This window comes from Clupea harengus, chromosome 6 (assembly GCF_900700415.2).
Source record: "Clupea harengus chromosome 6, Ch_v2.0.2, whole genome shotgun sequence".
Taxonomy (NCBI): domain Eukaryota; kingdom Metazoa; phylum Chordata; class Actinopteri; order Clupeiformes; family Clupeidae; genus Clupea; species Clupea harengus.
The window spans coordinates 13387168-13458592 of record NC_045157.1 but is presented as its reverse complement, the minus strand read 5'-3'; the positions used below and the strand labels follow the sequence as shown (position 1 = coordinate 13458592).

The window sequence follows — 71425 nt, the reverse complement described above, 5'->3', positions numbered from 1 at the left end:
TGTGAGTGCCGCGTGGATGTGTGTCTCCTTTATTCTCTCTCTCTCTCTCTCACTCCCTGTCTCCCTATCCTCTCTCTCCCCCTCTCTCACTGCACTTGCCCTCCCCCCTCTTTCTTTCTGCACTCAACTCACCCTCTCTCTCTCTTTCTCTCTGCAATCGCTCTCCCTCACCCTCCCTCTCTGCACTCCCTCCCTCCCTCCCTCCCTCCCTCTCTTCTCTCTCCCTCCTTCTCTCTGCAATCACCCTCTTTCTCTCTCTCTTGCCTGTGCTTGCTCTAGCTGTCTCTCCCCCTCCCTCACCCTTTCTCACTCAATCCTTTCATTCTGTCTTCTCTCTCTCTCACACACACACGCACACACACACACACACACACACACTGACACAAACACACACAGACACAAACACACACAGACACAAACACACACACACACAAACACACACACACACACACACACACACACACAAGCACATCAGTTATGTTTTCATCTGCTTTTATCTCGGAGTTCAGATTTGAACAGACATACAGACGTGATGAGGATGAAAGAGATAGAGGGAGAGAAAGAGGGAGAAGGAGAGAGAGAAAGAGAGAGGGGGAGAAAAAGAGAGGGAGAGAAATAGAGAGATGGAAAGAGATGCAGACAGAGAGATTGCAAAAAGAGGGAGGGGGATGGTAGGGGGAAGGGAGGCAGAGAGAAAGACAGAGGATGACAGGACACTGGGGGAGAGAGAGAGAGAGGGAGGGAGGGAGAGAGGGAGGGAGAGAGAGGGAGGGAGGGAGAGAGAGGGAGGGAGGGAGAGAGAGAGGGAGGGAGGGAGGGAGGGAGGGAGAGAGAGAGGGAGGGAGAGAGAGAGAGGGAGGGAGGGAGGGAGGAGGGGGTGGAGAAGGTGACTGATATGGGGAAACAAATGAGAGAGAAGGAGTGATGGAAGAGAGAACGAAGGATGAATACAGAAAAAGTGGAGGTAAAGAACGAATGAGTAGAGGAGGATGTGAGGATGCAGCAAACGAAAATAAAAAAGAGACGGGGCGATGTGGAGAGATAGATGGAGGACAGGTAAAATGAAAAACAAGAAGAATGTGACTCCAAGAATATGCTTGGTTTCTCTCTCCCACATACACACTTACACACACACACACACACACACACACACACACACACACACTCAGACCATCTCAAATTCTCATACCTACCCACATGGACACTCAGTTATTAAGATACCATGGCTTTTATCTGTAGCCTGCTCTGCACCAAAATAAAGGCAGGATGGAAGATACACATTTCAGAACATCACAGACACAGACAGACACACACACACACACACACACACACACACACAGATTATTAAAGAACATCACAAATGTTGGGACTCTATAAATTAATGAAGCGTTTGGCCTATCCTGGTCATTTTGCATCAAGTTGCATTTGAAGGGCAAACAATGTCATAAATACTGGTGGTAAACTAATCAGTTGTGGGATTAATTCACAAGTTCCATAATATTCAGTCTGTAACTTTTCTTTGCCGGAATGTGTGTACTGCTTAGCTAGCTTCACCCTGAACTAGCCCATGAAGCACCCTCTTTCTGATTGGCTGGTTAGATCCAAAGCAACACCAGGCCCATTGGCTGGTTTGATCATGAACAACAAAAGTCCAGTTCTCATTGGCCTTTCCTTTAAGTCCAAAGCAACAACAGACTCTTTCTCATGGCCTCAGAAGGTCCAGAGCAACAACAGACTCTTTCCAATTGGTTGGTCAGGTCAAGAGAAACAGTAGCCTCTTTCTCATTGGCTGGTTAGATCCAGAGCTACAGATCATTGGCTGGTTAGATCCAGAGCTGGTTAAATCCATCCTCCTCCACCCCTACCTAGACTAGACCAAGAGCACCAGTGATACGGTCTCCACTCTGGGTCTCGTCTGCATCTTTAGCTGCACTGACGGGCAGGCTAGCCTTTGTAGCATTAGCAATGCTCTCACAAAATCCGTGAAGAAAACCCCATACAACCACCCAACACAACACAAAGCTAAAGGACATAAGCTGACTGTGCAAAACCTATAGCCAGGACCTCCATCCACAACCACAAAGAAGAAGTGCTGCATGTTCGACACTGTTTAGGACAACTGGAGACGCTGCCAGATATATTTCTGATGGGCCATTTGGCTTCTGAACAGGAAGATGATAAACTAGAAAACCATTAATGTGTATGGTGGTTAGGGTTCACCAAATACTACAAATACATTTACACTGGTGTCTGGAGTTGTATAGGCTTCTTCTTTGTAGGGGGTATTTTTTTTGTCTTGTAGACTAGGCCTTTGGTTGGCTGTTGAGTTCTTCTCTGAAAGAACAAAAAAAAAACAGCACAAATCCCAATTAAATTGAACTTAAAAGAGTGCTGCTCCACCAGGCTCTCTCTCTCTCTCTCTCTTGTTCTCTCTTCTTCACACACACTAGGGATGCAAAGGAACACGGTTGTAATACGCTCAATACGCACACGAGAACCAAATAGGTATTATGATGTCATTTTTCTTAAATTTCCAAAACTTGCTTTTTGCGCTGCGGACTGCATGCATGATGTGCGTTTAGATCCACTGGAACATCTCTGGAGCCCTTCAGAATTTCCCTGGAGCCTATCAGCGCTCTGAATGGAAATAGGAGCTGGGGAAACTAAAAACAACTCAAATTAAACTTAACTAAACTAAAAAACAACCTGACAATGGCTGAACGCTAGCTAGAGAAGTGTATTTGGAGAGGCACCGCTGTCTTTCAAATCCGCTGTGTGGGAACATTTTGGATTCAGTGTTCAATACGATGACGAGGGTAAGGAGACTGTAAACAAACAAAGTACAGTCTGCACGCATTGCTTTGCCTTGCCACTGTTGGCTACTCGAGCGGAAACACCTCTAATATGATGTCTCATTTACGTTGCCATCACTCGGTCGTATCCCAGGTGGAGCAAGGAGAGTCCGCTCTTTAGCACTGTTGCCTTCCAAAAACAATTTGTGACAAATAAAAAGAATAAAACAAGAAACTAGAAGGGCACTTGGAGAGCTCAGACCTACGCCAAGGCCAAATGCCACATCTTGCAACGTTAGCCTAAGTGAAACTAAATTCCGGGGTGGGATCCGCTCCAAAACTGAATGGGTTATTCCTTGGCCCATGCTACACCTTTCTACCAAGTTTCATGGAAATCGAGACAGTATTTTTTTGCGTAATCCTGCTTACAGACAGACAAACTAAAAAAAAAAACTGCACCAAAACCATAACCTCCTTGGCAAAGGTAATAACGGAAGCAGTGGGAGTACAGAGAGCCAAAGATTTGCAGCCCTATTCGGTGATCACTGACTTGAGATTATGTCACCTGATGGGAAAACAAAATGAACCGCGTTACAATGTCCCCTCCCGCACACATTTCAGCAGTAAAGCACTATGAAACATCACTGAGAGAAATTGACACACACACACACACACACACACACACACACACACACACTCTATCTAGCTCTCGCCACTGATGGTTGAACCTCCAGAGCAAGTGAAAGCTTACTCACTGTAGTAGAGACAGAAATCAGGCCTAGTCAGTCATGCTGCCAGGTTTCTGAATATAGTATATCATTTATGTGTCTCTAGGCAAAAAACGAATGGTTAGTTCATTGTTAAAAAGTTGATTTTCTTTCTTCTTTATATTTAAGATAACGAAACCGTACCGTTACCATGGCCCCAAAACCATGATACATACCAAATCGTGGGCCCACTGTACCATTGAATCCATAACAGAGACACACACACACACACACACACACACACACACACACACACACACACAGTAATTGACACTGCCAACAGGGGAGTGATTGAATGAAACAAAGACAAAGCGTAGTTTTTTTGGACAAGCCTTTTTTGGACAAGCCAATACTCTGCATGATGAAAGAATATTCTGTGGTTCTCTATTAGATTCGAAGTTCAGCTTAAGCCCAGTCTTGACATGTGCTCTAGAAAAATGACGATTCCAAATATGGTCAAAGTGTACAGTTATGCCTTCATCACAGGCCTACTACAGAATCTGCTGCTACCACAATCTCAAGCATCATCCTCTCAACCTCTCTGCCCACCTGGGGTTCTGTCTGTGTGTTCCTGCAACGCTGAGACCCTGACCCACCTAACAGACTCTACTGTGCCCATGCAGAGCAGAGAGGGTAGGGTGACTAGCCTGCTAGTCGGCACACTGACACCTCTCCTGAGGTGATATGCTTCTGTATGCAAAAATGATGCTAAATTAAATCAATTCATGTGTAAACAAAAAAGTTATAAGTTGCAATTCTATCAGAACTTTAGTTTGTAGATGAAGGGCTCCTGGCATAGGGGTTGTATATGGGGGGCAAAATGGCTGAAAGTGAGGGATTCAGAGAGAGGAGAGAAAATGGAGGGATGAGGGAGGAGAGGAGAAGCCTCTACCAGTGAGAGAGGAGAGAGAGGGAGGGAGGGAGAGAGAGAGAGCAAATAGTGAGAGAGGGAGAGGGGGAGGAGATTAAGAGAACAGTGGAGGGAGGGGAATGGAGCGAGATGGCGACAGAGAGAGAGGAAGAGAAAGAGAGAGGAAGAGAAAGAGAGAGAGGTTGAAAAACGAGAGAGAGCACAAGACTGAGGAGAGAGAAGGCAGAGGAGAAAGAGAGAGACAGAGAGTTACAATAGGGAGAGCAAAAGGAGGGACACACAACCTAAACAATTGAAAAGAGAAAATGAAGGGAGTAATTGCAAGAAAACACAGGTTGGAAAAAAAAGAGAATAGAGAGAAGGTAAATAAAGAGATAAACGTCAACTGTTAGAAATGCAAAGGAAGTAAACTGAGGAAAAGAGAACAGAGTGTTAGGGAGAGAGAGAAAATATATAGAGAAAATGGAGGGAAGAGGAGAGAGAGAGAAAATGGAGGGAGGAAGAGAGAAAGAAAATGGAGGGAGGTAGAGAGAGAGAAAATGGAGGGAGGTAGAGAGAGAGAAAATGGAGGGAGGAAGAGAGAGAGAAAATGGAGGGAGAGACTGGGAGAGAGAGAAAATGGAGGGAGGAAGAGAGAGAGAAAATGGAGGGAGGTAGAGAGAGAGAAAATGGAGGGAGGTAGAGAGAGAGAAAATGGAGGGAGAGGGAGGGAGGGGGAGAGAGAGGGAAAAAGAAAATGGAGAGAGCGCAAGCGAGAGCAATAGCAAGGGCAGGAGAGAGAGAGAGAAAATGGAGAGAGACAGCTGCGGGGGGAGGGAAGGGAAACGGAGAGGGGGGGCAAGCTGGGGGAGGAATGAAAAGAGAGAGAGAGAGAGCTGAGCAGAGAGAAAGAAAGAGCACAGAGAGAGAGAAAGAAAGAAAGAGAGAGAGGGCAGAGAGAGAGAGAAAAAGGGAGGGAGGGAGGGAGGGAGAGAGAGAGAGAGGAGAAAGAGAGCACGGGGGAGGGGAGAGAGGTAAAAAAAAACAGAGAAAGCAATATGAGGAAGGAAAGAGAGAGAGAGAGAGAGAGAGAGAGAGAGAGAGAGAGAGAGAAAGGGAAAGAAAAAAGAGTGAGAGAAGCAAGGAGTGAGATGGAAACCGAGAGCGAACAGAAAAAAAAACAGAAGAGAGCAGAGTGAAATTGAAAGAGGGGGAAGGGAGAAATAGAAAGAGGAAAAAAAAGGTTGACAGAGAGAGAGAAAGACAAAGAGAGAGAGAGAGAGAGAGACCGACATAGGGAGACAGAGAGAGAGACAACAAAAGAGACAGACAGACAGACAGACAGGCACTCAGAGGAGAATCCTTTTCTGATTAAACCTGATTCCAAACGAACTTTAACAAACTGCCTCAGAGATGCTTTATAACAGTGTGCCACAAAATATATGCCATCACACACACACACACACACACACAGACACACACACACACACACACACACACACACACCAAACATACTCTTGCTGATAACCATGCATCACCTCAAAACTCCTCTCAATCACACACATCACCACAGCAACTGCTCCAGTCTGAGCCAGAGAGGTTCAGGGCCATTTGATATCAGAGAGGAGCACAGAACCCCAAATTCAGTACATTCATCAGCAACCCCTCACCAGACCGCCACTGGTCCGGGAGCTGTTCTGGGTTTGATCAAGGCCAGGTCAGTTCCAGTATCACTCTACAGTCTTTCAATCAGTTGTTTTTCCTCAAAGACCATTGGGTTCGCCACCATGCTTATCTGCATATCAGCCTTCCATTCTATAGCAGGACCATTAGCTCATCGCTAACCTTGTTTGTGAGTCAGTCTTGCACTCTAGAAGTCAACACAGTCAAGTAGTCTGTACTGCCACTACCTGCACTAGTGAATGTCATTGGAGTACTAGGGCTATTGGCATTTAGAGAACCCTACCCAATGGTGTGTAACTGTTCAGTGACCTCATATTTCTGCCGAAGTTGTGTTGCTTGGAAACGGACACCATTTCTTGTTCTACCACTGGGTCTTCTGGAGTACCAAGGGCCTAGTTCTAAGCTGAGCCACAGGCTACTAACAGTCTCTGATCTCAGCGTGGAGACAGACAGGGCTATAGATGCCTCGCCTAAGGCTGGCAGTGTTTGCTGTTTGTTGTGGTTCTCCAAGCCAGCTGATGTCACTGAATGTGTGAAGTCTCCCAAAGAAAACTTGGCACCTCAGAAATCACAGCGATGTAGCATCCTCCTTAAGAACGGCCCCGGCCGCGGCCCCTCGACGCCGGCGAAGCGGCAGGAGATAACACACTGCTGATGCTGATGACTCACAAGGTCTCGTGGCATCATCTCGGCAGTGTGCTGGAAGGCCGTGTCTGCACAGGTCCACCTGCTGGACAAGGCTGAGACTAGCCATCTATTCAGCTTTACTGGTATGAAACATGCAGGCACAGACTATATGCAAAGCACAGTCCAGATTCCCCACGGTTTGTCACGAACCACAGATACTTGCCCCCCCCCCCCCCCCCCCCACAATCTGTACAATTAACACACACAGACACACACAGAGCTTTGTGCACCTTCAAAGTTGTCGGATATTACATGAAATACTGTTGTCTAAGGATGGTAACCAAAAATCTTAAAGACCAATTAGTAGTCAATTCCAAAAATAAGGTTTAAATTAGTGCTGTCAGTTTAACGCGTTATTAACGGCGTTAACGCAAACCCATTTTAACGCCGTCATTTTTTTTTTTTTTTTTTTTTTTTTTAGATTAACATTCTTTTTGGCCTCGCAAATTGTGTAGTAGGCTAACGTTACGTTCTTTTGAATGGAAAGTTTACTTGTAAAAGTTGTGCAAAAGAAGCGAGCTTCACTGAAAATGTCAACAGGCAGCTGGCTGTAAGCAAAGAAGTAGTAGGCTTACCTTTTATTGGTAACCTAACTGTTACAGTTCATTGTTTCTGAAATAAGAGGCCTGACTGCTATGTTCCCAGCAAACTTGGAAAAAAGAAAATATTAAGCCATGGTTTTACTGCACTATAGGCTTGTCCTTGTTTACCTGAAATGTGCACTTTATAATTTTATTTTGTACCGCCCTGTTTGGCAATGTTGGTTTTCAATAAAATAAAACATTTGCATAAAGCAGGCCAATCCACTTTTCCATGTTGATAAGGGCATTAAAATAAAAATAAAATGATGGAAAAAATACATAAACGAAGGGACATTTAGAATAGATAAAAAATTGCGATTAATTGCGATTAATTTTGAGTTAACTATGACATAAATGCGATTAATCGCGATTAAATATTTTAATCGTTTGACAGCACTAGTTTAAATACAATACCAACCCACTCACAACACGATAAATCCTCACCTTCAGCATGATACCAGCAATTCCAGGATTTCCAGCGGGTTTAACACAAGTAGTCAACAGGTCCACTTACTATAGTCTATATTAACATTTCTACTCCGGTAATCCTACTTGTCATTTCTGTGTACACCTGCAGATAATTCTGGCCCTTTCAATGCCGTCCTTTCTGAGAGATAAGAACTTCACATATTCACAACTATTTCCATTCACATCCAGTCACACAAGCGAGTGAGTTTCAAAGCGCAAATAGCCCAAAACATCCCGCCTTTTCAAAACCAGTTGTGAGGCAGAACTAGAAATAAACTGACGGCTCGATGGGGGACTGAGCATTCATCGAGTGGGTAGATGAATACACGGCAGCTCTTCCTCTACTGACCCCTCTTACAGATGTCCTTTAGACGCTCGACGCTTCTGCAGGAACTTGCCCACTTCCTGAGGAACGGCTCCTAGTTCCTCTAAAACTTGCCAGCAGAACCTCTCCACACATCTCACACCCTGCACCAAACTCCGCTCAGGTCTCCATGGATACCACCCAACCACTCTCACAACCTCCCTCTCTCCTTCCTCTTCATGCACTCATTTACTTCTGTTGTCTACCTCCCCTCCCCATTCCTTCCTTCCTTCCTTTTCTTATCTTTTGCACGGTTTCCCCTGTGCCCCTATCGTCTGCTATGATACAGCAACTCACTGCACACTCTGGCTGACTGTTTAATGGAAAAACACAGAGCACATTACAGGCATACACACTAACTATGACTTAAAACACTGACTATGCCTTAAAACAATTACAATTACTTAAAAACTACATAAAATGTCCATAACTACAGGGTATTTCTCATCCTTGCACCTCAACTAGCTGTTATGTAAGCTAAGGCTAACACCCAGTAATGCTAGCAGAAAGAAACTAGCGTGGATCTTTTTGGTTACCTGGCCTATATGTGCATATGTGGAAGTGTTTGGTTTTGGTCAAGCCTGTGCAGTGTCTGTGAAACCCCTGGCCTGTAGTATGATGGATCATCGCCAAACAAGAATGCACGGAAAATACAGTGATGGACATAGTCAAAATGGCCAGGTTGCGGTCTATACAGTATTGATACCCACCAGACACGTTACAAGAGCCAATGCGCACCGCCCGAAAAATGTGTGTTAAACAACCACCCAAACCCGACCTGACCCGCAAAGCCTAACTTAAAAAAATAACTAACGTGATTGCATCCATATCATGGAGTAAGACATATATTTCCTTATTTGGTGCACGTTTCAATAGGATCAGTCACTCATGCAAACTAAACAAAATACGAGCAACAATCGCTTAAATGAGAGCAGTTTTTAATCCTCATGGGCTAATCCAGATGAGTCAGTGTGGTCCAAAGCATGCATTAGCCAAACTGGCTAGCGGCTATTGCACAAAGGTTTCGCGTGATCCACCACTAATAGACTCCAGAAAACGTTGGCATAATACTTTGATTGCAAGGCATAGTCTATACCCAGCAATAGTGTCTGGGTCTAGGCTACTAAATAAACAGACTCATTGGTCCGGTCATTTATTGTATAGCAACAAAATAAGTAGCCCTTCATTTAAAACCTAAACTCACTCTCACTCTCGCAGCACAAACGATGCATCCTTCACATTTAAATATTAGCCATGATAAGGAAATGTGAAACTCTAACTTTAATCAAGTATGTATGTTAATCATATGCCTTTGTGAGCTGAAACATGACACTTCTGTCTCTGTCTATGACATTTCTAACTCTGTTTATGTGCTTAAAAGTGTACCTTCTGTGTGTATCTCTGCTAGTGTCTCTAGTGGTAGCCTCTTCTTGCTGACCAACAAGTTTTAGTGGTGTAATCTAAACAAACAGCTATAGATACCGCTTAGGGAAAACACTTGTAGGCTAAAACCTCAATCGCAAATTGATGTCAAGACTGCTGAAGAGAAGGTGGAAATCCTGCTATAGCCAAATGTATAGCCTAGCCTAGTGCTATTGCATAAAGCTTACCCGAACCCGCCCGGGTTACGGGTCGACCCGCACATCACTACTATACAATAAGTGACCGGTCCATCATGGGGGGTTGAGGGTGCATTCTGTAAACTACAAATTTTTCACAGAAAGGAGGAGAGAATTCTGTAGTGTTGTGGACATCTGGTATTCTCTATGTAAAGGCCCAATGACTGACAATTCACTGCCATTACTGGTTAGGCTTCATGAGCACATATGGTAAAAGCACCGTACATACACATGGCCTTATCAGAACCCATGGGACAGCATAACATTCCCACTCTCCCACAGGTTTATGTGGGCTTCATCCCTCCCTGGTGGAGGCTATGGTCAGTACAGTAGCCCTATGGGCTATTCATAAAGCAAGCTAGACTAAAGCCAGGGTTATACTGGGAAAATGTTTATCATCTGCTCATGTCTCACAAAGCACGACAGCACTTCCCAGTGACACGTCAAACTAAAATTTCAGACATATGAGAAATGAAATGTACATTTTACGGGACATCACTCGCCCACTATTACCATGTAACCATCAATTTGTACTTCAGTCAGCCAATATAGGACATGTATTGGAGAAACAGCAAAATCATGTCAAAATGATTTACACTGTAAACCTGGCATAGTTTGCTAAAATGCATCCTGAAATGTCAAACAGAGTAGCGGACTACAAGATGTTAAGATGATCCCTTAACTCTGCAGGAAAGTGGGCAACATGAAGGCCTTTGGTGTTGGGGGGGATGCTAGCCTGTGTCTAGTATACCATCCATCCACAGAGGTCAAACCCATGACGTCTAGAATGGCAGACAGGTTCTCCATCAATGCAGCGACAGACTCAGGTTTCTTTACAGGAGTTACTGTGTGTACGTTCGATTTGAACGTTAATTTGAAGCTATGCCTTCAATCTGGGTAGTTTGCTTCTAGCTTTCCATTACGTCTTTTTTGGAGGTGTGACATTTTGTTTTGGAGGTCATAAAAATGTGTCATCAGTTCATGAATTGAAATCACACTAGGTGCTCTAGATTCTCTAGAACAGAGACTCTTTTCCAGGATGTCGTGCTGAGGACCCACATGTGCTTCCAAGCACAAGTCTTGAGCTAAAGGGTAAACTTAGCCCTAATGAGTGAAATGAATGAGATCAATGTAAAACTTTGAAAAATACAAGACGACATTTGCACTCCGTATTCCCATCATGCCAGGGTGTACTTAGCTTAGTAATCAGTCAGAGACATTAATGCGAGGATACCAGCCGTAATTAGCAGAGAGAAAAAAAAACTCAGTGGAGTAACACTTGTGTTATGTGAAACAGTAATAGCCAGAAAGCTAGGGACCTGCACATTTATTCATAATGAAAGTATTTTATTATATACCAGTGGACTAACCCTAACCCTAACCCTAAACCAGAACTTTTCCACTGTTGAACGCTACCTAGGACACAGCAGCTCCTACAATGAACATAGCAGAGGTACTGTATTTGATATTTGTTTAATGTAGCTGAGGAACTGAACAATTCTGCTGTGAAGTGACCTCTTATGTACCCTGGTTTGTTTGACCTCAAGTCTAGTCTAAAAACACTCACACTTGCGAAGACACTGATTCCTCTTCACACAGGCTATACTACTCTTTAAATAGCCTAAATACATACACACCTTCTCTACATGTAATTGGTCACATATAACCTAATTCTTTCATTATAAGAATTTTGAGAATTCCATGTCAGTCAAAGACTACGGCACACAGCCACACATCACAGTGATAGTCAGTTTTCAGTGTTCCACCACTGTACAACTGTCACAGTTGACAGTGCTGTAGCATCTCTATATACTGCAGTCATGAAGAGGAACACCCCATCCCTATTTATAACCACTGGCTCCTCCTCTCTCTCTGTTTACTGACAGGTCATTGCTGTGTGACAGCTGTCTAAAGCAAACTCACTGATTGAGGCTCGGAGAAGCTTCTGCACCACGGACCATAACCATCATCTCATGGCTGATTCCAGTGCAGTACGGCTCTTAATGATACGCCTCAATGACACAACATCACTGAGGTACCACTGTGATGAAAAACAGACAATAACAGTCCAGTATGTTGAAATGCCCTGGTACCAGAGCCAGGAATGCTTTTGATGCAGACCAGCATCTACAGTTCAAGTCTGAGACAGCTGGATGATGCAGACCAGCATCTACAGTTCAAGTCTGACTGAGACAGCTGGATGATGCAGACCAGCATCTACAGTTCAAGTCTGAGACAGCTGGAGTTGTTTAGTGCCATTGTCCAGAGGGTGAAGACTGTGATGTCTGGACAACGCTTGGACAACAGTAGTCACAAAATAACAGTACATTTGAAACAATGGTCCCCACTTAAAACCAGACCTCTAACCACCTCAAGGCCAGCTGATCCCAATAGGTGACATGAGGAATCAAGTTGTACAGATGAATGGCCGCCTACATTTGAGTGTGCATGTTAAGGTCGTGACCCCAAGTCAGACCACCTTTCCCACTCAGACCTTCTAGAAAGTACCCCCACGCGACCTTTCGAACGGCAGCTCGAGAAAAGTGCTGATGCTCTCTCCCCTCAGCGCCCCCTGTATGACCTCTCTCAACTCACCACAACAAAACACTTCCGCTTGTTATTCACACAGATGACAACACAAGCCAGCGCGTCCATGGAATGGGTGTAACATTTCATGACTGCTCAGGCAAAGCTCCAAGGCCTGAGCTGCGTTTGAGAGTATAAATAATGGCTTATTCTGCTGCTGGCGTTGTGCTTGGCAGTTCAAGTAATAAAAACCTTCAAAATCAACACAGTAAGATTAGGTTGTGGTCATTTTTACAGTTGAGACATAGCAAACATGTACATGTACAAAATCTCAAACATTCAGTGTTGCATCATGACAACTAAAAACATGTAACAATATATATATATATGTGAGTTTATTATGCATCCAATGCAAGTTAATATAGTGTGGTTGTCTGCGAACAACAGTGGCTAGTTATAGCCGTGTTATGGGATGCCAAAGCCTCCAAGTTGCTATATAGTTTGCAATAATATGCTACAGTAAGTATGTTCAAAACAATGAACTACAACGAGCAACTTAGAGGCTTTGGCATCACAAAACACCGCTATAACTAGCCACTCTTGTTCGCAGACAACCACACTATCTTAACTTGAATTGAATTGAATGCATAATTTAACGATTGCAGGGCCTTGTCCTCGCTTTGGCGTTGGGCAGGTCTCGACTGAACCAGAGCCTTTAGACGGAAAAATTTGGAAACCCTCCCCGGGTGCTTTAGGCCCTCCACTGAGAATCTGCACAGACCAGTCAAGCAAGGAGCAGCGCACCGCGTTCATCCAGCATAGCACTGTAGCTAATTTTATTAGCACTGCCAATACAAATACAAGTTTGAAAGGCCGGAAAAGTTTACAACAAAACTTTGTTCCAATGTTCCCTTCGATTAGGATATAAGTAGACTTCGCTTTTTCTTTGGTATGAAACGCAAATTTTAGCCACTGTTAGCCAGCTAGCTAGCTCACGGCACTGTGGCGGAAAGCGGGTGACTGTGGCCTGCTGCATTCGTTTATGCGGCTTTCTCATTCTCTCCATCCCCCTCCCGACGCCATCTGTTTGTGGCATGAGAGAATGTACAAGTAAAAGACGACATTTTGGCTCTAGACACTGACCCAGTTTGGCGTAATTTAAGAAAATACAGATGTTAATCGTCACAAAGATGTCACTTCAAAAGCGGAAATGTAAATATCAGCATCCAGTTCATAGTGCAAATTATTGTAGAAGCTCGTCATGAAGAATAACGCTGAGTTTCGTACAGAAACACACGGGACATCCCGTCGGTCTGGGCCATTCGTTTGTTTCGTTCTCTGTCTAATCGTGTGGGAAAAGGACCGAACAGTTGTTAAACTTACCCGTCTCCAAAAATCGGAAGTCGGCGTTGAAAACACTTTGGTGGATTTTAGTATCACAATAAACAGTTTCAATTTAGCTAGCAAGCTAGCTCTCCGCTGTGTATGGCAGGAAGGAAGAAGGGAATGAGAGAAGAGTGACGTGAACGAATAAACAACCGAGCTCCTCCTCGCTGTCAGGGGAAAGAGGGATGTGCAGATGAGTGCACCCTAACTCTGCCACCGTTCTGTATGATAGTCTTTCACTAAGTCAAGCTAACAAACTTTAGCCAGTTTAGCCCATCGATTAATAAAATACCAGATCGAAGATATATATTGTCGTTAAAGTTATCAATGAGCATCAGATTGTGCTCAAGTTTTGGGCACTGCAGGCTACTGAGAGTTCCTTGGCCATCCTCCCAATGTTATTCAGTTTCTTTCCTGGGAATTTTTTTCTCGATACAGCTATGGTCTATAATTTAGTAGCCTACCAGTCTTAACTTGTTCTTAATACAAGCCTACCAGTGTGCTTTCGAGATTATTTCATTATGTGAGACGAAACATTGGCTACAGTTTAGTTTTCAACCTAAACCTGTTTCTGATTATAGGCCCTGTTCTGGATTTTATAATCAGTGCAAGCTATTGTCAGGTTAGATTAAAATCAACACATCTTCCAATTGACTTCTGCTCTTTTAAATCCAGTGTTTTCACAGGTATATAACATTGTCTTGGTCACAGACAGAATGACTGACAGATAGGCAGGCTACTACTTGTGGGCTTTCATGTGTTAACTTGTGTAAAATATTGACTGTATGTGTTAGGTGTGCACATACATGACCATGCTACACTTGCCTTTGATGTAGCTCAAATGGCTGCAGATTTAGATTCATGTAACTGTAAAAATATCTTACCTGTCTAATATTTCAGTTCAACCCACCACATTTCACAATAGGCCAATGAGATTGGTGGTACCACTGAAAATGTCTTCAAACATAGCCTGGCATGTTATCCCAAAGGAATGAAGATGTAGCCTACTCAAAAATCTCAGATTTGAAGGCAAGTGCCAAAGAGCCAAAGTACACACACAGAAGTTTTATACACAGACATGACACAGACAGTCACAGTGACGGATAAACTAACAGAAGTGGGGCTAGACTAAGGCATCAAACATCAATGAAACACGGATGGAATAATAAAAGTTGCCCGCACTCATACTGGACACAAAAGGGAAAGCATAATCACAATATTCCAGAATGAACGCAGAGTGAACAACAACAACAGTACCTCTTTTCACAGGGCATGCTGGGAGCTGTCCCACCTACACACACTCAGAAGCGTGCAAACCCCTTGCACACTACAACATGTTGGTAGGAGAATGTGATCATGCTCTGTCTGTCTGGAAGATGATCATGTGACTGAATAGTGTTTGACATTTTCACTAATCAATACCTGCTAATATTGTTTGCAATCCAGAAGGGGTCGCTCAGATCCGAACTGCAAATCTATAGGCTTTATACTTTTTTTTAAATGGAATTTGAGGTTGTTACATTTATCGCCTCCTATTTATCAAAAGGGCCTCATACTGTATATGATTATATACTGTATGATTGTGAAAATAGCAGGCAAAAGAAGTGTGCTGTTAAGGTATGACAGATCAAGGAAGTATTCATCTGTGTGTTGAGTTCAGCACTTCAATCCTTGAGTAAAACAATTGACATGAGCTTTCAATGGCTGTCTATTGTGTGAACCACTGTCTCAGACAGTAGGCTAATATTGTCCTTTGAAATAAAGAGAACTTGAATATCCTCATTTACAAAGCTTACACAATGAATATTTCTTGTGTCTATTCTGCAAAATGGTGTGGGCTCTTTTTGTGTGTCTTCCTTTAATCTCAAAAACCCAGATAACGTGTTCTCAGTCTGTTCATTTCTAGCAAGCAGAAATGTGAAAATGTGAGGTGTTATTTCAGATTAAAAAGCCATTAATTGTTCTGAGTTAATTGACATTGGAAACCTTCAAACAGAACATAGAGTGATTGTTTCATCTGTCCCAACACAAGTGGTCGCCAAAAAGATTTCTCATATTGTACTGTCAGACTGTGAAAGTTGTTTCTACCAACTGTTTCATTCTCCCATTTTTTTACGTATCGAAATCTTCATGAATCTGAACTATTTGTTCAGATTCATTTATCTGAATTACAGAATGTTCATAATGTACATTGTGTGAATGTAAACTTGACTACTTAACAGTAGTGTATTTTCCTGTTATTGAACTCCAAAATTAGTCAAAACTGCCATTTGTATCATATTCACTAGGTGGCAGCAAGCCTCTGTGAAACCTGAAAATGCTGCACTGTACACCTTATTCAGCAATTATGCATGCAAGTAAATAATGGGTTGTGTATACGGTTATTATTGTATTATTGATGTTCTCATTGTGTTAGAGTGTTGGATTTGGTTGTTTTTTAGACATTTTCATAAATATGACCAGCAACCACAAATAAACACCAGTTCTTGCAGTTACTTGTTGCACATTGTTGCAGTTACTTTCTTAAACCCTCTTAACCTTGTCTAAAATAGTTCACACGCGGGTATATTGGAGTAAACAGACATGATCTAGCTTAGACAGGATTGAGATATATATAAATCTCATATGACTGGATGTGCCAGCTGGGAGGTACACATGATACAGTATTATATTACTGTACAGTATGACTGATGTGTAAAATCTGACATGTTGAGCTGCATGAGTTACCAGGCAAATGGTCATACAGCCCTCAGTCCCTTTATGCGTTTCCCAGATGTAGGGTCATGTGTGTGTATGTGTGTGTGTGTGAGAGAGAGAGAGAGCAGGAGACAGGAGCTGTGCAGGTTCCTAGTGGGTATGTGTGTGTGTGTGTGTGTGTGTGTGTGTGTGTGTGTGTGTGTGTGTGTGTGTGTTCTGAGTATGTGTGTATCTGTGTGTTTGTTTGTAGGATTTCCTCATTAGCAGGTTTAACAGCCGTTCCCTGTCCTATAGCCCACAATTTCCTCTCTAACAATGTCTTAAACTGAGTGTGTGGGAACGCTCCAGAAAAATATTTGGTGTACATTTTTTTCTGTATATGTATGTGTGTGTGTGTGTGTGTGTGTGTGTGTGTGTGTGTGCGTGTGTGTCTGTGTATGTGCGTGTGTGTATGTGAGTGTGTGTGTGAGACACAGAGAGGCGCCAACAGGTTCAGAAGCATTCCAGAAGCACATTCGGGATTTCCTGCGTTGATTGTGGGCTATTTCACAAATACAAGCACATGTAGTGTGTAGGAGAACAAAAGTCCAAAGAGACTTTAGGGTGAAGTGAAGCATAAATCTGTGCTCAGGACAATCTTTTATATTTCAGCTGGTGCAGCTACTATCCAGTTTTGTGATCAGGTTGCAAATGACAAAGGGACCATAGGGACAACATATTTTGAGCTCCCCCTGGTGGGCAAACTTGAGAGTGCAGCAATAGTTGAAATGTTCGAACACTTTCCCTGAACAGTGTTCTGTGCAACACATACTTTTATCTCAATCTATGTACTAAGCATATTAACACCCTAGAAATGAAAACAACCCAAGCAAGTCTCAGAACAATTCTAATGGGCTTGTTATGTGACCTCTCTTTTGATTGCTTTTGATTGACTTTGCAATGCTGTCAAAACATGGTAAGGCATAACCTATAATTCAAATGTCTCAAAAGAAGTGTGAGATCCTGAACAAACAAGGGAAACCCACAGTTAACTATGGTAAGTACCTTTAAAGCTGTCCATTTCATATATTTTACCTGCTACTGATCTAAGGAAACATGACATGTAGATAAGGCACCTTTTTACAGATAACTTCCTCTCACTTCCTTGGGCGGGGGACACCATCTGGTATCCCAATATACACTTAACGTATAGTGTGTCCCAACATGATCATGACCAGGTCACTGAGTCCATGAGTTATGTATTAAACTGTTGACATTGGTTGGGTTGAGCATTACTAAACAATAGTAATTGTTACTAGATATTCATTTCAAAAGAGGTGATTGATTTTCCCGCCTCCATACTAGTGTTGTGTGGTTGTGACTGTGTAAGTGTGGACTGTTGCTCTGACTGGAGCTGACCTGAGGCAGGAACTGACTGAAGAGTCTCCAGAGAGGTTGTCCCTGGAAACCAAAAGGGCTGGTCCTGAGCTCAGACCATAAGAACTCCAAACGCATGCTAAATGACTGAAATGAAGCAACACACACACACACACACACACACACACACACACACACACACACACACACACCACACACCACACACACACACACACACACACACACACACACACACACACACACACACACACACACACACACACACACACACACACACACACACACACACATTCACACACACTATTCATTCACATAAACCCCTCTCTCCCACGCTCACTGTTGAAGTAATGAGAAACACATTCAAGATCATTTCAATTCACACACATTCGCACACACACACACACACACACACACACGCACACATTGAGAGAAGAGCAAAGGAAGTTGTTCTCAACCACTCATGAGACTTAAATCACAGCCTGATGGAGAAAACTTGAACATTCACACACACACATACACACACACTCATACACACACACACATACACACACCCACTCCTCCAGAGATCTCCCAGAGGGGGTGCGTTCTCGCTCCCACAGCGCTCTTCGAATGACAGCTGAAAGAAAACCTGATCAGCATGGAGCATTTTTACAGCCTACACTTCATTTGGTACACGTATCAAGTGTGGACATGAACGCACACATACACGCACACACGCACACACGCACACACACAACACACACACACACACACACACACACACACACTTTCCCTTTCTCACTTTCACTCGCTCTCCTTCTCTGGGTGTGTATTGTATCTGCTGTGAGTCCCTGAGTCACTGTGTGGAGTTCTAGACAGCTCTCACACAATACTCCATTCACCAACACACACCGGGTGCATCCGTCCCCAGCACTCCTTTACACACACACACACACACACACACACACACACACACACACACACACACACACACACACACACACACACACACACACACACACACACACACACACACACACACACACACACACACACACACACACACACACACACACACACACACACACACACACAGGGAATAGCAGGTCTCTCTGACACTCTGACGGAGCCCCAGTGTTTTTGCGTGAATGTGCTCATTAGTGGTGCATGCTGGGAGAATGACTGGAGCTAATTGTGTGGCTGGAAAACGCTCAAAACAACGTCTTGCCTTCTCAGCTGACCTTTCAGAAATCTACCCAGCATTTTAGTTACGTTGCCCAAAACCTGCCTGGAGTTTTTGTCATCAACTGATCCACCTTAACCACACACGTCACAGTTTTGTACTGTCATAACAATGTATAATAATATGGTATATTTAACCAGACACAACATTGAATCGTGTACAGCCTATATCTGCCCAGTGATTTCAAGGATTCTGAGTGCTGAAAGGTATGAATCGTTTTCAGTGCTGAACCAGCACTGGAATCCAGATGATGCGTGCAGTTCAGCTCTACCACACATCATCTGCTAAATGACTAAATGTAAATCTGGATGAGAAGTAAAGAGCAGAGGTTAGAGAATGTTTTCTGGACATTTGCAAAGAAGAGAACACTCAAACACTCCATACCAAGCACCACAATACATCTTAAACGAAGCACCAGGTGAACGGCATCAGCTTCACTAACTGCTCATGTGGAGGAGGCAGAGCACAGCAGATGTCTGATCCTTCCACACCCTGACTCTCCCACTTGAGCCTTGCTGTTAAACGCAACACATTCCTTTATTACAAGTTACTGTAACTGTTATTACAAAGATCAAGCAAGAAAACAAGCTAGACTCTAAGGATGATGGTACACATGCTGTTAAGCATATTGTTATTTAAACGAAGACGCTCTGAATAAGCGATAGTAGAGTGGCTGTTTGCAGTGCCCGCGCTGTGGTGTAATGGAGGCTGTTGTTTGTTTGCCTGCACTGCATGTCATCAGGAGGTTCATGACTGCTGAGTCTCAGGGCCTGGGAACAGCCCTTTTGTTTACTTTACATCTCCCTCCCCACCTCCTCTGCCTCCCCACCTCCTCTGCCACGGCTGGCTGAGTGCACAGCACACAGCCCGGTCCTTACTGGGCACTGCCTGCTTGCATCACAGAACCACTACAAGTACACATGCATGGCGGACTCAGTTTAAGGAGACATACACACTCACATAAGTGGAATCCTGAGTCTGGGTGTACAAGCTGTTTTTTGTTTGTTTGTCTGTTTGTTTGCTTGTTTGTATGGATCATGTGTTGTGTCAGTGGGTGCCATACACAGGACTTCATTGAATTTTCATTGACAGCTTGCATAAATTATGGTGTGCATTGTTCTTTTGAAGTAAACATTGACTGTGATTGAGAGCTTGGCCTATTTCAATGGAACAACAGACTTGAATGTGCCAGGTGGTATGTCATTATTGTGTGTACATTTGAGTTTGTTGTTTATGTACACTCACTTACACACACACACACACACAGACAGACAGACACACACACACACACACACACACACACACACACACACACACACACACACACACACACACACACATCTGTGTGTGTAGCTCAGGCTGAATGTTGTAAGTGATTTATGTTGCTCATAAATAAACAGTGCCCTTTTATCCTTTAAAAAACTGGTGGGAACCCGTTGCTTAGCAACAGAAATACCAATTATGGGTTTTCTCTTCCATCGACGGAGGCGATGATGTACACACACATGTGTGTGTTACATCAGACTGTGAAAGCAGACACTAGTCCCTGAGTGTGTCGTCTGATGTAGAAACACCACCCTTCTGATGTAATGCTCAGCCTGCTGTGTGTGTGTGTGTGTGTGTGTCAAAACTGAGGCAGAGAAGAACTGGGGAATCCTTCTGAGCGTTCCATCAGAAGGAGTCTGGTGAGTTCTCCCTCTGCCTTTAACACTCATATAGAATCAAACACCCTCTTATACACAGTCATGTTGACACTCACAAACGAAATACATATGGATAATTCATATCAAACACAATCGCAGATGTCATGTGTCAATCTCTCAGACACTCCACCAGACACAAACAGGCAGTCCTTTTCAGCTGTACACAACAAAAGCCTGAGTGTGTGTGTGTGTGTGTGTGTGTGTGTGCGCGCGCGCGTGTGCGTGCGTGTGCGTGTTTGTGTGAATGTGTGTGTAGGAGAAAGCGAGAGAGAGGGGGAGAGGGGGAGCTGAGTGTAGTTCTTTTGTTATCGCGGACACTCTAGTAACAATTGAATAGATTATTCATCACCATGGGAATCCAGGTTGACATTCCCCTGTCAAGGGTGACTGGAGCCGTGGCAACGGATGGCACGTGTTCAGTTGTACATGGAGCTTGTGCCACTGTTGTGATGAATAGGTAACCACAGAAATGTTGCCATGACAACTAAGGTCATAAAAGGTGAATAGAGATGAATAGCTGTGGTCTCATCTGAAAAATCTAAAATACACTTGTTCTGTGATGCATATCTCAGCCCTTTCCTTTACCTCCAGTGATGGCTGATGCTATAGAATTAGAAAGGAATATATGTGATTGTATAGGATTATATGTAAATATGTCATATATTCATATATATTTTAAAAATGTATGCCTGGTGGTGTACATGTGCTGGCAATGTTAGTTCCCAGTATGGATGCATTGTTTTTGTGTTAGACTGGATGTAAATTACATTTACATTTAGTCATTTGGCAGATACTGTGATCCAAACTTACAGGTGAGAAACAACACCCAAGCTTCAGGACAGAAGGAGGCCTTGGAGTAGGTGCTAAGTGCTAAATCTATTCAATAAGACAAAGTGCAAGGAGATCAGGTAAAGTAAGTACACAGTAAGTGGAGATAGGCATGTTAGGGTGTTAGAGGTGTTTTGAATAGGAGGTGTTCTCGGAAGACAAGTCAACAAGTAATTCTGTAGGCTAGCATTATTATAGTTAGCATTAGCATTAGTGACTTGATTTGGGCAGCCATGGGTAGTGTCAGTGAAAGTCGATGAGCAGTGGAGTGACATGTGCCCTTTTGGGCTGATCGAAAACCAGACACGCTGCCGCATTCTGGACCATCTATAAGAGTTTCACTGTGCAAGCTGGGAGATCCACTAGAAGGGCATTGCAGTAGTCAAGGTGACCATAGCTTGTACCGAGGGTTGTAGAGAGCTGTACCTGATTTTTCTTATGTTATGTGGTGCAACGTTTGAAGGAGACAAGAGACAGACACAACATGGTCAGAGAAGGACAGCTGGTCATCAATCATGACACCCAGGTTTCTTGCAACCTTGGTTGGTGTGAGAGATTTTTATGCTGTTATTGTGATGGATAGTTCAGTATTAGTATTTAAAATTCTTAGTTTAGAAAAGTCTTAGTTTTAAAAAGAAATCTTAAAATACTATTGTGTAACATTGTTCAATAAATAGCGTTATCTATAGTCCACGTTAAGAAGTTGGCACTTGCTTGATATAATGGCATACTTTCAATTAACCTGATCTCCCTCTCTTGAGATTTCTGCTTTGAGAAGTAGGTCATTCAATTGCTCTAGGATTTGATTGACTGGCAAATGCAGATGACACGAGCTGAATACTGCTTGAGGGTGCAGTCTTTGTTCCCCGTGTTTTCACCAAGGTGGCTGCGTGTGCCCCCGTGCGCCCTAAGGCTTGCATTCCTGTGCACTCAACCGGTGGATCACCAGAGTCCAGTTACACCGACAAGATTATCGCTGATTGGCCTAGTCGTCAGGGTGCTGCCCGTAGGGGAACATTGAGGGGAAAATTGACAAAGATGTGTACAGTGAGGACTACACTTACGGTCATCTATTTGTGAATAAACGCGACACTTGGAAAAATGCGACCATTTGGACTACTTCAGCCTACGAGAGCAACAGCCTAAAGAATAATGGATAACATCGGTCCTATTTTGTGTACACTTTAAAGTAGAATCTCTGTTTTCAGTATTTGGATTGGCTTCACCTCTGGTATCCATCAGAGCTACCGGGGACGCGTAGCCCTCAGAGCCAACAGGGGAGTGGCTTTGGGTGTGAGTCACGTTCGGGTGTTGAAGTTTAACAGATGTACCGGGAGGAGAAGAAGACGGTCCATAACGGTACGGTAAACAAATAACTCTGGATCTTAACGGCGCATTTGCCTGTTGAATCTCAACCCTCTACAATTACTTATTCTCAAAGAAGTACACTACATTCACTCTGAAACGTACGAAGTAGGTGAGTTGGTTGTCTTCATGTTGTGTCCAAAAATGGTAGTTTTCTGTGCTTCACGTTCGTGCCTTGTCCCTTGTACTCTAACAAGTCGATGCAAATTTGCGGCTTGAGGTGTTAGCGCTGCTGTTATCAGACATGTTGAGTTTATTTTTAAACACAGTCTTCTTTACACGTGCGCTGGTTCTCCCCGATGTTTTGGGTAATGGGGAGGGGTGGGGGCTCTTTAGATAGCCTGCACTAGTTGCGCATTAAACTAAAAGTGAATTAACCATTGGCTGACCAGCTCAATTAACTCTGCTTCTTCTTAACAGCACAGCGTAGGCTACACAGTGCTGTAGGCTGGTCTACCATTTCTGCATCCGTTGTTGTAGTTTGGGCGTAAATTTCCAATGCCTTTCTTTCTATCCTTTCGCTTCCTAATTGCATGCATTAGGATAACAATAATCACCGTTATTTCGCTATACCAGGGTTGTGGTGTTGTGTGGACGTGGAGGCGAGAGGGTAGGTCTTCACATCCTCATGTTTACATTAGATGCAATCAGTTAGAGCAACACCTTCCCTTCACATCCGAGGGTACTTTGCATGCCTGTTGTTTTTTCGATGACTGAAGTGAGGTGGTTGCTGGTGCGGTGTGGAGTGGTGGAGAAAATATAGTTAATGTATTTGTAGATTAAGGACTTTCCTCACTTTCCTCAAATTGGACTATGCTCATTATGCCCATCAGATACCACCTACACACCAGACTATTTGTTTTTCATGTATGGACATTTTTTATGTAGATTCTTGATCTCAGTGTACATAAACATGGAGCGATAGAGAGAGAGAGTGAGTGTGTGTGTGTGTGTGTGTGTGTGTGTGTGTGTGTGTGTGTGTGTGTGTGTGTAGTGATGTTACTCTGCAACATACAGAGGGGGCACTTCAGACAATCCAGCAGATATCCTACAGCACTTCACATGTTGCTGCCTATGCCCAGGGATCTGCACAGATATGAGCCAAAATATTGGTTCAAATAAACTGCCTGTAGCTCTTCCTATTCATTTCTCTCTTCTTCCTCTGTCTCTGTCTTACACACACACACACACACACACACACACACGCACACACAGTTTTAGCAGGCATCCTGTCTGTTCCCTTTGAAAAAATTCTGAGTAATCGTGGTCTCAGGAGACACTGGTCTATTTCCAGCAGCCCACTGACAGATCATATGGGAATCAGTGTTAAAGTTGTATCAGACCGGAGCTGGGAAGTCCTGTCTCATACCCTTAAACACATTTGAAAAACATTCACCCAAATACTCACGAAAAGACTCACACGAACATAGAGTTGTGCTCAGAAGTCTATTTGTCTAGATTCATAATAGCTACGCATTCAAATCCACACACACACACACACACACACACACACAAATACATAGCCTACACACCACATTCTCTTGTGTATACATGGAACTTCTGCAGACATAACAAGTCACATCTTTTCATGTAGTCTCCTCACTCATGCATAGGTTATGAGACACTACTCTTCCAGCCACTAATGTCATGATTAAACTTTAATATTCTTTTCAGCCAGGGATGACTCCCACTCCCACCGAAAAGAGGATGTTTTGGATGAGTCAGTTGTTGGCGTTTAGCTTCACAACTTAAAGATTGTTCTTAAAACTGAAGGATTTCCATCCCGGGAGCATCCACGTGAGGACCATGTGCCAGGAGAAGCTGCAGTGCCTACAGTGCTACGATGTCTGTGTTGGCTTTTCTTGTGAACAGGAAATATAATAATTTCCATTCTGTGACCGTAGTTTGTTCATGTCGGCCACAGAAATTATGTTATTGACCACAGCTGGACTACAGCAGTTTTGTCTCCAAACAACACAATGTTAGAGCAGGTTGTGTTTAATTGAAAGACATACTGGAGTGTTTCTATTCGGGGCGAGAGCCAGTGTCTTTAGTTCAGACGGATGTTTCGAAACAGCACTGTTATTAAACCACAGGACTGGAGAAATGCCTGAAAGACTCACTACTGTCCTTAGGGAACTCTCAGTGTGGAGAAATGCCCCATAGACCCACTACTGCGCTTTCGGTACTCTCAGTCTGGAGAAATGCCCGATAGACTCACCACTGTCCTTATGGAACTCTCAGTATACAGCAATCATTGCTTCGGTGGTACCCAAAGTATAGAGTTATCCTTTTCCTGATGTTACTCAGACTGCAGTTATTTTCCTCATGTTACTGAGAGAGTAGAGTTATCATTGATAAGAGGTTACTCTGAGTACACAGTTATCATTGTCCTCATGTCGCTCAAAGTACAGATTTATCAATGTCCTGATGTTACTGATGTTGAAATATCAGGGCTGATTAAATGCCCATTGCCTGGAAGTCTGTATCTGCATAGAAAGTTTACAGTAATATTAGGTGGGAAGTGCAACCAAAGGTCGTGCTAAAAATAGCCCATGTTAAGTAAAATCTGGTCTTGTTCCCAGCTGGAAGGAACTAGTTGACTGATTCAGATTAAAGAAAAAAAATCCTCTGGTGGTGCACTAATGGGCAACAGTCTCATGGATGTGTGTGTGTGTGTGTGTGTGTGCTTATTTGTGCGTCACAAACTGTAACCTGAGCGACCTTTCCATGTCTTGCCAGACTGCTTATATCAGGCAGTTGAACTCCTTTTGAGCTCCCTGGGTGTGTGTGTGTGTGTGTGTGTGTGTGTGTGTGTGTGTGTGTGTGTGTGTGTGTGTGTGTGTGTGTGTGTGTGTGTGTGTGTGTGTGTGTGTGTGTGTGTGTGAGTGTGTGTGCAAATGTGTGTGACAACAAGAATCTGGAATTTGTCAGACTTTAGAACCTCTTCCTTAAGGGGATTGTTTATACAGCATTACAGAATTGTGTGTGTGTGTGTGTGTGTGTGTGTGTGTGTGTGTGTGTGTTCATGCGTGGGAGTCAGTGACTTGCAGTCATTGCCCTAGAGAGAAACAAACTGACTGAAAGAAAGATTTTAATGAAGACCTTTAATGCATGGGTCACTGTTTCTCTGTTCTAGGAGGACTGTATCCAAGGAGCCGTGCACTTTCAGGATGTTTGCAGACTGGATCAGTTTATGCCCATGCACATGCTTGTGACCACTGAAATATTTCAGAGAAAACATCTGATGTTCTCAAGTTGGACAGTGACTACATCCTTAAAGATGCCTGAAGGCACATTCTGAACCACACACACACACACACATTTTGAGGACATACTTGCCTGATGAATCCCTTAGGGCTCTGGTATACAAACACTCCAAGCTAGCTGGCGGGAGTTGCCATGCCAACCATAACTGCCATCCGGGAGAGTTCAGTTGCCATACAGGTGGTAACCATGGCATTGCACTTCTCGTGGGTGTCTTTACTGGCGGCCATAGCAGTGGCAAGTAATGATGATGTTATTCCTCGCATCAGCTTCCCATACAGTAAGTAATAGGATTGTTGTTGTGTGCATGTTTTGTGATTGAAATGGGAGGATCACCATAGCGTTTTGATAGAGGCTTCTTTGGTTAAATCTAAGTATTGATGCTCTTTTGTTATCTTATCAAACAATGCACTTATGTTGTACGGCAAACTCTATGTGTTATGATAATTAGAGTTCAATGTTCTTGCATTGCACTGCTTATCAAGTTGTTGTTGTTGTTGTTGACAGACTCTCAGGAGCGTGTTGTCAGAAGGTTCTCTCCGGCTGGAGTGTTCAACTACACCTCACTGCTGCTCAGCCAATCAAAAAACACGCTTTATGTGGGAGCCAGAGACACGCTATTCGCCCTCAACGTCAATGACATCACCTCACACACACAACAAAAGAACGTATGTATGTGTGATTGTGTGGCTGTGTATGTTTTTGTATTCGTGCGCCTGTTGGTGTAACTAATTGTTTTCATTTATTTGTGTCTGTAACGTTCAGCTGTCATGGGAAACACCAGAGAAGAAGAGAAAGGAGTGTGGCTTCAAAGGGAAAGACCTGCAGGTGAGCAGAAATAGCGAGGGAGAGCTCTCAACACAGCCTCTTATGTAATGACCAGCATCGATAAGATCAATTAGCATAGCACCAAAACACGGTCAAGTGCACACACTCACAGAGACCCGTTGAATGAGGTTGTCTATGCAGATGAGGTGCATGGGCACATCCACAACCCAGTCTCATTCTTTACACTGAGAGGAACTCCCATGTGTTCCTCCCCAGAAATCCCTTGTGTTCAGACCTTCATGACTTGAGTGATATTTGCTTTTTTTGTTTTTGTGTTTTCGTTAATCACGTCAAAGTCACCTTGGGTCTGGCCCAGCAACATGTTGTTGCTCACAGAAATCCAGAGGGGCCTTGTGGTTGTGGTTGCCACTAGTAGCACATGAAATATTTACAGTTAAGAAATCTCACAGTAAGATGTTTTGTTTGCAGAAAGACTGCTTCAACTACATCAAGCTCTTACTGCGTCTGAACGACACGCACCTGTACGTGTGTGGAACCTACGCTTTCAGCCCCACCTGCACTTACATTGTGAGTGAGCCTCAATGTCATTTTCTGTTTCGCTCTCTCTCTCTCTGTCACACACACACACACACACAAAATACTCCTTGTCTGGGGTATCTCATGCTTATTGTCAATCTATGTGGAATGCCCTCAATCCTATACCTCTGTGTGTTTGGGATCTTTTGGGCGTCTGTGTGTGTTGTGTGTGTGTGTGTGTGTGTGTGTGTGTGTGTTTTGCTGTGTGTGTTTTGCTGTGTGTGTGTGCGTATGTAGAATGCCGCTAGTTTTTCCCTGCTGAAGGATGAGCAGGGGGAGGTTCTGATGGAGGATGGGCGCAGCCGCTGTCCCTTCAGCCCAGAGTACCAGAACACTGCTGTCATCGCAGGTACATTCACACACAAACTCACACACACACACACACACACACACACACACACACAAACTCTCTCACACACACACACTCACACACACACACACACAGACACAGACACACACAAGCACACACACACACACACACACACACAAACTGATGTTTGCAACTGTGTGTTGCAGATGGGATGCTGTACACTGGGACTGTGAGTAACTTCCAGGGCAATGAGCCGACCATCTCTAAGAGCCTGGGCACTGGAGCTGCTCTCAAAACGGACAACTCCCTCAACTGGCTGGAGGGTAAACACACATACAAAACACAGCATGGAGAGATATGGTACTCTTGAGGAAGGCATCGGTGTTAGTGTGAAGAAATTGTATGCATATTATTCCTGAATTGAATTGATTCCACATCAATTAAGTGTATGTGTGTGTGTGTGTGTTGTCAGATCCAGTATTTGTGGGATCTGCGCACCTGCCAGGGAGTGATGGAGATGATGAGATTTACTTCTTCTTCAGTGAAACAGGAAGAGAGTTTGACTTCTTTGACAACACCATTGTGTCCCGTATAGCACGTGTCTGTAAGGTAAAAAACACTATCCATGTGTTTCTTTATCTGTGTCTGTGTCTGTGTCTGTGTGTGTGTGTGTGTGTGTGTGTGTGTGTGTGTGTGTGTGTGTGTGTGTGTGTGTGTGTGTGTGTGTGTGTGTGTGAGTGTGCATGCATATGTTGTTCAGTCACATACATTGACATTAATCCTGATCCATGTAAATGCTAAAGTGCAGTGAGGGTACACATGTATGAGAGGACTTCATTTGACTGCATGAGTTTATGTTTATGTGTGTGTTTCCATGGGTGCCTGAGTACTACAGGAAGCATATTTGTCTTCTTAGAGTGATTCTGTTCATGTAGACATTTTGGTATGTGTGCAAATCTTATGAAGAGCACGTTATTCTGTGTTTATATATTTGGTATACATATTTGTGTGTATGTGTGCGTGTGTGCGTGCATGCGTGTGTCTGTGCACTTGTGTGTGCGCATGCGCATGCGTGTGTGTGTGTGTGTGTGTGTGTAGGATGATGAGGGTGGTGAGCGGGTCCTTCAGAAGAAGTGGACAACATTCCTGAAAGCCCAGCTGCAGTGCTCTCTTCCTGAGGACGGCTTCCCCTACAACATCATACTGGACGTGTACATACACACTGCGCCCAGCCGAAAAAACACACTGCTGTATGCTGTGTTCACCTCACAATGGTGTGTATTGTATGTGTTTACATGTGTGTGTGAGTCAAGGAGACTTTACAACTAGTTTACTGAAATGAAGTATCTTTACAACTAGTTTACTGAAACTAAATGTCAAATGTGTGTGTGTGTGTGTGTGTGTATGTGTGTGTGTGTTCAGGAATAAAGGAGCATGGGGTAGTTCGGCTGTGTGTGTGTTCAGCATGGAGCACGTGGACAGTGTATTTAATGGCCGTTACCGAGAACTAAACCGAGAAACTCAACGTTGGACCACACACACACAACCTGTGCCAGAACCACGCCCTGGAGCAGTGAGCACTTGTACACACACACACACACACAACCTGTTCCGTAGAGTTGTAAGCAGACACACATTACACCCCTATTCTCACACACACACGGCTTCCTGCAAACATACAGTCATACACACACATATACACAGAAACCTTTTTGACAACTGTAAAAACGAGCATATATACAATATATATTAATATTAAAGGATGGTTATGTATACCCATCACATATAGTGAGTATACAGAACTGAATTTTGCCGTGTTCGTGTTTTTGCTCTCTAGTGTGTAACCAGTGCTGTGAGGGAGACAGGCTTTGAGTCGTCCCTGCAGATGCCCGATAAAGTGCTAAACTTTGTGAAGGACCACTTTCTCATGGATGGAGTCATCCGCAGTGCTCCGCTGCTAAGGACACAGAGTGTTCGCTACACACAGATTGCAGTGCAGAGGGTTCAAGGTTTGCGCAAGGTCTACGATGTGATGTTCCTTGGGACAGGTGTGTTTTTGATTCAATTCAATTCAATTCAATTTTCTTTATATAGCGCCAAAACAATACAATTATTCTGTTTCAGTCAGTGGGGGCGGATGCTGCAGTATCTTAAAAAATTCGACCTGGGATTGTCCAATTTTGTAGTTCTAGTAGATAATCTTATCCTTTCTGTGTGTTTACATGTCACTGCTCCTCTTGTAGGTAGAGTTTATAATTAGATGATGCACAAATTTGGGGTTATATGATTGGCTCTTAATGATTTAATGATTGATATGACTGGGTGAAGTACCAGGATTGTGCATTATGATTGCCTGATATTCCAGGCGGAGACTGGATAAGGCTGTTGTGTTGTGTTATGTGATTGGCAGATGATGGCCGCCTGCATAAGGCTGTTAGGGCAGCTGACAAGATGCATATTATTGAGGAGATCACACTGTTTCCAGGGCAACAGCCTGTACAACAAATTGAATTGGACATAAGCAAGGTACGCATATGTGATACTCTGCATAGACTTAAAACTCATGACAGGATTTGTAGGGCTGGCGTGTGTGTGTGTGTGTGTGTGTGTGCATGTGTGTGTGTGTGTGTGTGTGTGTGTGTGTATGCATATATTATTTCCTCATGTCTGTGTGTGTGTAGGGTGTGTTGTTTGTGTCCTCGTACTCTGGCGTGCTGCAGCTGAGTGTAAGTAACTGCTCGTCTCACCTGAGCTGCGGGGAGTGTGTGTTAGCGCGCGACCCCTATTGCGCCTGGGCCGGAACACGCTGCGCTGACCTCACACACACACCTCCACAGAGGTGAGCTGTCCAACTTACTAAATTAACTTAAACTAAATTATGCGCACATGCACACACACAGAGACATACACAAACAGAGACATAGATACACATACAGAGACACAAATACACACACAGAGACACACATACACACACAGAGACACGCATACACAAACAGAGACATAGTTACACACACAGAGACACACATACACAAACAGAGACAAACATACCCAAACAGAGACACACATACACAAACAGAGACACACATACTCAAACAGAGACATAGATACATACATCTGATCCTTATAATCCTATGCATGCATTTCTCACATCTCCCTCGCTCTTCCCTTCGCAGCCAATGGCAGCAGGACATTGAAGATGCAGACCCATCCTCATTGTGTAAGACTCCCACCCCACGCTCTGTGAAGTCACAGCACCCAGGTGAGTTTTACACACACACACACACACACACACACACCACACACACACGCACACACACACACACACACACACACACACACACACACTGCCACACATGGACAAAACCATTTCTAACATTAACATCCAGTTTAATTAGGTGTGTGTGTGTGTGTGTTTTACAGGCATATCTGCATGTCAGGTGGTCGTTGTACCTGCCAACACCTTTCGAGTTCTTCCTTGCAAGCTTCGGTCTAACCACGCACACAGGACGTGGTCATACAGCCCCAGCACGCGTCACTTCCTGTTTCCAGGCCCAGAGGGTGGGTTGGTGGTCGGTGGCATAGAGGGGGTCGAGAGACTCTACTCCTGCTGGGCAGAGGAACGTGGCTTCCAGCAACTACTGGCCAATTACTGTGTGAGGGCGGAACCGCAAATTCAGAGACCCACTTCTATTGGTCAACCAGGAGCACCACACCCCTTGGAGGAGGAGTCAGTCATCCTGCCCGACCGGTCTCGCTCCCCATGGTTGACTGCCAGGACTTACCGGGCAGAGCTGATTGCCGTGTGTGTGCTCCTGTGTATGTGTGTGCTGTGCTTTGGTGTGTGTGTGTTATACGGCCGTGCGAGAGTGCCGCCCATACAGCAACCAAAGCCGAGGATTGTGGGTAAACCAACTGAGAGTTTGCCTCTGAATGGGAGCTCTCTCCCAACCACTCCATCTGAACTCAAGGGCTATCAGACCCTGGAGGAGAACTACTGCACGCACACCCACTCTCTCTCACACAAACACCCACAGCCACACACACACCTGGAGAACACACACGTGTGTGAAAAACAGGATCACGGAGACAGCTCTCCCATCTGCCCAAGGCCTCGTGTCAGACTGGGCTCTGAGATCAGAGACTCCATAGTCTAGACACACACACACACAAAACACACACACACACACACACACACACACAGAGAGAGAGACAGACACACACACATATTCACACACAGTCTACGTGAAGGTGAGATTCAGACACAGAAATAGTGCTCTGCAATGAAAAGTATAGTGCTTTACCACCACATATCACTTATGTGTTCACCTGTGTGGTTTTACCTCGTCATTTTACTCTAAGCAAAACCCTGATACTTCTATAACAGAGCGTAAGGGGAGTGTTCAGAGACTGGACATCACTACTTCTCTGAGTTGTACTGTAATGTGCTCACACAGCTGAAGCTGAGCTTTTCAATGACCAGTCTAATGTTTCAGAGGCCACAGGTATCTTCCTCAGCTTTCTAACCATAGAGGATCTAACACCAGTTAGATCTGACCTGCCCTAACTAAATGACCTGAAGTGCATCTTAAACACAAAAAAGCACACATTCTTTGATGTGATCTATGACTTCCATATTTTCTTGGTATTACCTTGTGAGACTGTTGAATATATAGCACAATGTTTGTAATCATTTGCACTGGCCTCTGGCAAGGACCTTGCGACTTACCACTGAATGTATGTGTACTAGAAGAGTATAACAAGCTGTTAATTCTAATGTGATGCTCACAGATTAAGTCTTTGAAAGTAGTTTTTATATATGTTCACAGTCCCTGCACTGAAAACAAAGGATACAGGGGATGCTGAGCTTGTTTGTGTGTTTTAGAGAATTGTTTTCATTGTAAATTAGAAATCTACTGTAAGTATGCAGAAATGACTCAGAAGAATTCTCCATTGAGTTTTACTCATTTGTGAATCTGGTGTATACTGTGGTCGTAAGTACACACAGCTTTCTGTAGCTGTTCCCAACAGTATTTTTCTTTTTCTTGGCCACACTCTCCATCCTGGCCTCTTTCCTCTCTCACTCTCTCATCCGACTCACATGCAGACTCACCTACACACACAGTCGTGGTGCATAATTTGACTAATTGAGTGAAAAAAGTATGTGTGTTTGTGTGAATTGTATCGTAAGTTCTGAGCCATACTGACATCATACTGTTGCTTGTTCTCCACTGTTCATAACTGCACTTTATTTGGTTCCTTACATCCAATGAAAATGTTTTGGAACACATTTTACTAACTGTAGTTGAGTCCTTTTTTAAATTAATATCTTTATGGTGGAGTTAAGACTTGTGTTCTGATGAGAGGTACAGCCGTGAATGTGTACCTAGTGTGTATTGAAAGGGTCAGTATTACCTTCAGGTCCTGGATGGTGAGCCATCTTTCCAGACAGATTTGCATTTTATATGATCCTGTTCATAAATTGGCAGAGATCATCATGGTTTTGTGAAGTCTTAGTCAATCTGGCAGAGATTTACGCGGTTGTCAAACCATGTATCAACTCTTAAAAGGCTGTTCTTTCGAAAAAACACTCATTCGGAATATAGTCAAGAGGAAATTACATGGAATGATTAGCACTATGAATACCTGAGCAAATAAATTAAAGATTTAGAATTTTTGCACTTCCAGAGTAGTGAGTCGTGAACTGTAATAGAAAGACTACTTCATAAGAACAGTTTATCTCTATGAAAAAATAAATGCAACGACTGCTATTAGAATATGATTGCACTTAACAAAATATCGCGCGGCCTAGGCTATATAAACACTCAAGCAAAATCAAAAGATGACCCGTTGAAGAAGTGTGTCAGAAGTTGAAGCACCTGCGTTAGTCAGTGATCACTCAAGAGTGCTCTCTTTTAAATATTTGCACTGTTTTGGAGGGGTGTTATGTTTAAACGTTCTCACTATTTCACTAATTATTTTACATTAATTGCACAAAAATCATGGGCAACACTCATCGGCGACGTCTGTCTGCGAGTGAGGTGAAGAACGAATCGGAGCTTTTAAACAAGGTCGACGGTGTTTGCTCTTTGTTGAACCAGCTGAACACCGAAGACAAGTTTTTGCTCTACAGTCACAAGGCCGAGGAGACTTATTTGGCGCATGCTACAAACATTTCAGATGAGGTAAACGAGGGTTTGAGTTCGGTTAACATCAGGCCCAAGAGTCGTCGCCTGGTTAATTTAAAAGAATGGGAGGATTCGCTGGATTGTGACGGAGGCTTTTTGCGATGGTGTGTATCGTCTTCGTCTAATCTTGTTCGTGCTGAGAGTTGAGTCAAGCGAGAGGCAATATGTGAGTGAGTGAGAGATGGGCAAGGAAAGTGTGTTTTACTCACTGAAACAGTTTTGTTCATAGTGCGAAGAAAATTAAGATGGCTAATTGTACACCAAACATACAGGTCTCATCTCCACTGTGTCTCATGACCCAAGGAGTTAACCACGACTAATTGTTCACAAACTCAAGTTAATTCATTTTCTATCACCAGTTGTGTTGTGTCATTACATTCAGTTCAGAGCTGCTAAAGTTGTTCAGAAGCTTTTAATAGGCCTATCTGCAAGGACAGAAATATCAGTGTATAGCAGTGTGTGACCCTAATGTCATAATGGAGAGGAGTGATGGAAATTGATTAGAATCAAAGGATATCAGGCAGCTCAGAGATTCAAGCATGAAGACTAGATTTCCTCTAATGTTCTTTTTTTATTTTGCTCCTCTGTTGTAATATGTATCATTTACGCACACAAAATAAGTGTTTCATCTGTGGGATTTTAGATGTGGTGCTCTTGATGCTGTGTAAGATGCATCTTTGTCTGCTGATAGGTACAAAGAAATTACATCTGGTCAGATGACTGATCTGGAGGTGTTCCTTAAAGCGCAGGAGGAGGTGAGTGAACACTGTGATGGCTGTCTAGAGGCAAAGATGGCAAGCTTCCTCAAAACACAATGGAGTATTCTAAAAAGGTTACATAATCTTTAACCGGCATGGACTGTGTAGAAAGGACAATATTATACAATATTATGGCAGGCTAAATTACATGTGTTGCCCTGTTGTATAAATGTGTGTGTGTGTGTGTGCGCTCTACATAGGAGAAGCAACAGCTGGAAACCTGCTTGGCTTTTCTGAAGGGCAAGCATGTGAGCGAACTGGCAGATTCACATGCTGAAATAAATGCCCTCAGACAGGTATGGCTGGCTTCAGTGTACAACTTTTCTCTCACCCAAGTCCCATAGCAGTAGAGCCACACTACTCTTAGTCCACCTCTACTTCACTTGGTTCTTGTCCATGGATAACATCCGGGGCTTTTTATTGTGATGGATCTCCTGCACATGCCTTTATCAGTTCCTCTCTGTCTGACCCCTTGTTTATCTCAGGAGAATGAGCATCTGACGACTGCCTTGTTGAAGGCGCAGGCCGAGGTCACCCGCATACAGACCCAGCTGGACAAGCTCAAGCAGGAGTTCATGGCACAGCAAGTTTCCTCTTTTTAGTGTCATGGTCTGGTTTCTGTGCGATGGGTTTTAACTTCATGACGAAATCAGTTTCAGCAGCCCGTCGTGCATGGTGGTGGTTTGAAGGTCACAAACCTGCCCAAACTGACCCACAAGACCTTATTAGCAAAGAATCTTCTCCAAGGACAATTGGTTTCCGCTGTGTTATAAATATTTTCCAAATAGTGAGAGATGTTTAGAGAAATGATGTTTACTAAACACTATCTGTGTGGTCACCCTGGCTTGATGTTGTGTTTTTGTTCACCAGGGAGAACGCTGAGATTAAAGAAAGAGTGTCTCCAAATCCTCTGACTGGACAGTAAGACCTCGCACGGCCCGGTCTCATGCCATCACAAGCATACATTCACTCATGGTCAAGGACAACACAACATTTACATTCACAGATGGACAAAGACAACACAACACAACATTTACAATCACACATGGTCAAGGACAACACAACACAACATTTACAATCACACATGGTCAAGGACAACACAACACAACATTTACAATCACACATGGTCAAGGACAACACAACACAACATTTACGTTCACACATGGTAAATGACAACAGTTCCCTGCCTGGTTCTTCTCCCATTTACCCACTCATCACCTTCTCTGAATCAACATATCTCTCTTTCTCTCTCTCTCTCTCTCTCTCTCTCTCTCTCTCTCTCTCTCTGTATCTGTGACAGGATCATGGGTATGAGATCACCCCTAGGAGTGATGTCTCGGGTGGAGAATATCCCCATGGGTCTTTGGTCTAACTGTAGAATGGTAGTGTTTCCCCCCCCCCAAACTGTTCAAATATAAGATATGCAGATGGTTCCATTCAAATTAAGTCAGAGATGTAATGTGTTCACAGTTGCACTTACTATTACAACTGAAATGATTTTGTATAGTTTATTTATTAGTTTTTATTTATTTATCTGGAAGCATAGTGGCACCATATGATATATGTATGTGTATATATTTGTGTGCATGTGTGAATGTTAATTCGTTTATTTTCCTATAGTCATCAAAGAGACGTGATAACATCCCTGGAAGTATGATGCCCACCCGAAAACGGATTTTGATCTTATTCAGGTAAGGTTTCTTATTGTTTCAGCTGGATCTGTGTTAAGTCTGAATTGCTCTTAACTTGTATAATGCAAACATTCGTGTGCTCACTTCATATGTGTGCTTCTCATCACTAACACACTCTCTCTGGCATTGTGTACGACGACTCCTCCTTCAGTTAATCATTCTCTATGTGATCTCTTTTATTGCTCTCCTCCTTTCCCTCAGTGGCCTGTCAGATAGCGAGTCTGTGCTGGATGTTAACGAGAGCGACAGAGATTTCACCCAGGAATCCGACGAGGACACAACAGTATGTACACTCAGCCTGTGTTTATTTCCGTAGCTGAAGTGGTTGGGCAAGGCACGAGCAACACAAATGTGATTGTTCCCATTCTGAGGGTAGCACAAACACTGATAAGATGTGTACTTCACCTGTGCCGTAAGTCTATTTGGATAAAGACATCTGCATGTTTGCCCAGCTCATGTTAACTTGATAACTTCTGGTGAATGTCATCCAGGACCCGCAGACTACCTCGGAGGGCCTCAGTGTTGAATCTTCCTGTAGCAGTTCAGGTCTGCTGTGCCAACGTAAACCGCTACACAGTGATCTAATCCAGGTGAGACAAAATTTAGCTCAGCCTGTCTATGCATGCCTTGTCTGTCTGTCTTCCCATTTGATACTAGTTAAAATATCCTGACAGAAGGATACATGGGAAGACTAAAACTAGTTTTACTATCACATTTGTCTTTTATTATTCTCACAGACCCTGTTCAGTTAATGCACACATGAAGCAAATGTTCTATGCCAATCACAGATCATCGTGTGTGTGTGTGGGGGGGGAGTCTAGCCAGCAGGTGTGTTGTTGAGTGGGGAGGAGAAGAGTGGGCCCATGTACCGGTTGGTCCTGGCAGGAGATGTGGGCTCTGGGAAGTCCAGCTTTCTACTACGCCTCAGCCAACATCAGTTCAAAGAGGACATGCAGTCCACCGTGGGTGAGACAATTACACAAGGACACATACATACTGTACATACATATATAGACACACGCACATCTGTTGGCTACATGGCAAGCTTCTACAAAGACCTTGCATGCTAATAGTTCTTATTTGGCACCATTATGCATGACAAGGAAGATATTGGAAATTCATATTATCTTACGATGTATAGCAAAAGTTTACCTAGTCATCTATAATGCCAGGCATTTCGTATTGTTACCTTTATTATAATCATCATCCTTTCTCTCTCTCACTCCCCCTAAAGGAGTTGACTGCAAGATGAAACGTATGCTTGTGGATGGAAAGAGGATGGCTTTGCAGATATGGGATACTGCAGGCCATGAAAGGTATGTGCAACAATTGTGGCTACCTCTAGAAAGGCTCAATGACTACGTCAATAGGCTTGGTCAACGCACATGAAAGACATGGATAGCAAAAATATGTATTTGAGAGTAAAGAAGGATGGTTTGTCTTTTACAGACCCCCAAACCATTCCCTTGTAATGCTTTCCTGTCTTGGGGAATCTATAATGTACACTGTGTTCTCTCTCTCTCTCTCTAAAGACAGTTTTCCAGTGGAAGTGACTGTAAACAGTTTGTGTTGAGTTGTAACTTAAGCTTTTTTTTTGGCTTTGTAGGTTTCATAGTATTTCTGGATCCTACTTCCGGAAGGCCCATGGAATTCTACTGCTGTATGACATCACCTCTGAACAGAGCTTCCTCAACATCCCTCAGTGGTTAGAGCAGATTGAGGTAATGACCGTTATCTCACACTGGTTTGAAATCAGCTATTGAGACTAAAAAAAGGGGTTGAATTAGGGCATCGTATAGATTTCAGAGGAGGTATTGATTTATCAGTGGATTAAGAACGGTGAGGTATTGATCATGGAGCTGATGGAAATTTCCGAGTCTAGGGATGTCCAGAGGGCAAAGGCGGAATATACAGTGGAAGGACCCTCTATTTGTGTGTCAACCACCTAAATGTGAGAATCTAAACAGCTCTTTAATGTAACTGTAGGTAAATCAGAGGTTTTCTCCCTCTTCATATCAACAAAGGAACTGAATAATGATACACTTTCATAATTGGAGAGTTATGAGGAGAATTGGGAGGACGATTGAGAATTTTTCCCTCTCTCTCACACACACACACACACACACATCAAAACACAGGCATAGTTAGTGAAATGTCCTTTGAAAATGTGATCAATTTAGACGGTGTAGCAAAAGCCATCTATGCACACACATAAAAACAAACATATGTCATGCAGCACACTTTCATGGATTAGACCAGAAATTTTAGAGGGACAGTTACAGGTGTTCCTGTTCCTCCCCTTCAGGCTTACACAGGTACCTCTGTGCCCATCTGTCTGGTGGGGAACAAGGTAGACCTGCGAGGTGGAGTGCCGGACAATCTGTGTGTGAGCTCGGCCTGTGGGATGCGTCTGGCTACGGTAAGACTGCATCAGCTTCTGGAAGCGACTGGGAAAACATGAGCTAATTCTGAATACTTTTTAAAAATGATTCACAGAGGAGAGAAGGGTCAAATTATTCTTTGCTAAATTGTCTTGTCTTTGGTCGTTTTAAAAAATGGTGTGTTCCTTTGAAAGTAGGTTTTTGTAACAATATTTTAATACATTTCTTTTACTCATGTTTTTTTTCTAGAATATCAGTCAGGGCAGCGCATGTGCAGGGGAAAAAGTAATGCAAAAGAGTAATGTTTTTGGTATGCTTCAGACAAGCGGAGCCCTCTTCTTTGAGACCAGTGCCAAAGATGGAACCAGTGTCGTGGAGGCTGTGTTGCACCTAGCAAGGTAACACCCACCAGCCTACACAAGGATGCACTCTAGGGATATAATTATCCATGATTATCAGCCTACACTAACTGGATACAGTTTGCAATCATAGCTTTACCACACACCACTCATTGTCCACTCTGTGTAGAGATGAACCCTCACCAAGATGCCTGGTCGTGGTTTTAGGGGGGGAATATATTTTCACCTTTATTCTTTCACAGCTAGCCAAATTAAGACATCACATAAAATTGTTCCAAGAGAATGAGAAACTCTTCCACACAATTACTGTTGGGTTTCAGAAAAAATCATTACTTTTGTAAACTATCCATGAACGGGTTTATCATGGTTTGTGTGTGTATTTTTAGGGAGGTGAAGAAGGTGGATGTGCCCATTAACTCCACTCTGCAGCTGACCAGCGTTGGGGACAGAGATTCTACTGCAGGCAACTGCTGCTGGGCCTAGGCCTGACCTCACCATACAGGACATGCTTCAGCCTAGGCTCAGCCACTTACACAGCACACCTGTAGAAATGTACACATCGTTGGTGTTTTTTTCTCTTTTTAACGTAGGTTGTCTTGTTCTAAGGCCCAGCCACTTACACAGCACAAAAGCACACTTGTAGAAATGTACACATTGTTGGTGATTTTTGTTGTTGTTTTTAAAACAAATGTAGGTTGTCTTCTAATAATGCCTCAAATTGTCTAATAAACTGCTGATCTATGCATTTTTTTTTCATATTCAAATGTGTCAAAGCAGCAGGCAACCTATAATCAGATAATCTAGATTATCCATGCTACACTGGAGAGGTTAAAATGACAGTTAAACAATCAAGTGGACAGTGAGATCTGCATTTAAAAAGCCTATACTTTATTTGACTGGATACATATTGATACAAAAAAGAAAACTGCACTGTGGATCCAGTTTTCCTTGTTAAGATTTGCCACCAGTATTTTGTTCAAAGGATCCACTGGCAGATGTAGATGACTGATAAACGAAGCAAAAAGGAAACAAAAGAAAAAGGAAGGGGAAAAAATGTGTTTCCTTTGGTCCACCAGAGGGTGGAGAAATATTGATGGGCCAAGCCTTGTGTTGAATTACACATGATTTAGCCTACTCTTATAGAGCTGGGACATGATGGGCAAATCCATTGTTGTGACAGAAAGAGTTTCAGGTTGAAGGTTTGTCATCTCCTGGTTTGTCATCTCCCGGCTTGCCAGCCTTCTTCTGCTTCTGCTGCATTATCTCCGCATCTCTGAGAACAGAAGATACACTGGTCAGAATGGTGCTGTATACAGAACAGATGCTGGTCAGAATGGTGCTGTATTTAGAGCAGATGCTGGTCAGAATAGTGCTGTATACAGAGCAGATGCTGGTCGGAATAGTGCAACCTATACCAAGAAAGATGCAGGGGAGTGCATGCACATGCATTAATATATATATATATATATTTGTCCTTATAATAAAGAGCGCTTGTGTGGGTGTCTTGAAATTTGTGCATTTTATCTATTTTTATTGGTTGAGTTGTATTGTGAGACAACAGCCTCTGCATGTGTGTGTGAGACAAAGTGATACCTTAGCTTGCGGGCAGCTGCAGATAGACCGTCATCGGCCTTCTTTCCCTTATCATTCTTTTTGGCATTTTTTGCGCGGGCAAGCTCACGCTGGTTTCCCCCTGAAAAGCCAACATTGCAAGTTATATCAAATCTTCATTATAACATTATGACCAAACTAATGATGTGCTCCGTATGGTGTAAAAGTCCGTTTGCATTTCTGCAACATATTTAACAAAATTCAGATCCAATTCATGATCCGACACAGAGAATATAATTAATGCGCATGTCAAAGCACAACAGGCCCGCATATTATTCACCACCGAGCTCAAGATCAAGAGCCAACGTGGCAATGGGGGCGCCAGTGAGCACGTCCACGACAAAAACAAACCTCAACGATCAACAAAACGTTTGCTTGACGTGATAACGGAATCAGAGTTCACTCTATTGCATCAGTTTGAAAACTTTTAAAAGTATTACATTAATTTCTGCCATACTGCCGTCTCGGATTCTTTATAATGAAAGTAGTAAGAGCTAACGGTAGCTATTCTTGATGGGGTTATATTAGCTTGATAGCTAGCATGATTGCTTTGCATTTATCTGATTTAGTACATGCCTAACAAAGATTAATTCAAGGGCGAACATTACCGAATAAAAGTGCCAACGCAAAACTCATGTTACTGAAGTTACGTGATAATGTAACATTGTCTATGGGATTGTGTCGAACTCTGATAGCCTATCTGTCTGGCTATATTTAGCTAGATAGCTATCGCTAACGTTAAGTAAACCGTTTTCAAGGTATACTCTTTTTTACTCTGTATGGGTAAACCAGCTGGCTAGCTATCCTATGCTAGCTATCTTCTCGAGATAGGTTAGCTGCCTTTCACGGTATCGAAAACAAGGATGCCAGGATGTAATTTAGCTAGCCAACTAGCATTACGTTTTTCTTTTCAGATACGCGGTTTTCTTGCGAACATTGTTTTCATACAATACCTTATATATGCTAAAAAAATGCGATACCTACTCGTCATACTTATTGTCGAAGGTTTCTCTAAGTCCAAATATGCTCAGACCAACAGCCGAGGACCACCTCCCCACTTCCAGCGATCAAGGAAGTCTCGTCAGTCGTTGAGATCTCGTCGAGCTGCGTGCTTACGTCAGACTGTACAAGTTGGTGGTGGCAAAGATCCTCTGTATTCATGGATACCATGTGACGTCACTGCGTTTAAGCGCCGCCATCTTTGTGTCCGAAAGTCTAGCGGAGCGTCGGTCACAACACAGACAATAGTCGGTCACAACCCACAGAAAGTTAAAATTCCCTGCTTATGTTGTGCTGATGGATGCGACAATAGTCACGAAAATTACCCAAAGAAACAATTTAATTGTATACCAAAAGATTTAGATCGGCGGAATAAATGGTTTGCTGCAAATTAGAAGAGACAACTGGAAGCCAACATCTAACTTCAGATTGTGCAGTCAACACTTTGTATCTTCCTGCACCACTATCCACGGACATGTTGATTTTGTGTTCTGAGCCTGGGAATGACTGACATGTTATGTGAAATGCAGCACGTTGATACAATCGTGAATAATTGCTGTGTTTTATCAGAGCTTAACTCTCCTGAGCAAGCTAGAGTGCTAATAGTTAGCGAGCTGTTTAGCCCTTCACTAAAGGCTTTAGCTACACCTAGCTAGCCCACATTGGCACTCTTAACCACAACTAAATCAATCGGTTGATAATGGCTGTTTGAATTACTAAGATGTCCTGTGATGACATACATATTTTTTGTCTCCAGATGCCATATCTTGGTGTAGTTCACCCATCCTGCAACTGCATATTGATATGCATCTGTAATCTTGAAAGCCCTTAGGCTATCTCCGGTGTATGGGGATGGATTGTGTACAAGATAAATGTATACGTTGGGAAAAGACAGTTGGGGCAGGCTTTAAGGGACAAAATAAAGTTGAAGGTAATAAATATGGATCGCGGCCAATAATCAATGTTTTTTCTAAATATCGCTGTCTTTCTGTCTCATTTAGATGTGCTATGTTCGTAGTCATGACTGTTCGCTAGCTAACTATGATAGCTATCGCAACGACCCGTATTACCGCCCGAGACCTATAATCGCCCTCACGCGGGTAAACGTTACTTAATATTAATTTCTGTATCAACCAGGGTAACGGATTTTAGACACCATACGCTCCTACCCAAAAGGGGTATTTAACTTGTATGTATGCAAAAAATTGCAGTTGTACAGCGTTATTTAGTGTACTAGACAGCGATTTATTTCTGTGTCTACAAACCCTCATGGAACCAACTGAACGAATTCGATTTCGCGACGAGAATTTGTGAGGGTCATAGAGCTTTCCATAGACATATATACAGAAAGGGTGTTTATAGGTTCCACCTCCTGTATCAGCTAAATTTGCGTGTCGTTCTACACAACGGAAAAAAAACTGAAAACACGTTTCAGTTGAAATCCAAACAAGTTACCAGTCCTAATCTAGACACCCAACGCAACTGAAATATGTAAGATTGATTGATTCAATATTTTTTTTCGATCTATAAATGTTTTTAACTGTTTGTCACTTTTTTAATAGCTGGGGCGGTAATAGGTATCTTTACGCTAACTAACTAACCACTAGAATTAGAAAATACTACATTTAAAAACTCTAAATTTGAAGAACCTATCAATAGAAAACAATACTAGTATTATATTATTAATATTATCATTATTACATTATTACTATATATTATTATATATAACTACCTAGCTACTATTGGGTACAAAAATCTTATAATACAACGGGAATAATGGTAGAGTCGGACACAAAGATGGCGGCAGGCTTCACGGAAGTGACGTCTTTGGTAACCATGAATTTAACAGTCTCCGGTGGTGTTTTCGTTTTCTGAGCATATGGAAGTCTTGTCAAAGATGTTGTAGACTACATAATTTGTCGTCTCCTGATACACATGACCCTGGAGAAAGAATGTATTTCTTTCTGAGAACATATTTCAGGTCTTGAAGTGTAAAATTGAAAGTGTAAAAAAAAAGCACTTTTACCATTTTAAGAATACCTGTCAGCAACCAGCTATTCCACGAAGCTTTCCTCTGTGCTATTTCTTCTTTAAACATATATGTAGATCTTACAAAATAACAACAATGCATAACAGAGCTGCCAACTTTTCAAAAAACCTTGGAGTGAGATTTTGTCGGGGGTGACCAACATTTTGCCGCGCACGCAGCCACACACGTTGGTGGCTCAAATATCAGGGAATTGGAATTAATTTGGCGTTGTACCCATGTTGTGCTCTGCATTCTGTTGGTTTGTGGGGCCCAAAGTCGTTAATAGAGGCGGCTGGAGATGGACAACATTGGTTACATTCTGTGAAGCAAAGACATAGCTGAAGGTCCACCCCAGGACATTTTGGTTTAAGTAGATGTTATTTCCTGCATTCTAGTGGATTTTTGGGTGGTATGCTAAAGATGTGCAATACCTGAACTTATTCTGATTCATGTTCATCTGATCATGACTTGTAGGGCCTTTTAGACTTGAGCTGAACATTCAACCAGAAAACTATTCTTGTGCCTCAATGACTGTCTATGTACCACAATATAGCCTAATTAATAGACCTGTGAAGATTTTACCAAGGTAGGTTGATTGACATTTTGATTACAATGGTATTCAACTAATTCTTAACTGAAACCTAACCTATATTGTTAATAATTGTATTTAATGATTTATGAGCACTTAATTTAAGAGCAAAAAAATGACACAAGATTAGTTAGGGAGAAATATTTTTCATTATTCAAAGCCTCCCACCACACGTTCCGTCAAACAAAAAAGTGCAACAAATAAAATGCTTAAACACTAGCCTTTTTAAGCAATAAAATTGATCAACATATGACAAAAATAACTAAATATGAGGTATCAGATGCAGATCAGAACCTGGTTAGTCATTTTCTAAGATCTGTGGGCAAGGTTGTACTGGCCTGTGGCCTTCTTGGAGGCCTTGATGACCTCTGAGGGGGGCTCCCATCTGAAACAGGGCTCCAGGTCAGCCATCTTTATGGCCATTATTGAAGACAGGGTGCCATCCAATGCCAGGCTATTTCTGGCCTTAGTTTTGTTCAGTCCCACAACTGAAAACACCCTCTCAGCATCTGCATTCGAATGTGGCAACACCAGGACCAGCTTGGCGATAGCAGCAAGACTCTCAAATTCTTTGGCTCCTGCCACTTATTGAAAATGAACAAAGAACAAAATAGAAAAACATACCATATTTTGTTTTCATTAATACTGTAAGTATACTGTAACAAAGTTCAGATACAACATGCCGGGGCGGAGATCCCATTTTATTGTAGGGGGGGACAATACATGGTCAAATTTCCGATAGTAATTCCGGTGGGGGACATGAAAAAATTGCTTTCACAAGAGCTAGCATAAACTGCTAAATACCGAATTCTCTTATCACATTTCCAAACAGAAAGTCATTTTAGAATTCTCTAAACAGCATTAAATGTACTAACACGAAATATTTATTTATAGACAAATAATGTCTAAAGTTCAAGAGAACTTGATGCTCAAAATAAGTTATAAAACAGCTCATGGACACTTTGACAGGGAATCGAACTAGTAACCTCCTGATTGTAATACGACTTCTCTACCCCCTGTACCACTGCCACCCCATGTTGTAATACCAGCATAGTTAATGGACCACAGGAAAAGATGACATTAATTTACCTTCAGATCATTTAACAAATCTGGAGAGGCACTGAGATGTAGACCTACGTTTATTAACTAGCATGAACCTGCCCCTGACAGGACAGTGTCCTAGACTGTCTAGCTAGCTATCTTAACGGTGATAATTACCGGCATGCGTGTGTAATCGGCAAACGTTCACGTTGTCATGCCAATCCATTAATAAACTTATGTATACTTGTGCATATCGATTGGAACTTCGTAAATGAAGTTTAGAAAAAAAACGTCTTCTTTACATGTTCTTACTGCGTTCGAGAATGAGGTAAATCTCTTTAGATATCGTGTATCATAGCGGCAGCGACAGGGGACAGAGGAGGAAACAGTCTGACAATCTGACCGTGTAGGCTACTGGGCTGATTAACTGAAACACGGAGCTGCCGGTAGCCCTGCCCGTTGGAAACAGCATGTGAACCAACCCACTTTGAGGAATAGGGGGAACATGATTTTTCAACACTTAAAAAAACACATAGTTTGACGTCTATAATTAGCACCGCTTGTGTCGTCGTATTTTTATTTCATATTACTATATTTTTCAAATGTTTTGTTTTTTGTTTCCAATGACACGTCCCCCCCGGGATCTCCGCCTATGACAACATCATGTATGACACAATATATGCATGCATCAATAATAGCAACAGATGTAGCCAAGCCACACCTGCCAAAAAGAAAGACAAAAAAAATGTATACCTTATGTTTCCGTGTTGTCATTCCAGCCCAGAAGCTTTCCATCTCAGTTTCGTCCTGAAGGGAGGTTGTTGGCATTAGGGCTGAACGATTAATTGCATTTGCGATTTAATCGCGATATGATAGAACGCGATTTTGTAACCGCAACGTTCGCGATTAAAAACGTGGTCTAAAAAAAAAAAAAAAATTATAATTTTTTTTTTTTTTAGGATGGTACATTTTGCACATAGTGTTTAAAAAGTGCATGTCTTGTGTTTATTCTTACAATGACTTTGTTTAAATTACTTAAATGCACAGTGGCAAAGCCACCGATTTGTTGTTCTTGATTCTGTAATGAGCAGTTAAATAAAAATGTAAAATGTGGGAAATAATAGTTTACACTAAATGTATCTAATATTGTGTTGGTCATATTTAAATCATTCATTACGATTTGTTGGGAAAACAATTTGGATAAAATAAAAAAATCGCATATTAAATCGCAATCGCAATATTTGGGGAAAAAAATCGCAATTAGATTATTTTACCAAATCGTTCAGCCCTAGTTGGCATGGTCTGATAATTCAGAAACTCCTCACCCAGGTGGTCATGCTCCTCTGGCCCATGGTATGGGAGGAGATGGGGAAACCTATTTATGAACGTAGAGTTACAGGTTGTTAAGTTATAGGTATATTGTCATCAACCAGCAGCAGTTCATACACATCTTCGAGGAAAAGCCATATAAGAATAACTCAGGTGCAGTTTAGGAGTGAACATACCTCATTATTCCTGTCTTTATGTTAAATTCTTTGGAATACATCTTACCTGTTCAAAGTGCAGTTTGGAAAAGTCTTCAGAGTGAGTCCTTTTCTTTGGCCTGTAAATAAAAAGATAAATGCTATGTGAGCAGCCTAAATAAACCCTGCTATGATGATTTGAGCATGCAGTATACCACGAGGTTAACAAGGTGCCTGCTGCTTGTTATGACAACTGAGTTTACATTCACCACACAAAATGAAGTTCACACGAACAAACACAAACGAATAATTTCTTTCAAGATTTAAAGTTTAAGAGCACTTTGAGCTGCATTCTTTTGCATGAAAGGTGCTATATAAATAAAGTTGTATTATTATTATAAGAGAGTGAGTACTGAATTGAACCACATGTCATTAACATACCTAGTCTCTGCTCAGATTGGAGATGAAAATTTTCTTCAGCGATGGATTCTCTTCGCGAGTTTCTCCCGCAGTTGTCTCTCTTTGTAACTCTTTGTAACTCTTCTGCTGTCGCTATTACTTCGAGACTTTGGAGTAAATAGGATGTCTGCAGCGAATAGCGTTACAGATGCGCTCCTTAGCGCCATTTACCGTCGGGGAGTTTGAAAAGGAACGAACGCCTCTCGGCCCAAAATCTGACCGTGAGATATTGGATGTGTGGCGTGAGTGCGTGTGAAAACATGCAAAAGCGTGTGTCACACGGCGAAACCGTGAGAGTTGGTAGCTCTGGCATAATCAACGTAGTCGTTTGTAAATATCTCCTCCTTCTCCGCTCCTGCGTTGCTATAACAACGATACCAGGAAGCACACACAGAAGAAATTTCTTGGTCAAGGAATCATGAACCTGTGATAAACCGTTTCTCACGCAAGTTCTTCCACAGTCCCCTTTATCAGCCTTTTAACATCATAGAAGGTAATGAGCAAGCATGCGTTTGGCTTGCCCTAACTTACAGTGATATATCAAGCAAAACGAATCGAAAGTATAACGTTATCCGTTTGTGCACATACGTTACAACAAAAACGAGCGTTTATACTTTTCTTTGAATTACTGTTACTGTTAGCTATTCTGCCTATTCAACCATTTAACTTAAATTAGATTAGGTAGCTATCACCACCAGGAAAATGATGTCTTATGTCTATAAATATTTAGGCTAGTGTTTTGTTATCCTTGAAGTTAGTGCAGTAAACAGAAAAACACAAGTAAAATCAAATAGAGAGAGTAAATATATATTACTAACACATTCTATACTACCTACTATATTAGTGTAGGCCTACTGCCCATATTTGTCTGTATATTTTGTTTAGAACAGGCTCAAAGTGCTGATAGAAGATGCCGATGTGTACCAGAAGTAAAACAGAAGATCAAGATGAGGACGAAGACTACCTCTTCGATCCGGACCAGCTGACAGACCGGTTGCCACAACCTTTCCGCATGATTGACAAGGTACCCAACTACTCTGACAATGATCAGCCTTCTAAGTACATTTCTTTAGCGTTATTGTCATGAATAACCTGGAAATATGAACACAAACCTGTAAATGATGTGTTGTGTCTGGTTCGAGGTGGTCTCTGCTCTGCTGGATAGGACCTGGGAGGAGATATCAGCGAGGGAGGAACATAAAACACAAAAGAAGCTGCCTGTGAAGCAACCTACACAGGAGATTGAGGTAAGTAGGGATACAAGGGTGGTTCTATCTCATGGGTACTCACAGTTAAAGGTCCGTGGCGACACATTTGTGTAGGTGTGAGAGAGTGTTAATCCTCATCTTGGGAGTGTGCAAGTGTGTGCAAATGAGTGTGCAACACTTGCAGAGTCTCTGAGTGTACAAGACTCCTCAACTGCATATGTTTCTAAGGTGCCTGGAAGTACCAACTGCCTGGCGTATTCAGAAGATGGCACATACATCTTCCTGGGTCATGCCCATGGCCTCTCCGTCATTGACACTACTTCTTACACTTGTGAAGGGCTGTGGAAGGAGAGTGATGTTGAAATCACTTCCATTCAGAGCACCTGCCTTGGAAGCTCAGTCCATCTCCTCAGCACCGTGGATGACATGGGTGAGTTCAGCTTGGTATGAAGATCTAAACAGTGGCAGTTTTACACTATCTTAGCTTTATACGACCTCCATGTGCTAGCTGTCATCCATTCAAGATACTTCCACACTGGCAGAAATTCTTCCATGATAATTATTTTGGGTGCACACCACTTATTGATGACAGAGATGGACTCCTAGGGTGTCTTATTTTGTTAGAAAGAAATGGTAACATAACTTAAACTTTCTTGTTTCTTTCATTTATGTGGACTATGTGTTGGTTAGTGTGTTTTTTTTTTACAGAGTCTGAGTCGCTCTGTTCTCGGACATAACTATTACAGGGCTGGTTAAAGGTGATTATTGGAAGACATCGGAAGACAAATTAATTGACAGGAAAATGAATGGGGAAGTCCATAACTTTAAACATGGCAGATTTGGAACTGGAAGTCCTGCCCTGTATTATAAAGAGCCAATCACATTGTTGGAAAAGGCATAACTGACGTTTGGCCTCACCTGAACGTTATGTTTGTTTACACCATTAGCATAGCAGTAGCTGTGTTGCCAAATGTGGTGCATGCGCAGTGAACAGGTAACAAGACAAATAAAGTCTTTCTAGCCTTGAGTGTTTGGGGAAAATATGTTCATGCTGTTTATGTCAGATTTAAACACAGATTCGTCTGATGTACTTGTATGGACTTACAGACCTCTCCCCATTCAGATCCTGATCTTATTCAAAATAATGGGCGTTACCAAGATGGCTGCCGAGTGTTGAGGCTTGCCTGTAAGGACTTTCACTATATTGTTGTTTTAAAGCAGCAGTTAGGAGTAGGGAATGTAGATGGCGATGTCGTGCTGTATAAGCTTTTCTAACATCTTCTCAGGGTGGTCTAAACTGGATTACAGAACTACACAGTGCATAGTCTGGGCAGCCAGTGGGAATGACATGTGTATTTATCTGTCCTTCACATCACAGTCCTCTTGACTCTTGGTTGACAGTGTTGGGGGACGGGTAATGTATTGATTAGTCATGACTCTTGGTTGTCAGTGTTGGGGGATGGGTAATGTATTGATTAGTCATGACTCTTGGTTGTCAGTGTTGGGGGATGGGTAATGTATTGATGCTTGAGTGCCAAAGTTGTGCACAAAACACACATGGATAAGAAAAGGTCTAAAGGTAGATTTACACCTCTGTAACTACGGGTGCGGCTGACCGCGCAGTTGCATCGGCGGACTCGTTTTGGTTTATGGTTCCTTAAGGTTCCCCAAGGGTTGTGCTTGTTGCAAAGCGATTCAACGCCAGAACAGTAGGTGGAGTAACGTTTTTTTGCCTACCCCATGACGCGAATGGACACGATGAACGGGAGATTTTTCTGTTGAAAATGCCTTACTTTATAGACAATAACGATCATACACCCCGTTGCACTAAACAACACTCAAACAAATAAATATTGGATTGTTAGTCTATTAAGTATTGTATTTTATTAATTAGCCTGTTGTTAACCTTTCCTGCTAATCGTAGTCTGAGATTACAGGGGAGACTTTTGTTTACTGCTCCAGAGCCGAAGTGATCTATATTCAATTCAGTACCAGTGGCGAAAAAGACAGATCACATGATGCAGAAGTTCGTTTATTGACACATCTTTTAAGGACGGGCACAGCGCTTTAAAACGACGTGTTTATAAGTTGCATTATTCAAAGGTGAAAGATAAAAGGCGAGAGAATCGCCAGGTGTAGGCCTACCTTATCATCATGAGAGTAGCTATGTTGTCAGTATTTGTAATACAATGTGTTGGCCGCAAGTTAACTCCACTTCACGTTAATGATAGCTTTTGTATGAGCAGACTGGGCTCAGCTTGCCTCACGTGTGCAATAACATAAGCCGTTTAATCATATTTGGTAGAATGAAGGACAAATTAATTGTGAAGACTATCACCGAGTTTGAAAGGTAGGCTATTGGTCAGGTAATAGCCGAGTGACAGCTGATTTTCTTTCTGATTTGACAGTAGCCTACATCTGTGTGTTTTAAGCAAATACAATGTGAAATAGGCTATTTACCAACGGGCACCTGCTATCTTGGATTATACAGTAAATAAGTTGCGAAATGAAACACAAACACATCACAGTTAAAGTTGTATTAGTATTGATTGATTCACATCGATATGAATGGATGACATGACTAACAAGTGGCGAAAAATGAATATGAAAGTACCAGTACCAGTGGCGAAAAAAGACAGATCACATGATGCAGAAGTTCGTTTATTGATACATATTTTAATGACGGCCACAGCGCTTTAAAACGCCGTGTTTATAAGTTACATTATTCAAAGATGAAATATAGAAGGCGAGATAATAGCCATGTGTACCTTCTCATCATGAGTGAATGTCAGTGCTTGTAATACAATGGTGTTGGCCGCAAATTAACTCCACTTCACGTTAATGTTAACTTTTGTATATGAGCAGACCAGGCTCCATTCTATCGCTTGCCTCAGGGGTGCAATTGATTGATTCACATCAATATGAATGGATGACATGGCTAACAAGTGGTGGAAAATGAATATGAAAGTATTTGTTCGGTGAATTAGCGCGTTCTCTCCAAACAATGCAGTCAACGGTTTTTAACACCAAACAATCGCAGTCAACGGTTTTTAAATGTCAACATAGTGGTACAGCCTATCACATAACTATCATCTGAAATATCACGGTATGTCAAAACAAACCTTTGATCTAAACAGAATATTCAGTATGGAATTGGAATATTTCAGAGCAGTATCTTTTATCGCGTTTGACAAATATGCTCAGATTGCTGTTCAGGTAATTTCTCCTGTGAGAATGGGATAGTATTCTGTCCATGAATTCGCGGTCATTTGAGGTCCTTATAAGTGTTTAAAGAGGGTTTGTAAAGATGCTCATATCTTCGGACCTCTTCTGTTGTGTATGTTCATAATCATCAAGAAGAGGCTTGTGAGACGGTCTGCAGGTTATTCATGATTCAAAAATATTGTAGTCTTGCCTTGGCCTTTAAAAATGGCGATACTATGCTATGAAAACCGGAAATGTGAGACTCCTGAAAGGATGCGGTTAGCAGCCAATCACAGTCTTGCGGGGTACGTGAGCCCTAGGAGGATTTTGTTGGATAGTTACAAATTTTGGCGGACGCACTTACGTCTTATGTAACTGCGCAAGGGGCTTAAAACAGCGCTTATGTATCTTACGTGCGTACGTTTCTACGTTAAAACCGAGTATAAAAGCCCCTTAAGCCATAAGGTAATGGTGTAATCATTTATTCATCTTCTTTATTTGTATTTATATACTAGAATTTGTTTCTATTTGTCTTTGTTACTTCTTTTTTGGTATTTATGAGTCTTTATATATATATATATATATATACAATATATACATATATATTTCTTTAAACCTAACTGTTATGACTACATACAGTTGCCTAGATTTGCACAGGGACGGTCCACAGTAATAGTTCTCACTTTTGTTTTCTTCTCATTCTTTAGGGGTGTCTCGGCTGTTTGTCTTTCACTCCCAGTGCAGCCTCCACTTAATCAACGTTATCAACAAAACCGTAAGAGTTTGAGTTGTGTTCACAGTTCAACTTGTGTTAAGTTTTAAATGTCGGTTTTAAGTGCCCTCCTCCACATGTTCCAACTAGCTAACCTGCATTTGTTAACTTACTCTCTGCTATTGAGCCATTTATCAGCAGATTAGCAGATCAGCAGATTAATGGTTTGTTGATTAAGGTAATTATATGCTGGCACTGGGCTGTAACCAAAATGTAAAGACTTTGAGAATTCAATTAAATAAAGTAGAGGAGGGAGGAGGAAATTAGAGAGACAGAAGAAAAACTCAGACAACGCATAGAAAAAAATATGTGATATTTGTTTTTTATTTATTTAATATTTTTCCTGTTGGAACTTTAGGATGACATAAACAAGAGAAAAGTGTGTTTGAAATTTGAAGTCTCCAGAGGAGGAGACTATGGAGCTGCCACCATGAGCTGTGAGTCTGTTTCTGGATCCTGTGTAGAAGGACAAAGGCATTTTCATGAGAGACTCAATAACAAGTAGCATACATAAAGCATTTTAATCAAGAACATTCCACAGGCATATTTATTTCATTTCATTTATTTTAAGGGTAAAAGATTGACTGCTGTATGAATTGTGAGTAATAAAGTGTTGTAGCCAGTGTGACAAGTTTACATGGATGTTTTTCACTCTTCCAGGCAATAGCTGTATTTGGATGGAAGTATACCGCCTCCCCAAAGAGCAATGGCTGAAAGATCACACGTCAGACACTCATAGTCAGGTATTCAGACAGCCCAGTGATGTAGCCCACCTGATGGGCAGGTATTCACTCAACCCAGTGATGTAGCCCACCCATCACCTGATGGGCAGGTATTTGCACAACGCAGCGGTGTAGCCCACCCATTACCTGATTGGCAGTGTGGCCATGCATCTTGCTGTGACTCATCAGTGGATGTGTGTTCCCCCACAGAGCCCCCCGGGACTCCCTGGCCCTACCCTGCTCATGAAGATCACAGCGCCCAAGATTCAGCGAGGTAACTTTACAAATGTAATTATTTACATCCAAACATAGCTTTAGACAGCACATAATTTGACGTCTTTTTTTTAAATCATTATATAATTTAGTAAACAACCAGACAACCCATTGCGACTATTCACAATTCAACTATTTGACAAGTTAGAAATCAAACTGTCAAAAGTCCAGACCTGTACATCAGATGCATTTAAAATCTAATCTTTTTTTCTGTGAAGTGCTACTAAGTTAGTGTGTACTATTTCAGTGTTTGTGTGTGTTTTGTATTTTTGTGTGCTTTTTTCGATGTGCTGATTGCTTTAGTTGCAAATCCAACAAATGGATTTGAAATCCCACAAACCAAAGTCAGAGGAGGGCAGAGAGCTTGTCTGGGGACAGGATCACCTGATCTGCAGCCACCAATGAGAGGTGGAGGATGCTATGTTCCACAACATGTACCGAAAGCACCAGGACATCAATCCAGGGAAGGCAAGCAGTACAGAGACACATACAGGTGATACAATGGAGGTTTGAACCTTTCACTTCACTCAAGTCAGAAATCAATCAATTCAAAACCTGCTACTATGTAGTTACATATGTTTCATATTTATCCATTCAATGCCCATCCATTAGTTAATCTCTGGTGCATCGTTTCCAGGCTCTGTACATCTCACTTCCTGTTTGAAGTCCCCCAGGTAGATGAGTGGAAGCCCCCAGAGGGTGAGTGTCTATTGATTGATTGATTGCTTGATTGATTGATTCTTAAACAGTCACTTCAGGTCTAAAGTCACCTGCTGCCTCATGTGTCACAGGTGTGCCTGTGGCTGTGTGTGTATGGTGGAGTGGAGGACACAACCTCCTTCAGTACCCACTCTTCACGACAAGCAAAGATAAAGACAAATCCAGTCTGGTAAAACGTATGTGTGTATGTGGTTGTGTGTGTGTCTGTGTTTTGTTGTTGGTGTGTACGTTTCCAATTTAATGTTTTAATGGTCGGGCTTTGAAAGCCTCTATTCATGGCCCCTTATATTACCATGGATCGCTTCTGGTTGCCCTGATGTAGTAACGTGTTTTGGGCAGCAGAGGGCCCTGTAAAGCAAAGATCCAAGTTCAAGCACTGAATCAAGTGTATCCCCTGCATGTGCTGCCTTCTCTCATAGTCCTTTCCCTGCTCTGAGATACAGTACATATTATTCAGAGGCTGTTGAGGCAAAGGTGTACTGCGTACAAACCTGACACTGTAAAGGTTTAGTGCAGATTAAACTGACTGTGTGAGAGTTGACGCAGAGATTAATATGAATCTGTGGCATATAAAAGCAGAGGTGAAGAGCCTGTGGTGCTGTGTGCAGACGCAGAAGCAGAAGCCCAGGCAGATATGGTCTGGTCCAGCGCTGATGTCATCGTGTGTTCAGCCGTCAGTCACAACTCCCGCTACCTGGCAGTGGGGCTCACCTCAGGCTTCATCACTGTCTGGGACAGACATACAGGTAGGACTGGTAGGACAGACTCACACACTCACACAAACACACACACACACACACACATACATATATATACACACTCACACAAACACAAACACACACACACACACACTCACTCACCCACACAGCACACAAACACACACGCACACACACACACACACATACAGTGGGGAAAATAAGTATTTGAACCCCTGCCGATTTCGCAAGTTTGGCCACTTGCAAAGAAATGTGTGATCTATAATTGTAATAGTAGGTGTATTTTAACAGTGAGAAACAGAATATCAACAAAAAAATCCAGAAAACTGCATTTTATAACATTTATGACTTAATTTGCATTTGATGCAGAAAATAAGTATTTGAACCCCTAGCAAAACATGAGTTAGTACTTGGTGGAATAACCCTTGTTGGCAAGCACAGACGTCAGACTTTTCTTGTAGTTGGTCACCAGGTTTACACACATCTCAGGAGGGATTTTGGTCGTCTCCTCTTTGCAGATCCTCTCCAAATCCTTAAGGTTGCGTTTTCAATGGGAGGGAATGAGGTTCAAGCCCAATATTCCACGTTACATGGCCCCATCCATAGTCCCCTCGATGCAGTGGAATCGTCCTGTACCCTTGGCAGAGAAACAGCCCCAAAGCATAATGTTTCCACCTTCATGCTTGATGGTGGGGATAGTGTCATATTCAGCATTCTTCCCCCTCCAAACGCGGCAAGTCGAGTTGATGCCAAAGAGCTTGATTTTGGTCTCATCTGACCACATCCTGTCTCCCAATCCTCCTTAGAATCATTCAAGTGTTCATTGGCAAACTTCAGACGGCCCTGTACATGTGATTCCTTGAGCAGGGGGACCTTGCGAGTGCTGCAGTACTTCAAACCATTACGGCGTAGTATGTTGCCAATGGTTTTCTTGGTGACTGTGGTCCCAGCTGCCTTGAGATCATTCACAAGCTCCCCCTGTGTAGTTCTGGGGTTATTCTGCACCTTTCGGATGATCACCGATACCGCACGAGGGGATATCTTGCATGGAGCCCCAGACCTAGAGCGATTGACAGTTGTTTGGTGTTGCTTCCATTTACGAATAATCGCACCAATAGTTGTCTGCTTCTCACCAAGCTGCTTGCTGATGGTTTTGTAACCCATTCCAGCCGTGTGCAGGTCTACAATCTTATCTCTGACGTCCTTGGTCAACTCTTTGGTCTTGCCCATGGTGGTGAGGTTGAAGGTGTGAAGTATGATTCTTTGGACAGGTTTCTTTTATACACGTCACCAGTTGAGATCAGGTGTACCTTGTTAGGCCTAATGAGGACTAATCTGTGTGCTTCTTGGGCACATAACTGGTCATTAGGAGCCAGAATTCTTGCTGTTTGCTTGGGGGTTCAAATACTTATTTTCTGCATCAAATACAAATAAAGTCATAAATGTTATAAAAAGCAGTTTTCTGGCATTGTTTGTTGATATTCTATTTCTCACTGTTAAAATACACTTACCATTACAATTATAGATCACACATTTCTTTGCAAGTGGCCAAACTTGCGAAATCGGCAGGGGTTCAAATACTTATTTTCCCCACTGTATATACACACTCACACACATATATATACACACTCACACACATACATACATACACACACACACACACACATATATATATATACAGAGTCAAACACATACACACTTGCACAAAAACACACATGCGCACGCACACAGACACTCATTCAGACAAACCACACCACAAACAAATGACTGACTTACACATTTATTTCATATAAACCTGAGCATGCACATCCATCACAAACAAACAAACACACATAGAATAGAATAGAATAGAATAGAATAGAATAGAAAGCCTTTATTGTCATTGTATAGCTTTGCATCCTGTATATGCCATGAGGAACAACATAAAACAACTCTAAATACAATAAACTAAAAAAGATTAAGAGCAGAACAAAGTGCAGTGTTATGGAGTACAAGTACTTCCACTGAGTAATGTTGCAATAACATTTTAGTTTTATACACATGAATAAGGTGACTGAGATGGCATAAGTGACTTGCAGTGTAATAAAGTGACTGACTGCACATTGAAATTTCACATGTTAGTGCATGTCTGAATTTATTGTTCTGATAGCCGTAGAGAAAAAACTGTCCTTTTTTAGTATGTGGTCCTTGCCTTTGAGAACCTGTACCGTCTGCCAGAGGGCAGGAGAGTAAACAGGTGGCGGCCTGGGTGTGATGTGTCCTTGATGATGTTTTTGGCCCTGCCAAGGTAGCGGGAGCGGGCATTGTTTTCCAGGAAGGGCAGTGAGCAGCCAGTGATTTTTTTTGGCCGTGTTGATTACACTTTGAAGTGTTTCTTCTTGCAGTGCAACCAGAGTACCACTCCCAAATGCAGTACGCCAGTATGCTTTTGATGGTGGAGCGGTAAAAGGTCACCAGCAGGTTACACTCCAGGTAGTTTTACCTGAGCCTTTTTGACGACTGCTGAGGTGTTGGCAGACCTGGAGAGGTCGTCAGATATGTGGACTCCCAGGAATTTAAAGGTGTGGACCTTCTCCACACAGTCCCTGTTGATATGGAGTGGGGCCAGGTTTAGACTTCACCTGCTGAAGTCCAGAATTAGTTATTTAGTTTTTGTGGTGTGCGGTGACAGATTGCTGATTCATCATCTCCTGAGATGAGTCCGATCAATACTATCTTCATTGCAGTCTGTTAAGTTCAGTTAATATGTGTTTGTGTTTGTGTGTGTATGTGTAAAATCTTCCATCTTTTTGTGCAGGGCTGCTTTGTGCTACTGTCCCCCTCCCAGTAGACGGTGCGCTGAGAACCATGTGCTTTATGGTGCTCAGTCCTCCAATGGCACCCCAGGATCCTCTCTTGCCCAGAGCCCACCTACTGGTGAGCTCTGAGTCTGGAGAGTCTCACCTCATTACGGTGGAGCAAGAGGCAGTCACACACACTGAAAGACTGGTTAAAAAGTGAGCAATTAAACATATGTGCACTCACACACACACACAGACACACACACACCCACACACACACACACACACACACACACACACACACACACACACACACACACACACACACGCACACACATACACACACACACACACACACACACACACATGTATGGGTACACATACACATACACACACACACATACCAACCTACTTTTTGCAGCTCTAAAGCTTTAGTCTTCAGTGCTTTTCACACTTTGCTTAGCCCTGGGCTAATAGAGACAAAGATAGCCCTGTAATAAAAGACCTTTCTACACTTGCAACATGCAGTCAGGGGTGTCCCTGCCTTCTTCCATGGGCACATCAACCCTGATCCAGAGTAGGCTTCTCAGACTGTGATATCTAGTGACAATTCAAACATGTTTAATGTCCGTGGTCAAATAAGAGTCCCATTTTGAAGATGTTAACCCTGGATTTCCCTGAATTTCAAATGTGAATCTAAGGTCCTGCATTTGCTGCAAGTTTTGGATTAATAAAAACTGAAATAGAAATGTAATTGAAATAAATACTGTGAAATGGGGTTAATTTAGCACAGGGTTATCTGTAGGCCAGGCGTAAGGTTAGCCCCAGACATAGAAATATAGGTTCCATATTCCATATTTTTATTCCAATCCTTATTTGTGTTCATGTGTTTACAGGCCCAGCGATTCTGACGGTCTCATCACCGTAATTGAGCCTGCCTCCTTCCAACGCAGCCAGGTCAGCCAAACCTCTGAGACCTCTAATCCTAGGTTGTTTGTCAGGGCTCAAATTGAGAGGGATTGTCATCCCACCTGGGAATTTTTGTAGATTAATGATGATAATGTTATTGCCTAATTGTGAACAGACAAGGAAGAACATCCCCGTTGATTATTTTTTCAAACAACTCAAACACTTACTGTACAACTGGTCTGAATTGGCTGACCAGAATCAGCATGGCCAACAACATCCTGTCATGCACATATCTTTGTAAAGACACTCTCAGCTGAAAATCCCAGCTGCTAAGTCATCTTGTCTCGCATGATTTTGGTCAGTTCAGAATAACAGGACTGGACTGTAAGCTTTGTCCCACCCCTGTGTGCAGGTTCTACTCATGCAGAAGAGCGGCTCTGTGGTCCTTCTGGATGTGCTGCGTCGAGAAGCTGTGTGTTCCCTCGTGCTGCCACACACACACACGCTGGCTTCACCCTGGGATCCCGTTTTTGTCTTCATCTCAGTTCTACACAAGCTCTGCATACGAGGTACAGCCCTGCCACTGCCAGCACATCTCACAAGAATTCAGTTGTGTGCAGTTATCTAATGCTCAAACACACACACACACACACACACACACACACACACACACACACACACACACACACACACACACATACACACTCACTCACTCACTCACTCTCTCTCTCTCTCTCTCACACATACACACTCTCTCTCTGTCTCATACACACACTCACACACACACACACACACACACACACACACACACACATCTAATTGGTGTAAAACATATAGAGTAAACTTATAGATTCACACAGATCACAACAGTCTAATCATCGAGTAGGCTGATGTACCTATTTGTGCATATCAAAACATCTGTGCATGTGTATTTGCATGCCGCAGGAGATAAAAAGACGTCTTATCTTCTCCCGGGAAGGGAGAAGGACAGTTCTGTGTTTATCTTCGAATTGCCAGAGACTTCTGTGAAGGAAACATTAACAGACAGAAATGAAGAGACACAAGCAAAGACCCCATGCTCCAGTTTGGAGAGGAACTGTGATCGGGACATCCAGGCAAGGTCAGCAATACGCCTGAGTGTGTGTTTGTGTTTGTGTGTGCAGAGGGGCGATTGTAGTCAGCAATATGCCTGAGTGTGTGTGTGTGTGTGTTTGTGTGTAAAGGGGCGATTGTAGTCAGCAATATGCCTGAATGTGTGTTTGTGTTTGTGTGTAGGCTTGAGTGTGTATTTGTGTGTAGAGGGTCCTGAGTGTGTGTTTGTGTGTAGAGGGGCGATTGTAGTTTGGCACTTTCATTGAAGCTGACGTATTTCAGTGTTCCTGTGTGTGTGTGTGTGTGTGTGTGTGTGTGTGTGTGTGTGTGTGTGAGTGTGTGTGTGTGGACCTCAGCACCGTACCGTTGACCATATCACTGCTACATCATGTACATGTCCTACCTCTCTTTTGTAAACTAATTAGAGCACAACAATTGCTGTCCCTTGACACCAAGTTCACATTTTGGCCATGCAGTGAAAAGTGCCTGGGCAGTCATGTATACACTTTCATGATCTGTTGATTGACATTGTATACATCACATTTACGCGGAGTGTTTGTACGTGTGGGTGAAAGTCTGTGTGGAGATTGTAATTGAGAGAGATTGAAAAGATTTTGGTTTCAGATGACGTTGTATGTGAACCTAGAAGTCATCCTGTCAAATTATATGCATTCATTATTGTGTTTCTTTGGTATTGTTTGCTAAGGTACGTGTTTTATCTCTCTTTCTCTCTCTCTCTCTCTCTCTCTCTCTCTCTCTCTCTCTCTCTCTCTCTCTCTCTCTCTCTTTCTATAGGCTGCCATCCTCTGAGGACAGTGTGAGGCAAAGGACACATTGCTGAGGTGGTGCAGCCAACCCAGAGAGTTAAAGACTAACAGAACACACAATCCCCCAGGTGACATTGTTCAAACGCATAGATCCAGTGAGATTACCGCAAACACATACACACTCACCCTGTGAGATGGACGTGGAGTCTAGGTCATTGCCATGCTGTCCAGTGAAGACTTAAAAGACTCACATGAATTTTTATGCACACACACACGCGCTCATACACACGCTCACACACACACACACACACACACACACGCTCACAAACACAAAACACGTGCACGGAAAAGAAGTACCAATGATGAAAAGGACCCTGTTGAATATTTGTGATGTTGCAACAAAATTCATTCCAAGTCAATTTCACAGACACTTGATCATGCACAGCACGACATGAGTACATGGCTCTGACTTTGTACCTTGTCTGATGGCTAATGAACAAAAAACTGCAGAATACATTTAGTGCGATGAGAAAAGGCCTCGGTCTGACTCCCCTTGCCACAATCACATCCGCTCTGCCTCTTGCTAATCAGCTTTGTGGCTGCAGTTCCAGGTGAATCTAATCTGCACACCATTTTATCTGAACTGACAATTGTCATTTAGAGCTTGGCGGCTGATGGCCGTAATGTTTTGTAATGGCTCTGAAAGCACAGTGTGTAGCTGAGACGGGCGCACGTGAGCTGGAGATGTTTATCGAAGCGCTCTCAGACGGATAAGTCTTATCTGAGAGTCACAGAGCGTTCAAGCAGCGCGGCCCGGACCCCGAGTAGCAGAGGGACAAGAGGCTAGACCCCGAGTAAGGCCAGACCCCGAGTAGCAGAGGGACAAGAGGCTAGACCTCGAGTAGCAGAGGGACAAGAGGCTAGACCCCGAGTAAGGCCAGACCCCGAGTAGCAGAGGGACAAGAGGCTAGACCCCGAGTAGCAGAGGGACAAGAGGCTAGACCCCGAGTAGCAGAGGGACAAGAGGCCAGACCCCGAGTAGCAGAGGGACAAGAGGCCAGACCCCGAGTAGCAGAGGGAGAACATTTTCATTGCCAAAATGGCATGCCCACTTCACGGAAGTATAGTGTGGAGCCATGTGCACCATGTCTGCCATCCGCGCTGTCTGACTGACAAGAAAAAAGGGTTGATCGGCAAAGTGGCTTTTGGGGAAACCTATTGACAGTACGAAGGGAAACTTCTTATGTTTGCAAATTGCAACATTTTATACAATTTGTATACATTTGTGTACAGTTTATGCAATTAATCTAGAATTAGTTATAGTGGTTGAAGTGAAAATGTGTCATTATCTGAATTATTAAGACCGATAAGTTTAAAGATATATTGTTGAAGATGAATGTGGTGAGGTTGAGCGTTCTCTGATGACAATGAATAGCCTATGTGTCGGGGCTGAGCTTAGACAGCCCCCGCTCCATTTTAACCCCTGCCTAAAACGGCAATTGATTCTCATGGGCACCGATCTTATTCACTGTGTAACATGACGTTCATGGCATAACACATATGGTCATTGGTGCAGCAGTAAACATGTAATCAGTTGCAGATCTTTTCTGTCGAGAGAGGTTGTGTTCTTTACAATTGCATGCGTTCAGTGTTGTGCTCTTTACAATAGCATTACATCTAGAACTGAGATAATGATTCTGCCATCATTTTATAATGCCATCATCACTATCAGTTTAAGTGTCACCACACTGAAGTTTTAAAAAGAAAACATGTTGGTGTTTGAGCTCCCCAACCATTGGTTGGGATTTTTAGCATTATAAAAACAAGTGGCCTTTCGGGGGTAAACAACAACTTCATGAGAGATTTTAGGCCTGAAGCTCAGACTTGAGAGACACATTAAAAAATGGTCTTGCCTTAAGAAATGACTCATTAAGAAATGGGCTAAAATTAATCCAGAACATAGTGTACAGGATCCAAGTGCGCCCATGTGCATAATGAAGGAAAATAACAGAAAATAGCTTGCTGGAACATGTTTTTGATTGGTGTGAACGCTATTTCAAAGAGGATGAGAATACACAGGTGGACCACATTTTTTAGTCAGTGAGCTCCATCACGTTTGACTTACAGAACATGACACACATACCATACATCAGACCAGTCTTAGTTTTTGCTTTCTGGGTGTCCCTATTTTACTTACTGATCTCTGTGTTTACCCTTTGAAAGTTCAGCTGGGTTGGACTGAGCCCAAGCCAGTTTCTGGACATACAAGGATAATGCCAGCTGTGACGCTGTAGTGACTGACTCTATTTTATTGGGGCAATGTATTGAGGGCATTGTGGTTAACAATGGCATAAGTTATTACGTAAGTCTCTGTGCTCCTTGTATTTCTATGCTCTAAACTAAAGTATGGTTAAAGTATGTATGTGATCTGTGATAGGTAATGAGTAGGATTACAATTACAGTAAATGCTGTTGCAGTAGTCCCTGACAGGTCTGGTAATATATCAACAATCAAAGCCAGGGTTACTAATCTCCTATCCTTGATCCTCTATGGGCACAACGTGCTGTCTTAGGCCAGATCAGTGAGGACATGTAATGGTTGGATAAATCCCAGCCTTATTATGAATGTGAGTTGTCATGGGGATATTCTGTTCCCTGCTCCATGATCTGAAGTAGTGCTTCTGGGGGGATTGGGAGAGGGGGCAGGGGGGGTTAGTGGCTGGTTACACATATACTCACACATGGCCGGTATTGGGTGTTCTTCGGCAGGAAGCTTTCAAGGTAAAGCTGTGATCCCTGGGTTCTGAGGATGTGGAGGTGGAAATCCACTTCAACCATCCTGGTGCTCGGAGAATCCATTAAGGGATTGCACGTTTGAGTGTGTAACACAGGACACAAACAGGAATAGATCCATTAATTGCTCATCCAGCTTCTTATGTTCAAGTGTTTGTGTGGAATTAGATGCAACCTCTCTACTAATGGCTAACAGACCACCCACAGTCCACCCACGCTATGCTCATGTGGACTTACCCCGACATCTTCACCCATTAGTTCAACAACACACTCTCCCCCACATCCGATAGTCTCTACCCATGCCGGTTTTTTCTTGACAGCTGCTTGGAGTTTCTCTGTGCACAGCTCTGTCACACAACTAGTGCAGCGTGTAGTTGACCTTTTGAACCTAACTCGACCTTAAGGGGCAGTATAATCTGTGTAGCTCACATGAAATACAGACATTTCATTTTTCTTTTCATTTGAGGGAAATACTAGGCGGAAAATATCCAAGAGCTTACATTTAGCTGGTAATTGGCACCATCACAATGGGACTTGTAGTCTTGGATTTGCAGATCTGTAGATATTGCCTCATGAAACATGTTTGCAGAGTTATAACAATATGTGTGTCGACACTCATGCTTGGTTAAGTGTGTATTCTTTTGCCGCACAATAATTTGAGTGTATGAGTGTCCATGTGTGTGTGTGTGTGTATGAGGCAGGGGATGATGTGCGGCCATGGGTAAAAAATCCATGTTTGACTCTTTTGTGTGGGTGTTATTTTTTTCTTTACGGCTTCCACTGTAATAAGATTTATTGTGGGATGATGGGTCATTGCTCTTTTGCTGTGGCCAAGGGGCCGGAACGCCGCCGAACATTCCAGAACAAAAGAGAAGTGTCACATGAGCTGTGAAATTCCATCACGGTGCCGCTCGCACAAACCTCCGGCTCCACATCTGCATTGGACTCTGCCTTAGCCCACAGACAAGACTACATCAGAGGGCCGCGCTGGAAGCCAGATATTTTGGATGTACAGATACTCCTAATGAGAGTTTAACCGTGTAATGTGCAGCCGTTCTGCCCCTCAGATATTGTCTCTCAGATGTCTTCATTCTACATGTCTACCACAACGAAGGGATACATTTTGTCAGTACTGGGTGACCTGTAACCTTGAGCTTGCCTGCTCCATTTGCTAGTAGTTATGCTGCAGGGGAATCTGACCCCCAGGTGCAAACACACACTGTACACTGTTCAGTGGAGATGGTTGGCCTTTCGCTCACTCTCTCTTTCTGTGTGTCTATCCCCTTAACATATAAGGGAGAGACCCTTAGCTAAAAGGTTATAATATCATTTTTTTTCATTCAGTCATTTCCACATTCACTCTGTCACTCAGTGGCCTTGGATGTTATTCTCTCTCTGTGACTCATCTCTCGTCTCACTTCTTACTGGTCAATCATTTTGCAACACACACACTCAGGGACACATGTTTTAAAGGCTATCAGAATTATATCAGCGCTTCACTCATTGGAACTATTTTAGCTCTTGCAGAGTTCTTTCATATACACTCCCTACTTTGGCTTGGCATTTTACTGTATATATTTCGCACCATTTGAATAACAAGACAGAAAGTTATACAGTCACTTACATTTGAAACACATAACATTAAAATGAAAGCTATCAATTTTGTAACGGCCCAAAAATAAATGGTTTTCGGGGATTTCATCTGTCAGTTGTTCTCACAAAATGCCTTTTTAAATTTACAGTCCATTCATTCCCCTAGAGGCCTTGTGAGTCATTCTAACACATTTGCCATAGTATTCAAGAAAGTCAGCCCATCCCGCCCCCACACTGAAAACACACACACACACACACACACAGAAAGAGAAAGTAAGTGATTAGATATATGGATATTAGGGAGATTAATGATGTCGCAACCCCTTCCCACACACACAGCAACACACCCTCAGGCTGAAGAAACTGTGTATTTATTACAGTGTCGATAACACCACAAGACAAGAGAGAGAAATATGAAGAATAGAGGAACTAGAAGCTGACACCAGAAGAAAGATAAACCCACAAAGACAGAAAGTTAGAAATGTCTAAGGAAAGAATCTGTACCGCTTTACACATACCCCTGCCTGTACAGAGCAGAAAGCAGACATGCTTCTGATGTCTTCTAGGTGGGAGGTGGTGTCTGTGACGGTGTTGACATTTATAGGAGCATAAATTCACACAACAGACTGATGATGCGAGACAGGGGTCGCGTGGTTCGAGAAACACTGAAATATGTCAATGTTTTTTCTTACGCCCAGAGCACATAGTTTTAGGTGCATTGAACATGATTTCAAATACTCACACACAAACACATCTTAACCTAGTCGGTAAATAATTTTAAACTGTCTGCATTGATTTTTGTGTGGGAGGATCTTACTGAGACCCCTATATCCATGACAAAGCCAGTCACTGGCCTGAGAGGGAAACAACACCCAAACGTGCCCTCACACATGTCCATTTCATTATTGCTGTACAGCTGAGCAGCCATGATGGGTATATGACTACTGCTGAATGGCCACACAAGCCCTCATTTTCCTGGCCTTACTGGGTACTGAAATATAGGTGTCGTGTACAATTTTCTAGAGTATGATGTTCGAGTGTAGTGATTGATGCAGGTGTAGTTGAGTGTTGCAGGTGTGTTTATACATCTGGGTGAAAGTGTGTGTGTGTGAGTGTGTGCATGCTCATTTCTGCATGCAATCAGCCAACACGCTAAATGTCTCACAACATTTCATCAGAGTTGTACAGCAGTCTCTGGTCAACGCTCTCTCCATCCTCCCTCTGCTCCTGCGTTTGGCTCTCGTCTCGCTCTGTTTGTCCCTCGAAGGCTCCCGTACCTGGCAGCCGCCTGCAGCTGAGAGTTGTGATGTGAGTGTTGCTCTCCATCTCTATGGTGACGGCGGGCCTGCGTCTGCGCAGCGGCAGCGAGAAGAGACCGTAGATGAGCGGGTCCAGGCAGGCGTTGAACAGACCGAACAGGAAGAGGAGGTGGGTGAATGAGTCCGACACGGCCTCCTTCAAGCCTTCCGGGCTGAACCAGTACCACAGGCCCAGCAGGTAGTAGGGCGTCCAGCACACAATGAAGGAACTGACGATGACGATGCTCATCTTCAGCGTGCGCATTCGGGCTTTGGGGATGATGTTGTTGTTAGAGCGACGTAGGCGGATCTCATTGGCTGGCGCTGGGGGGAGAGGGGACACAAACACAATGCCATTTCCTGTCTGATAAAAGTGAATCTCACAAACACAATGCCATTTCCTGTCTGACAATAGTGAATCTCACAAACACTGACTCATCTCGACATAACATAGACAAGGTGTATGTACGTCAGCATTCTGCAAACATCCCTCACTTCAGCAATCCTTTCTCTCCTCCTTGCATTGACCATGATCTGATAATAGTTCTATCAACAATGTGGCTGGAGACTCCTGCTAACCAAGCAAGTGTGCCTCTACCCTTTAAAGGCCTCCTCTAAAAGCAGTATAAATTGATCACTTTTCAAAGAACCATGCCAAGAGGCCCTTAACTGGGTCAATGATCAGTGTCAGTATGTGCAACTACTTTCAGATTGTAGTATGTTAGGTTGTGGTTGGATCGCTCCCTTTAGTGTTCTGTACTGTTTATAGAACAGCCATTTTGTAATACTGCTTTGTCAACTCTGTAACTTTGTAAATTGTATTCACTACAAAGTAAGTAATTCCAGTCACAGATTCATTGTGTGGTCTGGAGTGTGGCACTCACAGCTGTCTCCCAGCATACCACGGGAGATCTCCAACAGGATGCGTGTATAGCAGCTGACCATGATGAGCAGTGGAAGCAGGAAGAGGCAGCAGAACGTGAACATGTTGTAGAGCGTCTCTTGCCAGCGCTGCCTGAAGCTGCCATGCGTCGTGCACTGCGTGAAGTGCTCTGGGGATGTGATGGTCACCTGATGGAAGAGAAACGCCTAGGAGAGGAAGAGAGGAAGAGAGAGGGGAGAGAATAGTGGTTGGGCTGGTGAGGAGGTCGTGGGGTTAGTCAGTCGACCTTGACGGGGGATCAGGCTGACATTTTAATTATGTGTGTCTGAATGTGTGTAGAAAAAGGGGTCTGACTGACATTTAAATGATGCGCAACTGAATGTGTGAATAAGAAGGGGTCTGGGTGTCCTGGAAAATCGGTGAGCATTTATGTCAGTCTGGGCTTGATGTCCCATTTGCCAAAGGGGTTCATAATTCCAGAGAAGTTTATGGCTTTAGTAAAAAGTGTTTTATGTGCAGTATATTTAAAGTATCATTCCTAGAAAAGCATACAAGTAGAGTAAGTAGTCACAACCAAATCAAACGTATGTGTACATATGCATCAGAGAGTGAAGCATGATATGTTCCGCCCTTTCTCACCTGAGGAAGTGACAGAATGAAACTTAGTGTCCACGCCACTGTCAGCTGGATTTTGTTCCTCCTGGCTTTGTTGATGGCCAATGGGTTCAAGATGGCAGACTGTCTATCCAGACTTATCACCACTGTGACAAACGCGCACGAGTACATGGCCATCAGCTTCAGTAACATCATCAGCCGACACACTAAGTCTCCCGCCAGCCACTGCACCGTCATGTTCCACGCAGCATCCAGCGGCATCACGATAAACGTCACCAGCAAGTCTGCCACGCTCAGGTTCAACATTAGCAGACGCACGTGCGACTTCCGACGGCTGCCGTAGGCGCTGCAGAGGACTGCGAGGTTGCAGATTCCAGAGACGGCGCACAGGATGAAGGTGATGGTGACACGAACCTTCGCTGCGATGCCGAAAGTGGGCAGGTTGAGCTGTGTGCCCAGGCTCTGGTTACAGGTGTGCGCGGGGAAACCGCAGCTCATGTTCCATTCCGAGTCATACATCTGGTTCAACATAATGGTCAAGAGCGAAGACTATTGTGCATATTTTTGTCTCGTGTCCTGCGCTCGTCTTGTCTTACGGGGATATTAAAGCAAAAAAACGTGTGAAAATATGCCAGATTTGCCCGCGGAGAAGGAACCCCATTCTGGCTTTAGACGACTATAATACAACCTGAAAAGAAGAGACAGATGTCAGCTTTGAAATCAAAATTGGAATATGTGCTGGTCTGCATAGTCTTTTAACCCTTTCTGGTCTAGTTTTTGAAAAATAAATTGTACATTGGTCCTATTTCTATGCAAAATAACATAATACGGATATTAACCGTTAGGCTATATGGTAAAAAGTGGTCAATTCTGCTCTTTTTCTGGATGTACATGTCTACACGATTGTATCAATCAGTGAATGAATTACGCCGTGCGTAAATAAGAATTATGTAGCGTTCACCGAGCTACATGCAAATTAAAGTTCAGTTATACATACGGAAATCAACTCACTAAATGTACTTACCGTATTAGATTTATCACTTGGACAATCAAATGAAGAAGTTGCATAAAACAGAATAATGTCTAGGGGCATACCCGAATTGTCTGTCCATCGGAGTTATTGGAATCAAATTTGTATCCGCTTCTCCTCTCTGGAAACTAAGCTAGTGTCCCAACAGTGGGTCTATAACAGTTCAGTATATGCCATCGTGATGACGTACAAGTGAGTGAACACTGTGTGTGTGTGTGTGTGTGTCTGTGTCCGCGCACACGCACAGGCAGGAGTGTATTTGTTTGTACAGAGAGAATACGTAGATGGAGCCCTTACATATGTATGTGTGTGTGTGTGTGTGTGTGTGTGTGTGTGTGTGTGTGTGTGTGTGTGTGTATATATGTATTGGTCACAATTGGCCAGAGAGAAAAAAGTCAGGGACAATCTGATCTGGGACACACTGGTCAACCTTGCCCTGTGTCTCCGTGACAACATGTCCTAATACAGTATTAGTTTCGGGGTTTTGTGTGTGCATGTGTGTGTGTGTGTGAGTGTGAGTGTGTATGCGTGAAGGAAGGGTCATTTTGACCACCACTGAGCCTCAGATTAACATGCTTTTTGCATAACCAATCACCCCATCCGATTCTTTACACTTGTAAACAGGCCCGGGTCATTCTGCCTCATTCAAGATACCCAAACCAATCAGACTAGTTCATACTAACTCCCAGTGACCATTTCTCCCATCAAGCCTTGCACATGGGTAAAACTATAGTCGAGGAGGGCAGCACCTGATGTCATTTGATGGCAGAGATTTAAAAAAAAAAAAAAAAATGGGGGCGGATGCTGGGTTCCAGCCTGCTTCTGCTTCCTGCTGCTGCACCTTTAACCGACATGACCAGATCAGACCGCCCAAAGACTACATTATTCACCTGCACTCCCGTACGCGCGCACAGCACTAAACACTCACCACTCCAGCTCACCATTCAAGCTCTGAAGCCGTGCAGTCCTAGACAGGCACTTACAGACATGCCTGCTCAAAGTGGGAAGTGCAAGCCTCATATTGCATTCCTTAAAGAGAACAAAGGGTCAATTTTACGTCCATTTTGAAACGGTGAATTTGTGCAATAGCTAGTACAGCGCTTGTGTATACTTGCCAAACAGTAGTATAATGCACTGACTATGCTGGTGTTCGATGTTCCTTGCCCTGATATTGTTAACAGCCTCTGGATGGCCACAGAAATGAAAAAAATATTTTCGGACCCCAAGACAAAATGAGTCACTACCTCAGCCTTGAAATCTGCTTTTTACATTTTAAAATGCCATGGCTGTAAATACTGTCATTATAATTGTACATTTGATATATTGTGATATGCTGCATGGCCTTTGTGTCCAGTTGCATGCCCCTGATTTGGGTGAGTGGCAAAGATGATATGTACTGGTATTGACCCAAGCAAGCATCCAAGCCTCTAGCCAGTACAAAAAACCCAAATGGCTGTTTTACTGTAAAAAATATCAATATATATTATCAAGAGACTAGACTTGCACTATCAAGCTTGTACAGAAGCATGCATCTATATTAGATCACTATCATGCTGTTATAGTGTCATTTTTGCATGCCATGATGGAAATAGTATCCATGAACCTAGCATTTTTAGCAAATAAGTTGTTTTCATTATATGATGTTTTAAAAAGAGAGTTTGGGAGGAGCCCATGGGGATGATTTACAGCTGTCAGTCACATTGCCTCTAGGAGATTTACCATCACACACTGGTGTAGCTCGGCATTCTACCTCATTCACTAGTAGGTTTTTGGCGCTCTCTATACCTTTTCCATAGGGGGTATACATTGACGTTTAGTACGCATTCTCTTGGAATGTCAGAACCATGGCCACTCACCAAGCCACACACACTAGCAACATACTACAGATAACGCTCAACCATGACATCAGATAATATTTGTACTGTGTGTATGCACTAAAAGAATAGCCACATTTTCAGATAGAACACACACAAACACACGCGTTGTCAAATCATTGACGTCAACCGCCCCATGCATCAAGTGCCACCGTTGCCAGTCATTGCTAACTGGTTTAATCAGGGGTGGAGTGGCCTAATTACAGTAATTGGCTAAGACTAAGTGCAGAAATTACTTTAATCAGAAAAATGAGAAAGATTAGTTTATTCTCAGACTAAAATAAGGCCCACTGCCGAGTGAGGTGATATGAGTTGTACTTTAATGAATCATGCTGGACCCACAACACAACACACACACACACACACACCACACACACACAAACACACACACACACACACACACACACACACACACACACACACACACACACACACACACACACACACACACACACCATACACACACACACACACACACACACACACACACACACACACACACACACAAATACCCTCTCAGCCTTCACTCAAAAACACTCTTCAGCAAGATATTCATCACTTCAACTTTTGTGTAGATTTGGTAATTTCACAGATGTGAAACCCTAGACACAGACACAGACAAACAGACACACACACACACACACACACACACACACACACACACACACACACACACACACACACACACACACACACACACACACACACACACACACACACACACACAGAGAGAAACAGTCAGGCACACACACACA

The 71425-nt window shown here is 42.9% G+C and overlaps 5 protein-coding genes and 1 long non-coding RNA gene across 10 annotated transcripts; 4 read left to right on the top strand and 2 right to left on the bottom strand.

The window, feature by feature from the left end:
• The first annotated feature begins 22414 nt into the window (after nt 1-22414).
• sema4bb (sema domain, immunoglobulin domain (Ig), transmembrane domain (TM) and short cytoplasmic domain, (semaphorin) 4Bb) lies at nt 22415-33149 on the top strand. 3 transcript variants are annotated; one of them, XM_031569074.2, is made up of 15 exons: nt 22415-22909; nt 26055-26462; nt 26690-26850; nt 26948-27010; nt 27440-27538; nt 27785-27896; nt 28064-28180; nt 28330-28466; nt 28956-29131; nt 29280-29430; nt 29695-29905; nt 30268-30383; nt 30539-30696; nt 31031-31116; nt 31278-33149. In XM_031569074.2, exons 2-15 carry the CDS (start codon nt 26318-26320, stop codon nt 32009-32011), a joined length of 2466 nt encoding a protein of 821 aa, XP_031424934.1. In that variant the 5' UTR covers nt 22415-22909; nt 26055-26317; the 3' UTR covers nt 32012-33149. The 3 variants fall into 3 exon arrangements, with proteins under 3 accessions (XP_031424934.1, XP_031424933.1, XP_012692019.2); XM_031569073.2 differs by having other exon boundaries at nt 22415-23023; XM_012836565.3 differs by having other exon boundaries at nt 22415-23027.
• A 74-nt stretch (nt 33150-33223) lies between these two features.
• On the top strand, nt 33224-40275 carry LOC105908092 (ras and EF-hand domain-containing protein-like). 3 transcript variants are annotated; one of them, XM_012836560.3, is made up of 15 exons: nt 33224-34146; nt 34734-34797; nt 35001-35096; nt 35286-35383; nt 35671-35721; nt 36101-36182; nt 36421-36491; nt 36693-36774; nt 36983-37081; nt 37313-37457; nt 37726-37807; nt 38098-38212; nt 38797-38910; nt 39194-39270; nt 39618-40275. In XM_012836560.3, the coding sequence occupies exons 1-15, from the start codon at nt 33857-33859 to the stop codon at nt 39712-39714; spliced, it is 1563 nt and encodes a 520-aa protein (XP_012692014.2). In that variant the 5' UTR covers nt 33224-33856; the 3' UTR covers nt 39715-40275. The 3 variants fall into 3 exon arrangements, with proteins under 3 accessions (XP_012692014.2, XP_012692012.2, XP_031424935.1); XM_012836558.3 differs by having other exon boundaries at nt 39122-39270; XM_031569075.2 differs by lacking the exon at nt 33224-34146 and adding an exon at nt 34169-34208 and having other exon boundaries at nt 39122-39270.
• On the bottom strand, nt 40099-41977 carry LOC105908093 (small EDRK-rich factor 2). The gene is made up of 3 exons (XM_012836562.3): nt 41827-41977; nt 40825-40924; nt 40099-40504 (listed from the first exon to the last, which is right to left on the bottom strand). Exons 1-3 carry the CDS (start codon nt 41831-41833, stop codon nt 40420-40422), a joined length of 192 nt encoding a protein of 63 aa, XP_012692016.1. The 5' UTR covers nt 41834-41977; the 3' UTR covers nt 40099-40419.
• A 6723-nt stretch (nt 41978-48700) lies between these two features.
• Nucleotides 48701-58037, top strand: wdr93 (WD repeat domain 93). The gene is made up of 11 exons (XM_031568684.2): nt 48701-48704; nt 48815-49060; nt 52542-52609; nt 52965-53043; nt 53267-53349; nt 53539-53602; nt 53905-54094; nt 54239-54300; nt 54393-54497; nt 54930-55067; nt 57835-58037. Exons 1-11 carry the CDS (start codon nt 48701-48703, stop codon nt 58035-58037), a joined length of 1242 nt encoding a protein of 413 aa, XP_031424544.2.
• A 687-nt stretch (nt 58038-58724) lies between these two features.
• LOC122132941 lies at nt 58725-61423 on the top strand. Its single transcript, XR_006152445.1, has 4 exons — nt 58725-58774; nt 59139-59295; nt 59672-59846; nt 60614-61423. It is a non-coding gene; the product is annotated as an uncharacterized LOC122132941 (long non-coding RNA).
• Nucleotides 61424-65322: 3899 nt separating this feature from the next.
• LOC105908076 (putative gonadotropin-releasing hormone II receptor) lies at nt 65323-68605 on the bottom strand. Its single transcript, XM_031568682.2, has 3 exons — nt 67791-68605; nt 67153-67357; nt 65323-66592 (listed from the first exon to the last, which is right to left on the bottom strand). The coding sequence occupies exons 1-3, from the start codon at nt 68295-68297 to the stop codon at nt 66132-66134; spliced, it is 1173 nt and encodes a 390-aa protein (XP_031424542.1). The 5' UTR covers nt 68298-68605; the 3' UTR covers nt 65323-66131.
• Between the last annotated feature and the right edge of the window lie 2820 nt (nt 68606-71425).

Coding starts and splice junctions, on each gene's coding strand:
- LOC105908093 (XM_012836562.3), bottom strand. Junction 40,505..40,824: donor GCAGCTGCCCGCAAGCTAAG/GTATCACTTTGT, acceptor TTCTGTTCTCAG/AGATGCGGAGATAATGCAGC.
- LOC105908092 (XM_012836558.3), top strand. CDS start 33,857: ATGGGCAACACTCATCGGCGACGTCTGTCTGCGAGTGAGGTGAAGAAC. Junction 35,384..35,670: donor AAGCAGGAGTTCATGGCACA/GCAAGTTTCCTC, acceptor TTTGTTCACCAG/GGAGAACGCTGAGATTAAAG. Junction 38,213..38,796: donor AGTGGTTAGAGCAGATTGAG/GTAATGACCGTT, acceptor CCTCCCCTTCAG/GCTTACACAGGTACCTCTGT.
- wdr93 (XM_031568684.2), top strand. Junction 49,061..52,541: donor CAGCACCGTGGATGACATGG/GTGAGTTCAGCT, acceptor CTCATTCTTTAG/GGGTGTCTCGGCTGTTTGTC. Junction 53,044..53,266: donor TGGAGCTGCCACCATGAGCT/GTGAGTCTGTTT, acceptor TCACTCTTCCAG/GCAATAGCTGTATTTGGATG.
- sema4bb (XM_031569074.2), top strand. CDS start 26,318: ATGCCAACCATAACTGCCATCCGGGAGAGTTCAGTTGCCATACAGGTG. Junction 29,132..29,279: donor GCTGTGTTCACCTCACAATG/GTGTGTATTGTA, acceptor GTGTGTGTTCAG/GAATAAAGGAGCATGGGGTA. Junction 31,117..31,277: donor TGTGAAGTCACAGCACCCAG/GTGAGTTTTACA, acceptor TGTGTTTTACAG/GCATATCTGCATGTCAGGTG.
- LOC105908076 (XM_031568682.2), bottom strand. CDS start 68,297: ATGTTGAACCAGATGTATGACTCGGAATGGAACATGAGCTGCGGTTTC. Junction 67,358..67,790: donor TCATTCTGTCACTTCCTCAG/GTGAGAAAGGGC, acceptor TTCCTCTCCTAG/GCGTTTCTCTTCCATCAGGT. Junction 66,593..67,152: donor TGGTATGCTGGGAGACAGCT/GTGAGTGCCACA, acceptor CTCTCCCCCCAG/CGCCAGCCAATGAGATCCGC.